At 35.6% G+C, this 72,089-nt stretch overlaps 6 protein-coding genes across 10 annotated transcripts in view; 3 read left to right on the forward strand and 3 right to left on the reverse strand.

Annotated features, from left to right (window-relative positions):
* The first annotated feature begins 8,336 nt into the window (after window positions 1-8,336).
* Window positions 8,337-12,476, forward strand: ACL5 (S-adenosyl-L-methionine-dependent methyltransferases superfamily protein). The gene is made up of 10 exons (XM_086643309.1): window positions 8,337-8,648; window positions 8,936-9,002; window positions 9,148-9,242; window positions 9,345-9,447; window positions 9,782-9,870; window positions 10,845-11,001; window positions 11,139-11,214; window positions 11,376-11,434; window positions 11,647-11,783; window positions 12,220-12,476. The coding sequence occupies exons 1-10, from the start codon at window positions 8,485-8,487 to the stop codon at window positions 12,296-12,298; spliced, it is 1,026 nt and encodes a 341-aa protein (XP_086499435.1). The 5' UTR covers window positions 8,337-8,484; the 3' UTR covers window positions 12,299-12,476.
* A 1,518-nt stretch (window positions 12,477-13,994) lies between these two features.
* On the reverse strand, window positions 13,995-16,960 carry LOC147539250 (F-box/kelch-repeat protein At1g57790-like). Of its 3 annotated transcripts, none has more exons than XR_015225639.1 (4): window positions 16,750-16,960; window positions 16,073-16,145; window positions 14,583-15,890; window positions 13,995-14,064 (listed from the first exon to the last, which is right to left on the reverse strand). XR_015225639.1 is itself a non-coding variant. In XM_086641825.1 (3 exons), the coding sequence occupies exons 2-3, from the start codon at window positions 16,087-16,089 to the stop codon at window positions 14,639-14,641; spliced, it is 1,269 nt and encodes a 422-aa protein (XP_086497951.1). In that variant the 5' UTR covers window positions 16,090-16,145; window positions 16,750-16,925; the 3' UTR covers window positions 14,515-14,638. The 3 variants fall into 3 exon arrangements, 1 of the variants encoding a protein (XP_086497951.1); XR_015225640.1 differs by having other exon boundaries at window positions 16,073-16,163; window positions 16,746-16,914; XM_086641825.1 differs by lacking the exon at window positions 13,995-14,064 and having other exon boundaries at window positions 14,515-15,890; window positions 16,750-16,925.
* Window positions 16,961-36,348: 19,388 nt separating this feature from the next.
* LOC147539251 (uncharacterized) lies at window positions 36,349-38,342 on the forward strand. The gene is made up of 4 exons (XM_086640012.1): window positions 36,349-36,832; window positions 37,038-37,440; window positions 37,667-37,979; window positions 38,160-38,342. Exons 1-4 carry the CDS (start codon window positions 36,349-36,351, stop codon window positions 38,340-38,342), a joined length of 1,383 nt encoding a protein of 460 aa, XP_086496138.1.
* A 1,644-nt stretch (window positions 38,343-39,986) lies between these two features.
* Window positions 39,987-43,608, reverse strand: LOC147539252 (uncharacterized). Its single transcript, XM_086638932.1, has 6 exons — window positions 43,422-43,608; window positions 42,678-42,878; window positions 41,768-42,556; window positions 41,513-41,650; window positions 40,889-41,327; window positions 39,987-40,687 (listed from the first exon to the last, which is right to left on the reverse strand). Exons 2-6 carry the CDS (start codon window positions 42,867-42,869, stop codon window positions 40,116-40,118), a joined length of 2,130 nt encoding a protein of 709 aa, XP_086495058.1. The 5' UTR covers window positions 42,870-42,878; window positions 43,422-43,608; the 3' UTR covers window positions 39,987-40,115.
* Window positions 43,609-44,411: 803 nt separating this feature from the next.
* On the reverse strand, window positions 44,412-47,355 carry LOC147539253 (F-box/kelch-repeat protein At1g57790-like). 2 transcript variants are annotated; one of them, XM_086641824.1, is made up of 3 exons: window positions 47,201-47,355; window positions 45,991-46,063; window positions 44,412-45,882 (listed from the first exon to the last, which is right to left on the reverse strand). In XM_086641824.1, exons 2-3 carry the CDS (start codon window positions 46,005-46,007, stop codon window positions 44,613-44,615), a joined length of 1,287 nt encoding a protein of 428 aa, XP_086497950.1. In that variant the 5' UTR covers window positions 46,008-46,063; window positions 47,201-47,355; the 3' UTR covers window positions 44,412-44,612. The 2 variants fall into 2 exon arrangements, with proteins under 2 accessions (XP_086497950.1, XP_086497948.1); XM_086641822.1 differs by having other exon boundaries at window positions 47,265-47,353.
* Window positions 47,356-67,318: 19,963 nt separating this feature from the next.
* The window catches only part of ELF8 (binding protein), a 14,943-nt gene continuing 10,172 nt past the window's right edge, over window positions 67,319-72,089 (forward strand). The window contains exon 1 of one of the 2 annotated variants that reach the window (XM_086643655.1): window positions 67,319-67,764. In XM_086643655.1, the coding sequence (XP_086499781.1) occupies window positions 67,624-67,764 (141 nt within the window). In that variant the 5' untranslated portion in view covers window positions 67,319-67,623. The remainder of the gene's footprint in view (window positions 67,765-72,089) is intronic. The other variant, XR_015226066.1, reaches the window with a different exon arrangement.

Genomic DNA, 72,089 nt, shown 5'->3' on the forward strand with positions numbered 1-72,089 from the left:
CGACCCCTGCCGTAGAAGATGATGATGTGGCGTGGTCAAATGATGTGGCAGAGAGAGAAAATGAGATGGAGGAGAGAGAGTAACGGAAAGTTAAAGATAAAGGAAAAATAGGGTCATATGGGTATTTTTGCTAATCTAGGGGGCCAGGCGGGAAGTTGGTCACAAAGTTGAGGGTCATTTGGAAAATAACCCTTTTTTTGTTTGCGGAAAATTATTTTATTTACCATCCAGTTTTTTTTTGTCAGGAAACGTCAGCATGTCCCGTCCAAGGGCAAGAGGGAGATAAAAAAAAAAAAAATCAGGAAACAATGAGCTGTCCTGACATTTGGAATGGAAACTCATTTTTTGGCAAGGTTAGATTTATTTTGGTTTTACCCCCAAAAAATTGGACCTTTCACTCAAAAATCCTACTCCGTCCGTCCCAAATTAAGAGTCCTGTATTCCTTTTTGGTCCGTCCAAAATTAAGAGTCCCATTTCTTTTTATATCATATTTAATCCCTACTTTTTCCGAGTATACCCTTGTATTGGATTTTAGAGTTATTATTAGCTAATTAGAATATTTCTTAGTAGAATATCACCAAAATTTAGCTAATTCCCTAATAAAGTATCCCATTTTCCATAATGGCTTAAAATCAACATTATTTTGGTATGAGATTAATTAAGAAAGAAAATATCAAAACATAAAATATTGCCAACATTTGCTACCAATTTTAAATTTTAAGATTATCACATTTATTGTGTTTCTAATTTAGTGCTTCATTTTATTTTCAATAGCTGGTCACTTATGGTAAGTGAAGTGAGAGAAATAATACCCTACTATAATTCCTTGAATTCCAAAAAGGATATACTAAATTAATATGGGTAAAAATGGAAAAGCAAAACTTGTGAAAAAAAGTTGTATTTTCAAAGTGGGACTCTTAATTTCGGACAGAGGGAGTATTTCTTTTAAAACAAAAGTTATATGTTTATATGGTTAATTTTTCTTTTTTAGGATGAATTCTATTTTGGCTTCAAATTTGAAACTATTTTGGTTTTTATGAGTGTCAAACAGTTTGTGTTCACTCTCGAAAATTTTAAAAAATTGTATTTTTTTTTTGTTGAAATTATCCGTGGATAATGGTGGAAAAAGGACACGGAAGACCGTTACTTGATCCGTTCGCCCGAGAGAAAAAGGTCCACGAGCACTCGACAGTCAATACCCGGCCAATCCGAAGGAGTAGGCGGGCCAGTCTCGGTCAAATTTTGTGTCGGCAAACAACCCGCTAACCTACCGTTTCTAATGGACCGTCCGAAAATCTTAAGTGCCAGTTAGGACTTTAGAGTTTTTTAAAGAAAAAAACTTCTCCAATGCAAAACTCAATTAAGATCTTAAGATAATGTGGAAGCATTTAATTTTGAGATCTCTCAATTACAAACTCTATTTTTAAGATCTCTTTTGAGAGTCTTAAGTGTCCTAGTCATCAAATTTTATTTTTGGACCAATAGAAAGGCTTTCTTTTTCAACTACTTTTTCCTATTAAATGTATGTGTGACATGTGTAACTATTAGAGTTTTTTTTTTTAGTGTTGCATTGTAGAAAGACTTAAATTAGAGACACACAATTTGACCACTTAGGAAAGAGAATCTCAGTTGATACTTGACACATAAATCAATTAGAGTTTTTTTTGAGTTTTGCATTGGAGATGCTCTTATAAATATTTTGTTCTTTCTATAATCTCTAATTTATTAGACTATGTCCGTTCTTCATGTGTTTCCATAATCTTCATGAATATTTTATTTTTCATATGCTATAATCTCGAGTTATGTTTTGTTCTTCTCTTATGTATACGATTGATCTCTTCTGAATATGTTATGTTCGTGAACAAACGAGACCCTCAAAGGTCTGGTTCACCAAATCTGGTGAACGGACCAGACCTTTGAAGGTTTGTTCGAAGATCTCCAGCGAAGTCTCCCCTTCGTCGGAGGTCTTGAGAGAGAGAAGAAGAAAAAGCATTTTTATATACTTAACCTCCCATTAATGGCTTTTTCAGATAAAACATCCCGTGACGGTTTATTATTTTTATACTTCCCGCTAATACCCTACTTAATTCTCTTCATCCAGAGCTTCTCTTCATCCAGAGCTTCTCTTCATTTCTTCTGTCTCCAATTTTATCTACTTAACCTCCCATTAATGGCTTTTTCAGATAAAACAAGATGATAAAAGTGACAAAAATTCAAGAGGAGGAACTCAATGGCTTCTCCAATACTCCTTCATTCCTCTTTTCTTCACCATTACCAAGTTTACCCATAATTCTAACTTTCTTCATCCTTCCATGGTCTCAATTCCTGTTCAAAAATGGCTGACCTCAAACAATTTTTTCTAAAATCATTTTTCTTGCTCTTTCAAATGACAATAACGTTATAGGTAGAGTATCAAATTTTGTGCCAGTCCTAAATCTAGTAGTGTCAACTATGCTCTGGAAGTTTTCCATGAAATTCAACATCTGAATGGTTTAATTTATAATACCATTATCTTATAAAAGGTTATTAACAAGGGGAAATTTAGCCAAAACTCCCTATTAAATTTGGACTTTGGTTAAAAAGGATCCGTCAATTTTTTTAGTCTTCAGCTCCCTGAGTATTTTTTAATTTGCAACACCTTACGACAGCTTTGCAACGTTTTGCGATAATATTACAATTGTTTTGCAACAGCTTTGGAGCGCCCTGCACCTAGGGGTGGCAATTTAGTCTGAACCCGTTTATGTAACGGTTCGGATATGGTATAAAGTTAAAAATAATAATCGGGCTCGGGCCGTGTTTGGTATTAGATAGTAAACCCCACCCCGTGTAGTAAGTTATATAATAAATATATGTTACATTTAAAGTTATGTTTTTAAAACTTTAATCTTATGTTATCAAATTATTTTTATAATATATGAGTAGTTATAGTGTTTATGGTTGATAAGTTCGAATTCTTATAAAATTTTGTTAACAAGAATATATTCCTTCAAATTAAAATAACTTTTTGAAACAAATTACAAAAACTTTTGTTTGAACCCGACCCAACCCGACTCATTTCATATTAAACTGGGGGGGCGGTAATGGTTTAGCAATTTTTAATCGGGGCGGGTATAGTTTGAATATCCACCCCGATTAATTATTGGGACGGTTATGGTGAAACCCGTTTCTTAACGGGACGGAATTGGGAAGGAGGTGAATCGTCCCAAACCTGCCCCATTGACATCCCTACCCGTAACACCTTACAACAGCTTTGCAACACCTTACAACACCTTTGTAATAAATATTGGGGTTTTAACCAAACAAAACACAAATATTTAGGTTTTTAACAAAAAAAATACAAAATTTGGATTTTTAACAAAAAAAAAAAAAAAAGTATAACTTGTCTTTTAACTAAAAAAAAGTTTAAAATTGAGGCTTTGGCCCAATTTCCTGATTAACAAGCTCAATTATAGGCTAATTTCTATTGATTATATTAATCCCAAATTTAAAAGAATATATTTATCCTAATAGATTCACTTTCACATCTCTTATTTAGAGCTTGTTGTAATGAAAATTTCTACGAAGAAGTGAAACAACTTCATGGTTATATTTTAAGTTTGGATTCAATTTTTTATTATGATTAATTATCTCAAAATATTTTGATTCATAAGTTGGTTAGTTAGTTTCGATACGTGGAAGAAGCAAGATGAGTGTTTGATAAAATGTTAGCACAACCTTCAAATTACCAAAATTTTTTCCAATCCATCATAATTGATTCATTCGCCAAATTGTCTAAAAAAACAGAGTATGTGTATCTGAAAAAATGATATAAATTGATCCAATGCATTCCCAGATTGTCGAATTTATATGAGAGATAGCGAAAGGAGAATAAAATCTTTTCAAGATATTAAGTTTTCACATTAAAAATATATTTTGTATTTATATTAGACCTTCACTAATGAAGGTCTAGTAGATTGAAATTGGAGAAAGAAGAAAAGGAAAGGGAAAACTTGGGGAGAAAGAAAATTAAGAGTGTCATTTGAAAATATAAATTGGTGTATGGTCATAAGATGGATTCAGATAAAAGAGCCAAAGTTGATACTCTACCCATAACGTTATTGTCATTTGAAAGAGCAAGAAAAATGATTTTAGAAAAAATTGTTTGAGGTCAGCCATTTTTTAACAGGAATTGAGACCATGGAAGGATGAAGAAAGTTAGAATTATGGGTAAACTCGGTAATGGTGAAGAAAAGAGGAATGAAGGAGTATTGGAGAAGCCATTGAGTTCCTCTTGAATTTTTGTCACTTTTATCATCTTGTTTTATCTTGAATTAAGTAGGGTATTAGCGGGAAGTATAAAAATAATAAACTGTCACGGGATGGACATTTAGGAAAGTGACCAAATTATATTTATGACAAATTAAAGGGTAAAACAGAAGTTTAACCACAGTTAAGAGCCTAAAATAAAGTCAACCTAATATATATGTATACCCTGATATTTATGTCTTTATATATTTTCATATTGAAGTGATTCAACATAAACCACATGATTAAGGGTAGTGAGTAGATTGATAAGAGTATAATGACACTAAACATCAATACTTCATAAAATCATGAACATATCCACTGTCTACTGAAACAACATATTATTAAAATTCCATATATACAAATTTTAGCCAAAAAAAAAGGAAAAAGTTGTATACGTACAAATGTGACAAAATCGGTATACATAACATTTTTTTCCTTAAAGGGTTAGATACTTCTCCAATCGTGCGTTTTTAGTATAGTTAGGCTCATGAATACTACTAATGGCAGGGTCGTGTGGCGGGGGGTGCGGGCAGGGCGCCCGCACTGGGCCCCCACCACCAAGGGGTCCAATTGCTAAAAAAGTTCAAGTCAAATTCAGATATTATGTCTAAAGACAGCCCTTTGAACATATAAAGTATACTAGCTTAGGTGGTGAGCTTTGTTAGTTGGTACTCGAGGGATGCAGGTTCGAGTCTTGCGCCCTGCGCATGTGTTTTTTTTTCATTCTTTTTTGTGGTTTTTTCTTAACTATTATATTATCTCATGTGATTTTAAGCTGTAGAAATCTTAAATTTTGTATAAAATTCCAACATTATGTAAATATATATATATATATATATATATATATATATATATATGTTACAATCCAACATTTTATGAAAATTTAGAATTTCATTATATTAAATGTAGCTATAAGTATAATTTAAGATAGAATAAAAATATTTTTCGTTCGCCAATATCTTATAAAAATGATATCAAAAGATAGTTTTCATCTATCTACTAGTAGATTATCTTGCATTTTGTTCGATCTTTGCTTGTACGTTTTTGTTGTTCGAAAGCCTATAATGAAATTTCGCACAGGGCCCCGAAATTCTCAGGCACGGCCCTGACTAATGGCTATATAATAGCAAACTTTCAACAAAAAACGAAAGTAAATAGCAAATCAAAAAATAAAACCAACAGATTCTTATAATGTATTATCGATTATTTACTATTTTTACTCTTCAATACTATCGATATATACTTCACATCAAAATCACACTATTATTGTTCCATTTCTGTTATTTAATTATAAAAAGAAAGATTAGTCTGACTAATAAATTTTGGGAAAAATGATATAATTTTGATTTAAACACAAAGAATTAAGAAAAAAGTATGGTATTTCAGACCTTGAATGCCGTTATGCCCCTCTTAATGTTTTACCTTCTAATCTCTCAAATCAAATAGTTTTATAATTAATTTTAATTCGGATTATGATTAAATTTACATACTTGAGAAATATTTGTCGATATGTTTTTGAGAATACATAAAAAATGCCTTAAATGAAAATCATTTTCTTCAAACACCATAATTGACAAACCAACTTGGCACCTCTCTTTTCCACTCTGGTATTTGTCAAATATGTAATTGATATTTAGGCACCAAAATCTTTTTCCTATTAAGTTGTCTAGGTGCTTATTTGATACCATTTTAAACCTAATATAATATCTATATAAACTCCTAAATTTATGGTTATTTTGAGGTATTAATAATCCTTCAAATACAAAGCTAGGATTCTAGGGCAACAAGGATGGAGATTTTAAAATATGAACATAATTGTTATATAAAACATTTTCCAAATTATTAAAAATAGTCACTTTCTAATTAAAGTGATTAATACAGTATAACTTAAAAATGTAATAAAAGCAAACAACATGTTATAAGTCATAAATACCTTGCAGTTTTAATTAAATGTTTAATTTGCCAAAATAATTACAAATGATTCTAATTTTTCTTACTCAAAGTGGAAATCATTTATGGCTCACTAAATTTCTTGCTTGCACACTTATTTAGAGCATCTACAATGCAACAGTACTCAATCTTAGAAATTCTGAGTGCCACTTAGGATTTTTAGAGTTTTTTTTTTAAAACTCCCCTCCAATGCAACACCCTATTTGGATCTCTAAGATAACGTGTCGATGGTGGAATAGAGATATCTCAAGAGGACACTCTATTTCTAGAGTGTCCTCTTGAGATATCTCTAATTTTCCAACTCATCAATATTTGATTTTCAACCAATAGAAATCGAGTCTTATATATTTTCTAAAATAACTAATTATTTATTGACAAAAATAACTATGCCACATAAGTAAATAAGATAAGTTCAGAGTTTTGCATTGGAGACAAAAAAAAAAATTGAGTATCTCTATTAAGGCCACTTAGAGCATCTCCAATGCAAAACTCAAAAAAATCTCTATTCATCCTATGTGTCAAGTTCCAATTGAGATTCTCACTCCTAGGTGGCGTCAATAGAGATCCTCAAATTTTTTGTGTCTCCAATGCAAAACTCGAAACTTATCTTATCTATTTATGTGTCATAGTTATTTTTGTAAATAAATAATTAGTTATTTTAGAAAATATAGAAGACTCGATTTCTATTGGTTGAAAATCAAATATTGATGAGGTGGACAATTAGAGATATCTCAAGATGACACTCTAGAAATAGAGTGTCCTCTTGAGATATCTCTATTCCACCCTCGACACGTCATCTTAGAGATCCAAATAGAGTGTTGCATTGGAGATGGTTTTTAAGAAAAAACTCTAAAAATCCTAAGTGGCACTCGGAGTTTCTAAGATTAAGAGCATCTCCAATGCAAAACTCAATCTTAGAAATTCGGAGTGCCACATAGGATTTTCTGAGTTTTTCTTAAAAAATCATCTCCAATGCAAAACTCAACTAAGATCTCAAAGATGATGTGTCGAGAGTGGAATAGAGATATCTCAAGAGGACACTCTGAAAATAGAGTGTCCTCTTGAGATATCTCTAATTGTCCAACTCATCAATATTTAAATTTCAACCAATAGAAATCAAGTCTTCGTATATTTCCAAAATAACTAATTACTTTATTACGAAAATAACCATAACACGTAAGTAAAATAAAAGAGTTTAGAGTATTGCATTGGAGACATACAAGAATTGAGGATCTCTATTTTCGACACCTATGAGTGAGAATCTCAATTGGAACTCGACAAATAGGACGAATAGAGATTTTTTTGAGTTTTGCATTGGAGATGCTCTAAGTGTTGCATTGGAGATGCTCTTAGGAGTGAGAATCTCAATTAGAACTTGACACATAGGATGAATAGAGATTTTTGTGAGTTTTGCATTGGGATTTCTCACAATCTTGAATGAGATTATAAGATCTTCTCATTAATTATTCAATCGTTTGAAAAAAGTCTAAATATTTAAATTTACTTTATTAGATTAGTGAGTAATGTAGGTTGCGTGAATATGGAGATCCAATTGATCAAAATCATCGGAAGCACAAATTCCGACAAACTACATTCGATTTCTGCCTAACGGTTACTTGGCTTTTTTGTGTTCCCTAACGTTATGATTGACTAGTCAATATTCCAATCATCTCGACCGAGAACATTGGATTTTTCATTCGCCATCACATTAATCCTTTTTACGTTCTTAACAAAAATGATACAATCTTTTCATTAACTAGTTAATGCTCGCGCAATCTGGTTTGCAAATCATTCGAATTTTCATTAACCTTTTTGACAAAAATTCACAGTAAGTATCTGATCTTTGCCATTTATTAACTCGATAATTAGTCCGTTTCTAACCATCTCGGCTATGAAAAATATAATCCAAGATTATTATGCTTAATATTCACTTGCCTCATTTATATGTACAATACCACCACGAGTCACACTAGTACCCCGCGTGTTAATCAATTGTCCCCACAACCAAACACGCCTTACCATACCCTAAAGTTAGGCACTTTTTTCCCTCTCATCCAAAATCCATTTCAACTTTTACATTTTTATTAATTCCACCCACACCCACCACAAGTCTCATCACCTCACACCTATAAATACACCATTTCTTGTCTCACCCCCTCACTCACTCTCTTTCTCTCTCTAGTTTTCTCCGTCCCCATCTCTCTCTCTTTCTCTCTCTTACTAGCTTTCTTTTGTTTCTTACAACAATGGGTGAAGCTATTGAAATCCTCCCTCCCAATAACAATAATCAAGTAGTCTCTAATGGTGGTGTTAAGGTTGATGATCAAAATAATGAAATTCAAGATGAATCTTGTAATTGGTATGAAGAAGAGATTGATGATTATCTCAAATGGTCTTTTGCTCTCAACAGGTTATTATTTAAGATCCTTTTATCTACCATGCAGATTGTGTTCTTTTTTTTATACAACAAGATTTGAACTCTGTTCTGCCCAGTTCACAGACGCATATTACCATCCAACTAAATGCGTTAATATCAGATATTATTATTTAATCTTAATCTAAACTTAACTATGACATATATAATTCTATTTTTTTAGATCTTTGAAATATGATATTGAAATGGGTCTTCTTTCTTTCTTTACAAAAAGTTGTTTTAATGATTAGGACTAACAATTTTATTGATTTATTTGGCCACAGTACTTTGCACAAAGGAACTAGCAAGTACCAAGATATAGCCCTATTGGATACAAAACATTTTGGAAAGGTTGGTTTTGTATAATCTTGTATTTATTAATCTTGAATCTAAATTTATTTATCGGGTTCACTAGATCAACTTTCTGCATGATCTTTTTTTTTGTGTCTCTTCTTTTATTTTGCGAACTTGATCTGATATATTTATATTGAAACAGATTTTGGTGATTGATGGGAAGATGCAGAGTGCTGAAAATGACGAGTTCATTTATCATGAATGCTTGATTCACCCTCCTCTCCTTCAACACCCCAAGTAAATGAAAAATCTAATATATACTCATCTATAATCTGTTTATTGATTTTTTTTTATTTTTATTCTTTTTTAATAAATTTCCTTTTTATAAATATTTTTCAGTCCAAGAAGTGTGTTCATCATGGGAGGAGGAGAAGGTTCAGCAGCCAGAGAAATTCTGAGGCACAAAAATATAGAGAAAGTTGTCATGTGTGACATCGATCAGGTAAAGAACCTGAAACCCCCAAAACCCTAACTAGGTCCCACTCCCCCCTCTAAAAACAACCCTCACTCATTCATAACCGTCCGATTGAAAAGATTCTTTATCAGTGGAACCTACCCTTTCTTGTTGTTCGCCACGTGTCAAATCTGACCTGTAAGATTCTTTCTTTTCCAAATCATCCTAAATGAGACGAAAAGATGTGGGTCCCAGTCTGATTTCTTCTGTTTTTGTTTAAAAAGTGGTCAAATTCAAAAGACGAAAATACCCTTAGGATTAGGGTTGTATCTTTTGGTTTGTTGTAAGGGTAATTTTGTCATGACAAGTTTTAATTTGGCAGGAGGTGGTTGAGTTTTGCCGTAAGTATCTGACGATGAACTGGGAAGCGTTTTGTGATAAGAAGCTCGATCTTGTTATTAACGATGCTAAGTAAGTAAAATCAACGGCTGAGATTTATTTAATTTTTTCATTAATTTTCCATAAACTAAGATTAACGGTTGAGATTTGTTTAAAGTTAGGAAGAATCTTCACTATTTTCAAATTAAGGCAAGTAAATTAAAGAATATATTCTCATTCAGAAATAGAAAACAACAAAGAAATTTAATCTATATTGTCTCGGCCCAAATTGTGTCGTGTAGTCCGACATTAATAACAATAGGTAACGGTGACCGGTATCTGAGCTCATGATTGATTTACATATTTAATTAATGAATATTATTTACACCGTCTTGTCCGATATAGTTACTAAATTTGTTTTGTTCCTGTTATAGCCGACATTTTCTTATTTCTCCGTGGTAACCTAGCTTTATGTATATCATGTAATGATTAAAATGTCATTAGGCCTTGATAAATTGTGCCTAATTAATATAATTAGTGTCTTTTTGGGCGTGAAATGTGAAATTGGGTGTCTAAATGGCACAAAGCACTCACATTGTAGTTGGGGCTCCACTTCCTAAAGTGATTCAATTTAGTGTACATTTTAAGATAGGATGACCACTTCATATGTTGTATTGAACATATAGAGGATAATTGTGATGTTTGTGAGATTTCAATAATGATAGTTCATAACAACACCTCATCTAGTAGGTATATATATATGTGGAAAGAGCTCCTAATTTTACTAAGACCAAAATCACGATCAATCGCAAGGCTGAAATTTCTTTACCAGGTCGAAAACACGTTAGTGTTAATTTTGAAATGATAGTCAGCTTAACTAACTTCTTGAAAAATAATATTTTGAACTCAAGTTGCCGATATTATTTACTAGTGATCTCCTTAGGTCTTGTCAATTAGTCGAGTTTCAATACCAATACCAAGCTTAATTCAAGTGAAAACTAGTATATGATATGTTTGGTTATTGATTAGAAATTAATCTAATTGGAAATGTACTTGATTGAGTGAAGGGTTGAATTGGAGAACAGGGAAGAGAAGTTTGACTTGATAGTGGGTGACTTAGCTGACCCAGTTGAAGGAGGACCTTGCTACCAGCTCTATACAAAATCCTTCTATGACCAAATTGTCAAGCCCAAGCTTAACCTTAATGGCATCTTTGTCACTCAGGTCTTCTATCTATTCCTTAAATACTTTTATTTCATTCCTCTCTGACTAGTTATTTCTACGACAAGATTCGAATTTTGTTTTCCTCTGTAGATAGATGTACATGTACTGACTATGTTTTTTTACTGATTGATTTTCAGGCCGGTCCAGCAGGAGTTCTAACCCACAAAGAGGTTTTCTCTTCCATATACAACACCTTGAGGCATGTGTTTAAGTGTAAGTTAACCTATCGATCTTCTCGTATGATTTGTGAGCCTTCAATAGGTATTATTGTAAGAAAATTAAAATATTATCAAGGGTTTAGGAAAGAAATGTGAATTTCGAAAACGATTGATAAAACGGGTATTTGATTAGTCTCAATACATATGGTTTTGCAGATGTGGTCGCGTATACTGCTCATGTCCCATCTTTTGCTGATACATGGGGATGGGTTATGGTAAGAACATTTTACTCATATAATAACAGTTTTTGACTAAAAGGGTTGTCGATTACATGGAATTGTTGTTGCAAGATGTATATTTTGGTGAAGTGATTGATATTACTTGTTCTACCTCTTGGAGATAGCTAGTGTTTAATATAATAAATGTATTTTGATTGGTTTATATTAATCAAGGTTTAATATATGTACTCACAATGCACATATTTTAGGCATCCGACGAACCACTTGTGCTTGATGCGGAACTAATAGATGGTAGGATCGAAGAAAGAATTAAAGGGGAATTACTCTATTTGGATGGCGCATCCCTCGTCTCTGCTACCACCATGAATAAGACAGTATCTCTTGCGTAAGTTCTCATCCCTTCATATTTTTCTATAGAAGTGGATAGTGTTTGTTATTTGTAAAAATTTGACTGACTCTAGTAAGATTTCTAAAGCCTTGTTTTTATCTGACTCGTGATGTTGGACCTGTCTGAATTACTGTTATGGGTTCATTTTTGGTATACTGAGGTTGACATACCAACTATAAATAGTTGGGTAGCCGAGAGACAACTCGGTCTTAAGTCATTGCTAGACTGTGGTCGAGAGTTATAAATCCCCATCTCACTCTATTCCCCTTATTATCGACAAACTCGACCGTTTAGACTTTTATGAAACCTAAATAGCTTGAGACGAAAAATTGTAAGGACTTTGTGCACTGTGAGTCAGAAATTCCGTACGTTCTTTTGTTTAACGTGCTTATAAATCACTCATTAAGATGTTTCAATAATTTTTATGTTGCAGGTTGCAAAATGAAACTCATGTTTACACAGAGGAAAATGCAAGATTCATCCATGGCCATGGAAAAGCTTATAAAGCTTGAGGGGATTGGTGATAAAGTACTTGTGGTTGTTCTATGAAAGACTATTTGCAAGGTTTATTACAAATAGAGAATTGGGGGATCAAAATATTTTACTTCTTAGCTTCTTGATTTATGTTTCTTAGTTCATACTCTTGCAGATACAAATAAATTAGACAAAGTTTTTATGTTTCTTTTTCAACTCATTCTTACAAAGCTTTTTATAGTATTTAGGTAGGCAGACTATGTGGCACTATTTTACAAAAAATAATCTATGTGGCATGGCATATATAATTGGATTTTTAGTCACTCCCATTGGGATGCTATTAAACACCAATTGGAGATTCTTTTTCGGAAAAGGATGTTATGCCCGACCGCTCTCCCGGGTAAGGTGGCCAGGCCAGATTTTGATAAAGAAAGTGGAAAAACTTCCTCTCTCTAAATCTGGCCCGACCACCTCACCTGACCGGGATTCACCCAAGAGAGTGGTCGGACATAGTATCGGGGTTGTTCTTTTTCATATATTCACAAATTTTTATGCATGCAAATATTCGAACTCTCGTTTCGAGTAAGTTATTCAAAAACAAGGTTTACGAATAATGGCTAAGTGTAGTCAAGAAAATGAAGAAGTTACCTCAGTCTGTTTTGTCAAAAAGACTGACCTTTAGATCACAACCTCAAATGTATTTAACTCATATATCAGTAAAACAAATTCAAATCATCTTGAAAATATATTCAACAAAAAAAATCATCTTGAACATGGATAGCGCTAAATCATATCTTCCCGCTTAATAGATAAAGACTAATCTCTTTATCAAGTGTTGAGCTCCTTGTCTAGTGATGACTTCCTCGTCCAATATACGGGCATTTTATCGTCACCTTGGGTTCCCGAAGACGAATTGGCCAAGCCCATTTGTTATCTAATTTGTGGGTTTGGTTTATGAGCAAGTGCATTGATGTAGGTTATCGATGTAGATTTTTTATTGGCACTCTCAATACCGTATTTTGGCCTCAATAATTTGTCCCCTACTCTCTAGGTCGACGAAGTGCGGAGACCTAGAAAGTATGCTTCAGAGTCGTAGAGACTGATTTGAAGTTTGATTTCGTTAGTTTTCGACACGATCAGTGTCTCGTGGAGAAATGATTGCGAGTAGTATTACATTTTATTGAGTTGGCGTACAATACATAGAAATGGATAAAGTTCGTCCGAATGATTAGGCACTCTGGGTGGAGAATCACGATTATTTCCGCTCTTCTAAGTCGGTATTTGCAAATCAGTGATCAATGCAAAGATCGATGGTCCATGAGCTGTAAACATAGTCAACAAAAATAGTTTGACAAAATAAAACTTCTTTAACCAAAGTCGGTGCGTTGTACCGAATCAGTCAGTCAGTTCCCCTGACCAGGCTCAATGCACACTGACCTGGTAAAATAAAAGTCCTTTTAGGTTCAAAATTCAAGCTACTATCTTGATTTTGTTGGAAGATAGAAAGGTCTTTGAAGACAATAAACGTTCATAGATGGAGTTGGAATTGATTGGTGAAATCAAATATTACATAGTTTCGTACATTTGTTCCTAAATTGCTACTCAAAGTGGCCAACACGATATAGACTTCGCAAGATATAGTGAAGACTAGGTTGGTTTAGACAACGCAAGCAAACACAAGTACGATTAAAGATCCATGTACAGAGTCTATAACCAAAATTAAGTCTAAGTACGAAAAAGGAATAATAAAATAAGATATAAAGAAAGATCAACCACCAATTTATCAATAAATTTATGCGAATATCTATTATATAAAACAGAAGGGAAAACGATGACCGGGACAAACATCCTTTTTTAATAAAGGATATTGTTTAGAAGCCCTTAATTTAAAATATAGTCCTTCGTAGAAATAAAGTTACCTATTTAAAAACAATCATCGTTTCATTCTTAGAAATTAAAATAACTAATTTAAGAAATAAAGAAACAAAATAAATTTCAAGGGTTAAAAAAAGAAATGATATTGTTTAGAAGCCCTTCATAATTTAAAATATAGTCCTTCGTAGAAATAAAGTTACCTATTTAAAAAACAATAATCGTTTCCTTCATAGAAATTAAAATAACTAATTTAAGAAATAAGAAAAAAAATAAATTTCAAGGGTTAAAAAAAGAAATTGAAATCTCTCTCTCTCCCAATAGAATAGTAACTAATTTAGGAGAAAAGTAATACAAGAAATAATAACTAATTAGAATCTCTCCCTCTCAATAAAATATAACAATAAATTTCGTAACATTTTATTGATACAAGTATCCTAGGGGATATACCCTAGTAAATATAAATCCAAAAAGAAATGAGAAATATAAATAAAAAATTAGCAAGACTAATCAACTACAGCTCTTCTAACTTCAGCATTCAACCAAGTCAGCTCTTGCAATGGGGCCGTAGACCAGTTAGGTTGAACCCAACTACAGGACAATTCTACCTCAGTGTTGCAGAAATCCTGAGCAGAATGTTGACCCCCGACGAAGTGATATTTACCTGTGTCAAGAGAGTAAAACATAATCTTTTCGTCGCTAAATCTAGGAAAGTATATTTTGTTCTCCATGTGAGTACTCGGAGCTATTATTGACACACATGAGGTATTGCTGATCAACACCATGTTCTTCTGTAAACTTTTAATTTCAACCCAGACTTCTTTTTTCAAATCTAATCTGAAAACTCGAACCCATTCTCCATTGTCACCAACAAACACCGATAGGAGTTGTTGTTCACATTCCACCAAGTAACACTGATAAATAGAGTTACATGGATTTTGGAGTTTGCCAAGAACTTTCCATTTATATTCTGTTCGAGAAAAAACTCCTAGAGTCCCGTAACGATCTAGGCAGTAGAACTTTCCATTGTAGAAAACCGGATTACTACACAAAGCGGAGACGTCCATGGCCTTCCTGTTGGAAGGCCAGCTGCTACTAAATAATATTTCTAGGCCCCAAAAATCACCATAAGGTCGTGAAAGGAAGAAGCGGTAAACACTACCCCATTCATTTCCATTTAGGGCAAAAACTTCACAATCAGGAGCAGTAGGCACGGATGAGAATGAGATTCCATGAATAAAAAAACTGTGTATATCATTAGGGAAGTCTGGAAGTTTGATAATCTCCCTTGTGAAAGGATTGAAGAAGAATGTGGAGATCTCTCCTCTCGACATTAATAACCAACTACCTTTTGAGTAAAGTATCGTAGAATCTACTAGAAACTCAGAAAGGTTCATGAGGAATCTATCATTATTATGCATTGGATCTATAAAAGAATAGATGGCGTCTTTTTTTTTAGAGAAAACCAGCCATGGAGCTAAAGTGCCATTGGGAGTCTCTGTAATAGACGTTTTCCAGTTCGCTACAGGGTTGGCCGATCGATTATCTCTACAGGCTGCACGGAAATGTAAATAATCTACTGAATGGAGATGACTACCAATTATGCCAATGACGTTCTCATTAAGAGTAGCCCAAACTCCTGTTTTTTCTAACTCTCCTCCATTGCTTTTCTTGCAGATATCATAATTTCTATTTGTTACTTCATTATCATCCTTGGTGTTACATGATGTCTTTTTTTTTCTTCTCCGCCTTGCAACTCTACAAAATTAAAGAGATTATTAAAAATATACACACAAATATTTTTTTTCTTTTTGTGCAAATAAGAGCTTCAAGAGCAACCTACAACATCACATATTAGTTTAATTCAAACAAAAAGTCGACGCTTGTCTTTTCAAATGGAAGTTACCCACTGCGTAAAGGTATACAAGTAGTTAAGTTACCTGAAATTTGTAGGCATTGAAATCCAATCCGTTGTAAGCGAAGGTGTTGCTAGATTGGAGCACCGTAAAGAAACTGAAATTGTTTTGCATTCTAGGTCAGATTTGAACAACATAAATGGTTTATATTGACTGTAATATATACAACCATGGGCGGAACCGAGGACTTTAGGTCCGGGTGGAAGACCCCTTACTTAAAGTTAGTAAAAGAAATTGTGACAAAAAGTTACTTCAAAATCAAACTTTTACCCAAAACATAAGAATAAGCAAATTCAAAGTAAGATTTTCATTGACATCAACCCACATTAAAGATCAGACTATAAACATCCACAAATCAATTGCAGCAAGTAAACAAGTATTAGAAATTAGAGCTACCCAAACCCTCATTAAGGCTAATAGAAACTCATAAGATATTGATAAAATTCGTAGATCAAACTTGAAGCACAAATTTTTTTTTTTGTTGAAACTGAAGCACAATTTTTTATTCACTGCTTCAATGGTGAGTAACTATGCTTTGATTTGGACCAATGAAAACTAGATTTTATGAAATTGGATTTCTTGGTAAAAAGTAAGAAGATCTTCATCAAACTAATACAGCCAAAACCTTAAAACAAAGAACAACTTAAAACTATGATTTGAATCAATGAAAATAAGATTTTAAGTAAAAGAAAGTTACAAACCTTAAGTTTGGTTATAGAAGTGTAAGAGATGAAGAAATCAATTTGTGTTGTTTCCCAGAATTTCAAGCTTGCTCCGGTTCTTTCCTCCTCTCTCGATTTCTCTTTCTTAACTCCTGTGGAAACCCTCTCTCTCCTATAAAAAAGAATATTAGGTATTTCCTTTTCGGGCTTAATGTGCCACAAGCTTCCTTTTGTTACTTTGTTTTGTGGTGACCAATACGCGGACAACCGTTTTTCTTATATGACAACTATCTTATGTGGACAACGTAGAAAAATTAAATTTTTATATGGACATCAGTTTTTAAGGGGACAACTCTCTATTATTTTCACTCAAGTCCTCTTAGAATCAGATGTATTATTTGATGACCTCCCTCTTTCTCCATAAACCGTAGGTTAGTTTAGTCTTCATCTCTTCTATTACTTGTTCTTCATCATCACCCAAATTTGTAGAGAGAGAAATTCCTTGGAGAAGCATTGGTGGTTATGGCATCAAACAAAGGCAAGGGAGTTGTTGTAGAATCTTCCCAAAGAGAAAGATTAGAACCCTAAAACTCTAAAACCAACCATGAAGAAGAAGATGGTACTGATGGCAGAGAAAATCAGAGAAAATGTGGAAAACGATGGTGAAGAGGAAGATGAATCTGGTAATTCGAGTTGTGCAAAAATATGGCATAACAGAACATCACTTGCGACGAAAATCTGGCATAATCAGAAAACTTGTCAGATTTTCGTCGCAACTTAGCTTCTGTTATACAATATTTTCGTCGGTTTTCTGCGAAAATAAGGCATAACAGAAGCTAAGTTGCTACGAAAATCTGGAAAATTGTCCGATTTTGCCAGATTTTCGTCGCAAGTTATGTTCTGTGTTACCTCATCAATGTCATTAATGCCTATTATAGAAACGTCCGGAAAAACTTCTTCAGGTGCAGATTGAGGGATTTTGTCTTCTTCATCAATCTAGGGTTTGATAAAAAAAATGGTAGAAACTACAGTTTACTTTTAGTAGAAGTGAAGAAAGAAGAATAAGACTAAGAAGAGATTTTGTCTTCTTCATCCATCTAGGGTTTGATAAAAAAAAGGGTAGAAACTACAGTTTACTTTTAGTAGAAGTGAAGAAAGAAGAATAAGACTAAGAAGAAGGAAGAAGATGAAGAAGAAGACAGTTTAGGTTTTCAATCTTTAACTATTATTTTTGTTAGTAGTCCACATGTTACTAATTATTAGTATTTAAGACTTTATGGAGTTGTCCCCTTATTAAATCAAAGTCAACTAAGTCAAGCATAGTTGACTCGCATCGGGCCTGAAAATAGTTGTCCATATAAGAAAAACAGTTGTCCGCGTATTGGCCACCTGTTTCTTCTTTAACAAAAGTTATATTCACATCCCCTAGTCTATGTGACGACGACATATCACTAGACTATATATTTTCACAATTCTCTCACCAATTGCTGTAGGGTTTTATACCCTTCTACTAGTGTTTATAGCGGAAATATGACATCTAATGTCTACACTAGTATTCCCAGGATCACATGCAAAACCAGTAATTAATCTAATGGAGATAGTGGATTACCTTAATCGCTTTTCCCTCAAACTAGTTGAATTGATTGAAGAAGACCAAGAGCTTCAAGTGTAGCTCCTCTACTTGGGACACGAGCAATCAATTTGATCTCCCACCTTGTTGTATAGCTAGCACACCAATGGTGGTTGGATAATAAGAAGACCTTCTTCTTGCTTGACTAGAAGATAGCTTGGGAATTAGCTCACTTTCTCCTCTCTACTTGATGTGGTAGAGTAAGAAAGCTTAGAGAGAAATTCCACACCTTATTCTCTGCCCTAAGAGTGTTTATATAGAACCCTAATAAGAATCCACCTCCTTTTAGGTTTCCCAAAACACCCTTTAGAATAAGATTTAGGGAAATAGTCGAAAATAGCAACTATTGGTATTTTCTCAATTCCCTAAGGAGATGACGTCCAAACCCAGCCAAAATTGGCAGATTTAATGTTCATAACATAAGGAAACGTCCCTCCAAAAATCAGCCCAATCCGAGCCCTAAAAGTGCCCGAATCGGCCTAGGCCCAAAAACCCTGCTTTTGGCCTTTTTGTACTATCTTTGCCTAATTCCTTTTTAGGCCTATGAGATATGTTTATGGGACACTCCCATGATTATATCTCACTCCCACTAGTCATATCCTAGATCAATTTGTCACTCTTATGTGTAACCCGTTGTAGGATCCGATCGAAGTTAGCCGCGAATTACTTCGTAATTCGACGATCGTAGTTGGTCTCTAGCTACAACTCTACGATCCCTAAATCAATCGGACTTGATGATCTTCCACATCAATTGTCCTATCCGACAAATTGTTCGCATTGTCACCTTGGTCGAAGGACATCTCCTTCAACTCCTTCAGACTCCCACTTGGACTTAGAACAAGTGCAATGCCTCGATTCCCGTGTCAATTTAGTATCCCATCTGATACGTCACGTCATTCAGACTTTCTTGATATCCGAGTACAACTGTAAAAGACAAACGATTAACTTTTAATCCGTTTGAGCGCGGCCACGCATTTTCAGTTGCTACTCATCAAGTGGCCTTGAGACACTTTGTACCTAATGTGATTAGGGTGACACAATCCATTCTTGCGCTCCCACTTAACTTCATGTCTATCCTGTCCTTCCCAGTGTCCGCCTTTATAACCTCCTTTTACGGCGCGGCGTTTAACGGAACCAAAGTCGGGCATTCCTTACATAAGATGAGTGGAGCACTCATGTTTTGAGGAATCTCTCCAATTGTCTTTATGAGAAGTATTGACGTTCATCACGAGTGATGTACTTCTCATTTGAGGGTTATCCAGTGTATAAACCTTTTACACACCCACGTAGTCGAATAGAATATACTATTCCTATAGCCCATGAAACTGCGCTATCCCATCGACTCCCGTGCTAGTCTTCGTGAGTCATCGTTGTCCATGCAATGACCTGGACCAGGGATTTGATAATAAATATTCCAAGTTCACTTAATAGGGTTTCATTCATCAGATCACGTATCTGACAAACCTATTCGGAATGTTTTATCATCAATGGACTGTCGTTTAAATACTAAACCAAATTTAGACGACTTGTGAAATAACTCTATTATTTCTGATAACGAGAGTTGTAAATCTGAGCCTCTTCCGTAAAACTCTTTTTACCCACTCAATTTTACTTGTCGAGGTTTAAAATTATACCTCATGCCTTAGACTGTGTATGAATCTCATACTATGTCTTAGGTGACAGTTCAGTTTGACTACCGTGGTAGTCGGTTTTAAACTTTGCTTATTATCAATTAATTTGAAGATTGCTAACTTCAACCTTGATAATATCTAGTAACTTTTACTAGAGTTAAGGCTTTTAATTCTTTATGTAGTATTTGCAACAGTTCCCGGCTTAAACACTTTTAGCCTACTTTCCTTCCATGTCTGAAAGTTTGCTACGATGACATGTTCAATTTTGTACTACTTCATCCTTTAGCCTTCTAGGATGTACTAAGTAGTGTTTCGGTTTTCCAATCCGAATTCGGATGTTTAAATGCTAATCATGTCCAACATGATTGACTTTATGTTTTCGAACATAAATGTCTCTCTCATGCGTGCTAGCTCATCGGTGTCTTTTCAGACTCCGATTTTTGCAACGCCCTCTGTCATGAGTTTTTGGGTCGAAATTCTTTTAGACTTTCCGAGTCTTAGATTTTCTGTTTCGGATCTCAAGCATCTCAGCGTACTGAGTCTCTCTAATCCTATCATCCTTTTGATCTATGCTTATAGATCTTTAGATGCCCAAAATGGCATTTTATCCTTTTGTGTGTGGTCCTTTATTGAGTCAGTTCGTTACTGTTATACAACACCTTATGTCGTACTCAATCTTTTGTATGTACTCTGCATACGGACCCGGAAGGTTTGTTTACTCCCACTTACCTTCTTGAAATTTCGTGATTCAAGATTTTCTTCATTCCTCAGGAATCAAACTTCTTTGATTGCCTTTTGAATCGAAGATTCTAACTCTTGCGTGCTTTTAATCCGTCGATAGATTTCTTAAGCATGCTTGTGGACATAACTTGATTGGAAGAATCTTTATTCTTCTTGTCTCGTTTCGGGAAACATGAATGTTTCCATCCTTCTCAGTTTTCTATTTTGGAAAACCAATTTAGGTCTTCTGTTGACTTAAATTATCAAGCTTCATGTCTTGACGAGATATGGATTCCACGATGATTTTGGCTTCTAGCCAAAATCTAGAGTCAGTTTCCGTTTCTGCGCAGGTCTTTTATCTCTTCAGAAAAAACCTTTATTTTCTGTGTCTTTGAGATTTGACCTTTTAGGGCTTTTGAACAACAATTTGGAATTTTCTCAACTACTTTGAGATATTCCTTTAGAGACACTTTCACTTGTTTTGAGAGTTCTCCGGCGAATGACATTCGCTTTTGTGCGGTGGGTTTGTAAGATTATATCTTTAACCTTTCCTTTTCCAAGGAGTCGCAGTTTGTTGCTCTTGGTCGAATTTAATCGACTTGTACAAGTTTCATGATTGTTCTTCATGACCCTCCATGATTTTTCTCATGATCGAATTAAATCGACTTGTACTTTTCTCCCACTTATTCTTGTAATAATTAGTGTTTTCTCCCAGACTACTAGGTGTGCTAATTATTAGAAGAATACTATCATGAGCAACAAACACTTTGTTCTCTTGATTGGTTATGGAAGAAGCCCAAATTTCTTTTAAAAAAGAAATTGCGTCAGATATTAGCTAGTTTTGTAATGCTTTTACAAATTTAGCTTTAGACGGAATTTTGGTAAGTGTGAAAACAATCGTTTATAGAATATGTCCCAAAATATTCGGAAGACTGGCTTAAACCCATCTTTGATCGAATTATGCATAGCAATGTTCGATTGCTCCCACTGAATCCACCATCCGTCGGATGTGTTCCATGGAGCAGAGTTGGGAAACTGTTTCTCAACTCCTTTGATGGTTATCAAGTGTTTGACTCAAGTTTTCACTATCTTGTCAAAGTGATTCTTTACTTCGGTTTGTACTTTGTTTGAACCTTTCAAACATTCTGACTTATACTTTATGATTTGTACGTTTCCATACTTCATGAAGTTGTCAGAGTACGTATTTGAAGTTTCTCTCGTTAGCTTCTGCAAGTAAACTTATAGGTCTGCATAACACCGTATGAGTCCTAATAGATTACTAGTCTTTATGCCTTTTGAAAAGGGTGACTTTGTCAATTAGTCCTTAAGACCCAATTTACAATGCTGAAGTTTAATGAGTTTGAATCTCTTGATTTTAGCCATTATCAATGTTAACCTTCAGTTAATTTTATCACTGGTTTAAAACATCAGACGTTTCTAGAAGAACAAAATAATCACTATTAAGTTCTAAGCTAGATCAGTGTCTAAAAGAAGACTTCGATCCCTTTCAGCATCCCTAGCATCACTGCTTCTGCTCCCTCTTGGATCTTTACTTCTTTTAGTCAAGTATGTAATTCCCTTAAGCTCCCACTGAGCCGCTCATCTGGTCTTAAATACCTGATGAAGGAATTTTACGATACTTGTTTTTAACTTTGTTAGCAAGGATACGGAACCGGAATTCATAATTCCATTCCTTTTGTCCTCCAAGTGCTAAAGGTAGTTTCCTTTTAAATGGTCTAGCCATTGTTCAGAAACATTCACAGTAATGAGAAATACTCTTGACCATGTACTCGGTAGCTGCTTTTCTTTGATCAAATGTTTGTCTCACTTGACTGATCCTTTTGCCCTTTTGAATCTGTTTCTTAGATTCTTTGTACCAAATCTCAAGAACCTTTCTTAGACTGGATATTCCCGTATGTTCTGCTCAGTTTGTTTGTAACAACCTGAGTGACTCATCTAAGGTCTTATCTATCTTTGTTCAATCAATATTGAATTGGGTGATAGATGTATTCTGTTGTCTTCCGTTAGGATGACTTTCAGATTGCCTTGGAGGTCTCGTACCTCTCCATTTATGACTTCTGTGGGAAATTCTTCCTCAGTTTGTCTTAATGGTTATGCTAGCATTCATTATTCTTCCAAAGAGAATGTTATACGATTGCTTGCAAATGGCTTTTGACCTTCTCTTGTATGAGTCAACATTGGGATTGGGTATTCTAGTGACCTTCCTTTTGAATCTGAGAATTATTCTCGGATTCATTCTTCCATTCTAGGAAGTGGATCAACACCTCCCTTAGGTGTGATTCAATGTTGAAATCGTTTGTGTCATCTTAAAACTACATAAAGAAATGGCAAAGTTTTAAACTCGTTATCATTTTGAAAAACTTAGTTTTCCCACATTATTCAATAAAAATCGTCCCCGATTGAATAAGTGATTCCAAGACCCCAGTTCTTCGGAGTAAAGCGGACGAAGGCCCTACCCTTTGACTCCGTCGTTCCGGGTGAGTGAACTACTTCACTGATCATACCTTATGACTCTTGGTTGATAGATTTCATTAATGAATGACTAATCTATCCTTTTGCCTCGAGTATCCAAGACTCTCTTGCTGATCTCGTTGAGTAGAACCATTTAGACGTGTAGGCCTCTTCTATAGACCTACCCGCATTGTCCCAAGGTAGAGGAGGTACTCTGCGAAGGCCGACCCACCTTCCTCGAACAAGGGCGCAACGAGTGTCTTAATCTGGATAGGCGATTACTCAAGATTACTTTTGGGGACTTTTACGCTAGTCTGGCGTTTGTTATAGTGAACTATTTAGCCTAACTAACATCCACGACATAAAGCGTAAATAAGTAAGTAAATGCGCGCGAGAAAGTAAATCAAGCAGACATGGATCCTAGTATGGCCCCTAACCTAGAAGATCTAATCTCCTTTGGTTTTCTTCTTGTTTCGCCTTTTGGTTCGTCTAGATCTCCATCCTTGAACCTCCATTGATTTCTCCCACTCGCCTTTGGATTCCATCCTTGAGTTTTCTTCAATGGACTCATTGACCCTAAACTCTAATTACAAGACTCTAACGATTCGCAGATCGTATAAACTTGAAATTAAAATTAATTACAAAGCATGCACCCATCCGTGCTTAAAACAAGAATAAAGATATAAATCTATGGCCATACTAGTTTCCCGCATTCACATCACATGCAATCATATAATATATCAAGGCTAAGAATTATATATGCATGATTATCTTGGGAGATACTTTTGTTGACATCACATGTCACATTACGGACCTTAAGTCTAAATTCGAAGAATTCAACTAGTGGTGCGTTCCGGTTTTATCTTTTATGATTTCTAAAATCATCTTTAAGAAAAACTCCGTTTCGGGTTTTGAAAGCCCGGGTCAATTTCGGAAAAACATTGGTTCGATTCTTAATGATTTCATAAATCAATTTAAAGAGAAATCCGTTTTGGCCTTCTGGATGGCCCGGATTGATTTTGGAATTATTTGGTTGGAATCGGAAGAAATTTTGGCAAAAACTCCCACTCGAATGATGGTTCCTTTTTGTGGTCCGAAAAGCCTCGAAAAAGCCCGGGACAAGTCCTAGACAAGTCCCGGCCCAAGCCCAGAAAAGGGCTCGGACAAGGTCCGGACATAGCACGGCCCATAGGCCGGCATGTCCTGGCCGAAGCCTATCAAGGCCTGGTCTCGTCCTGGCCGGAGCCAGGACGCTAGTCCATGTACCAGACGCGTCCTAGACGTGTCTGATGCTGGACCGGACCAGCACTAGGTGTCTCGGACTAGTCCGAGACACCCAGAACCTCCCAGACGCGTCTCCAAGACGCGTCTGGTCGAGTGCTCTGGACGCGTCCTAGACGCGTCCAGGAAGCTCCCTCCGCAGCTGCTGGTCGCGTCTCCAAGACGCGTCCCAACAGCTGCTCTGGACGCGTCTTCAAGACGCGTCCAGAAGCTTCTGTCGCAGCTGCTGGTCGCGTCCTAGACGCGTCTCAGCAGCTGCTCTGGATGCGTCCAGAGGACGCATCCAGGAGCTCCCGGTCCGGCCAGGAAGCTTCCTGGCCGGACACTAGGGTTTTTCAAAACCCTAGTTTCCAAAAATTTTTTTTTTTTTTTCTTTTGCAACTCTAAGTTGCTATTTTCCAAATTTAAAACTTTTCTTAAAATTTTGAAATCTTTTAGAACACTTCTAAAATTTTTACAAAACTTGTAGAAACTTTTAAAATTTCCAAATTTTGTTTTGAGAGTTTCCCAAAACTCAAAACACTTCTTTTTAGAACACTTCTAAAATTCCAAAAATCTTTGTTTTTCAAAAGTTTCCAAAACTTGAAAACAACTCTTAATCAAACCAATTTTGGATCAAAGTCTAGGTTTTTGAAAACTTTTTCAAAGAACAATTTTGAAATCTATTTGAAAAATTCTTGAATCCCATTCAAAATCAATCAATTTCTTATGTTTAAAACTCTTTTAAACATAACTATCAACTTAATCAAGCATGGATTAGTCCGAAATTCAATCTAATTGAGTTTTAAAACACTTTTAATCATCAATTTGATTCTTAATTTGAAATTCATTGAATCCCATTCAATATTATCAAATTGTGAGTTTAAATAGTTTTAAAACACTTTTAAAATATTTTTATAAACTCAATTTATCAAACTATCAATTATATCTAATATGAACTAGTTCGATTCTTAGCAAAAACTAGTTAATAGCAAGAGGCTCTGACGCCACTGTAGGGTTTTATACCCTTCTACTAGTGTTTATAGCGGAAATATGACATCTAATGTCTACACTAGTATTCCCAGGATCACATGCAAAACCAGTAATTAATCTAATGGAGATAGTGGATTACCTTAATCGCTTTTCCCTCAAACTAGTTGAATTGATTGAAGAAGACCAAGAGCTTCAAGTGTAGCTCCTCTACTTGGGACACGAGCAATCAATTTGATCTCCCACCTTGTTGTATAGCTAGCACACCAATGGTGGTTGGATAATAAGAAGACCTTCTTCTTGCTTGACTAGAAGATAGCTTGGGAATTAGCTCACTTTCTCCTCTCTACTTGATGTGGTAGAGTAAGAAAGCTTAGAGAGAAATTCCACACCTTATTCTCTGCCCTAAGAGTGTTTATATAGAACCCTAATAAGAATCCACCTCCTTTTAGGTTTCCCAAAACACCCTTTAGAATAAGATTTAGGGAAATAGTCGAAAATAGCAACTATTGGTATTTTCTCAATTCCCTAAGGAGATGACGTCCAAACCCAGCCAAAATTGGCAGATTTAATGTTCATAACATAAGGAAACGTCCCTCCAAAAATCAGCCCAATCCGAGCCCTAAAAGTGCCCGAATCGGCCTAGGCCCAAAAACCCTGCTTTTGGCCTTTTTGTACTATCTTTGCCTAATTCCTTTTTAGGCCTATGAGATATGTTTATGGGACACTCCCATGATTATATCTCACTCCCACTAGTCATATCCTAGATCAATTTGTCACTCTTATGTGTAACCCGTTGTAGGATCCGATCGAAGTTAGCCGCGAATTACTTCGTAATTCGACGATCGTAGTTGGTCTCTAGCTACAACTCTACGATCCCTAAATCAATCGGACTTGATGATCTTCCACATCAATTGTCCTATCCGACAAATTGTTCGCATTGTCACCTTGGTCGAAGGACATCTCCTTCAACTCCTTCAATTGCTCCACACTCAAGTTTATACGTGATCGTCTTCATAAAAAAAAAAAGTTTATACGTGATCACATCGGCGGAGAGATCAAAATAGAGGGATGAATAGAACTTCTCCTTTTTTAACTCCATCCTAAAGTCAACAATCAATGCACTTCCCCCACCACCATACCTCAACCACCACCACCACACTTTAACCACCACCTTCGTATCACCACCACCATCCCTAACACCACTACCATACACCTCCACCACCTTCGTACCTCCACCACCACGTACCTTCACCACCACCACCCACATATCGTATCCACCATCACCACCACTACACCACCATACCTCTACCATCACCACCATATCTCTACCATCACCACCCTATCTCGACCACCACCATCGTACTTCCATACTTCCACCACCACGACCACCATACTCAGAGGTGGCCCTGAGCCAAAGCGAACAAAGCGTCGCTTCGGGCCACCGACTTTTAGGGGCCACCGAGACATTAATTTTTGTAAGAAATATATAAGAAGTCTAACTCTCTAAGAAAATTACAAGGGCCGCATTTAAAAAATATTAAGTAAAAAGGGCCACCAAATTTGATGATCTTTAAATGAACGATGGGCCCAACAGTTTGTTTGATTTATGGGAAAGTAGAGTAGATAGTGTTGATTCAAAAACTAGTGGAGACAAGTGATGATCACGAGAAGCTTAATCCATTTAAAAAATGTGAAGTAAAAAGGGGCACCAAGTCATTAGGTTTCAAGCTCCACAATTACGAGAAGCTTTGGAAGAATTGGTGGAGACAAGTGATGATTCAAAAACAGTTTATGATGCCAAAAATATATTAAAACAACACTTTGAAATTTTTGAATTCATTTTGAGCATGGTTATTTGGCATAATATATTGTTTGAGGTAAACTCTGTTAGCAAAACACTTCAAACTGAATATGTAGATATTGATGTTGCATTAGAGAAATTGAATGGACTCATTCGTTATCTTGAAGATTATTGAGAAGTGAGATTTAAAGAAGGCATGGTTGAAGCTAAAGAGATTGCCATTAAAATGGGAGTTGAAACAACATTTTGGAAAAAATATATTATTCGAAGAAAGAAACAGTTTGACGAGAATGCGTCTAAAGATCCACCAATGTCACCTGAAGAAGCATTTAAAGTTAAGTATTACATATGCATATTAGATCATACTCTTTCTTCATTTACGAGCAAATTCGAGCAAACTAGAAATACAAATAAATATTTCGTTTTTTGTTTGAGTTAAAAAAGTCAAACTCACAAGATGATGGTGATTTGAGATATTCATGTGTTTGCCTTGAAACCTTTTTCAAGCATAATGAGTCATATGACATAGACGGACTAGACTTATTTTCTGAACTAAAAGTGTTGAAGCATCTTTTACCAAATGAGATTAAAAGACCAACTGAAGTGCTAGATTTTTTGAAAGATATGAAAGGTTGTTAACCGAACACATGGATTTCTTATAGAATTATGGTAACGATACCAGTTATTGTTGCCTCTGCAGAAGGAAGTTTTTCTAAGTTGAAGTTGATTAAGTCTTATATTCGACCTACTATGTTAGAAGAAAGGTTAAACGAGTTAGCTATATTATTTATTGAGAAGGATATGGTTGACGTCTTGATTATTCGACGATTATTAGTGACTTTGCATCGAAAAATTTAAGAAGAACAAAATTTCAGTGATTGTAATTATCAAAAAAAATTATTTTGTTATATAAATATGATGAAAATATTTTGCGGTACTTATTGTTTCCATGTAAATACATATATACGTTTTACAATTTGATAGAAAAGACCACATTTTCAGACCTCACTTCGGGCCACCGAAAAGTCAGGGGCGCCCCTGACCATACTTCCACTGCCACCGTACTTCCACCACCATCACTATCATCATTCCTCTACCACCACCATCCCCATACCTCCACCACGACCACCGCCACCATTGCCCCTACCACCACCACCATCATACTTCAACAACCACCAAACCCCATAACCATACCTTCAAAGAACCGCCACTACCACCACTACCACCAATATCACCACCACTTTGTATATGAGAGTAATCGTGGAAATCATAAATAAATCAATTAAAATCAAGTATCTCTAGGAGTGTAAGAAAAATAAAATGATCGAAGTAAATTGAATTACCAAACTAACTTTTTGATTTTTTTACTTATAAGCAACGTTTTTACCAAATATGCTTCCAAAATTTTTTTTTCTAAAGCAAAAGAACTTTTACTATAAGCAAAAGTTGTTATACTTTTGATTGTCAAAGTACAACTAAGTAGCTAAAAATTACAAATTTTAGACGGACCAGTTGTCTGGTCTGGTCTCTAAATAGGTTTGCCCCATAATCTTGATTCAATTGTGGCAGTCCTGACTCAATTATAGCCAGAGCCGTGGCTAGGAATTTGAGGGCCCTGGGCGAAGTTTGATTATGGCCTTTGGTATGATAAAAAATTACAAGCAAAAAATTGAACCACGTGTCGATTAAAGACTCATAATGAGCACGATAAACTTAAACTGATAAAACAAAATCTTTGTACAACGTATCGTTTAGAGTCTAAGCGATCTTTTTAATATGATATATTTTGTATCATGATTTTCTCATAAGTATTTATGTATTGTTAGAATAAAAAAAAACTTAGATCTCTTTTTCTTAAAAAACACGTCTAAAGATGAAAGATATGCACCCAAACAACAAAACAGTTTAAAGAAAAAGTGTGACGGAGCATAAATAAGAATTGATTTAGCAAGAATCTTCTCAACTTTACAATTATAAGGAAAAGGAAAAAAGCGAGTGATGGGTTTCGAACCCGTGTCTCGGGTGTGGAACTCCACCAACTTGACCACTAGAGCTGATGGAGTTTCATGTTGAAGTGTTTAGGGTTACTTATATATAACTGAGTGCGACCTTCATAAAAGGTGGGCCTCTTTGGGGGTGGGGGCCCAGGGCGGACGCCCTTCCCGCCCACCCCCAAACACGGCTCTGATTATAGCCGTTCTGAATAAAAATTCAAAGGATTCAAAGGTAGGGTATTTCCCATTGAGATAAGAACTTTTGTACCATAAACAATGGTATCTTCAGTTACAACCTCTCTGGGATGTAAAATATATTTCTTCATGTGAGATGCAACACATTGTAGTTCAACAAAAAAAAAAGATGCAACACATTGTTAATTTGGTAAGGATATAAACATTGAACCTTCAAGATTGAAGAAGAAGATTAAATTTATTACTTACACAATACCTTCTGTTACATCATTCTCACCAAACCAAAAAAAAAATCACCCCAGTTGTATATTCAAGTTGAGAAGGATGAAAATCATTAAATAAAATTATCATGGTAATAAATATCAAACTATAATACTTCGGGTTTAGGTGTCGTTTGACAGACAAAAGTAGAAGAACTTTTGCTTCTAGTAGAAGTACTTTCACTTTAATAAAGTTAAAAAATATAAAATGTATGTTCGGCAAAATAGTTACAAGTAAAAAAGTTAAACAGTTAGTTTGAAAATATTATTAAATTTTCTATTTTTTTATTTTTCTTTCCCCATAGAGATAATACATTTTAAGTTTACTAATACAGTTTCATGATAACTATTATGGCAAAAGTGGTGGTGGCGGTAACAATGGTGGTGGTTGAGGTGTGGGGGAGGTGAAAATATGGCGGTGATTATGTTAATATGGTGCTAGTGGCCATGAGGATATAGTGGTGGAAATATGGCAATGGTGGTAGTGATGAGGGTATGATGGTGGTGGTAATGGTGGAAGTATGGTGGTGGTGGTGGAGGAGGTATGGTTTTGGTTGTTGAAGTGTGACGGTGGAGATGAAAGTAAGGTGGTGGGTTTGAGGTGTTGTAGTTTTGCGGTGGTTATGGTGTGGTGGTGGAGTACAGTGATGGTGTTTGAGATATTGTGGTGGTGGTGGATGTGTGGTGGTGGTGGAGTTGTGGTAGTGGAGACGTGGTGGTGGTGGTAGTGGTGGAGGCTTGGTGATGGTAGTGGTGCAGACATGGTGATGATGGTAGTGGTGGTGAAGGCTTAGAGATGTTGGTGGTGGAGACATGGTGATGGTTGTAGTGGTGGTGGAAGCTTGGTGATGATGGTGGTGGTCGTGGAGGTACACTAGTGGTATTTGAAGTGTTGTGGTGGTGGCGGTGAAGATGTGGTGGTGGCGGTGTGGTGGTGGTGGTGTGGTGGTGGCGGTGTGGTAGAGGTGGTGGAGGTGTGTGGTGGTGGTGGTGTGGTAGAGGTGGTGGAGGTGTGTGGTGGTGGTGGTGGTGGAGGTGCGCCAATGGTGGTGGTGGTGGAGGTGCGCCAATGGTGGTGGTGGTGTAAATTGTATTGTGGTGGAGCGAAGGTAGACAAAAAAATAGTCAAATAGTATCTGTGTATGTGTTGGACATAAGTAACTTGGCGTTGAAGTCAAAAGTAAAACTTTTAAACTACAAAAGGAAGTCACATTTCAACTTAAGTAAAGTCAAAAAATTTCACGTTATCAAACTAATTTTTTTACTTTTCTACTTAAATAAACAGAAAAGTAACTTATTTTAGTGTTGCCAAACGACACCTTAGTTCCATATTTGAACAAAGAAGTTCTTAAAATATTAAGGTTACACAAAGTTGAATGTTGATTTCAATTTCTAAACTGATAACTTGGATTTGGGGTTGTTAAAATGGCTCATAATATCCAAGTGGTTTGAGATGTTAAGATTTTGTTTTGATATGGACCAACGCTACTGTTCCGTAGTCCATATCAAAACAAAATGTAAGAACTGTGATGTAAAGTCGATCAAATGAAGGATCCCAAAGGCAAATACTCCAACCACATAGAAGGTATGGCATGTCGGATGAGGTCCGGAGTGTTCCCCTTCTCTAGCATTTTTGTTTCGAAATTCAAGAAGGTTCGAATTCTAAAAAATTGTCTTTTGAAATATGTAACTCTAGCATAGATTTTTACCATGTTAATAACTTTTTTTTTAAAGCGGTATCATTGTATTATTTATCAAACGTGAAATGATACAACACTGAAACAGTGGGATACAGATATGAAGAAACAAAATTACATTTATAATTTAACTCATTTTCTTCATCCTGTGCCTTCGACAGTTGACATCCTTCTCCACAGTAGTAAGTGAAAAAGATAAGCACTCCAAAGATGATCATAAAGAACCATAACCAAACATACTGAACCATCTCCCAAAAAAATAGCCAGATTGAGACCCGATCGGAAGAACGTAACTCCCATGTATGCAAGAAACCACTATCTAACAGTCCAACCCATGACCACCACTTCAAAATCAGATATAGTTCAAGCTTCACCGAAAGAACCAAATGGAAAAAGAAATTCATAGCTTCAAGAAAACCACGTAATTTCTTAAAGGTGGAATCAAAAGATTCCAGAGTTGCCCCCCAGTATTTTCTCGATAGAGAAATCATGTCCCACCCCAATCCGAAAAGATCGCGGTCAAACACCTGGTAAATAGGGCCGCTTACTAAGTATGAATCGAAAGACTCAACGAAGCAAGCAAAATCATACAGACAAACTGCAAAGGGTGATAAGTGAAGTAGAGTGCCATAACTGATAAGAACTATGGTCGAAAGAGAGGTCATCAGTGTAGTGCTAACCAAGATAAGAGGAGTCCTGATCCATAACAAAAACGAAGATATGCATATATAGATTGAGGCGTCAGAGAAAAATGGAAGTCCAAATTGAGTTCTCGAACTAAACCTTGACCATTTACCCGGGTCAAAAGGCTTACCAAGCAGTTCAAGAACCCACCCCTTTTGTATAATTCCTGGATCAAAAGACTGGCCCAAATAATGATATATATAAGTCCAACTATATAAGATGATCTTGGGCCACCTAATAATCACAAGGCCCACTAAACAGTGCAACCCATCTGCTAAACTAGAAATGACACCTGTGTCACACGTGTATTTCCCAAGGTGATCAATAGTATGGGGAGTGACACGTACACCATCTTCATCCACCAAGTTGTTGTTGATTCCGGCACCGGAGGAAAGCTCGGACATCATCAGGTCATGGTAGTGAAATTCAAACAGATAAAAATAGTATGGTTGTTCCATAGGTGTGAACTAAGCTTCCAACAAAAGAAAACAAAATAAAATAAACCTAAAGGACTACTCCCAGATCTCCCTTAAGGATACAAAATACCATAACAAGCAAACTAATCTAAATGAAATAAAGAGTTTGGAGCAAAGACGGACTATTAAACAACAAAGAAACCAGTCAAACTCAAACCTACATGAAAACTAAATTAAACCAAACCTAATTCATATGGTAATAGATTACTCCCTGCAAATTGGGTTCAGGGTACCCTTATCTCCGACTGTTTCCGGCCGAGATCCATTACTGAAGCTTGCAAGGATTTAGATGATGAAGGTTTGAAGTTAAGAGAAGTAGTGAGAGAAGTTAAGGAACCTGGTATTGTCTCAACAAAACAACATGGAAATCCTTCACTGTTTACTCAACTAGCTGTTAAATGGCAAAGCTTTGTTGAAGATGATGGTTACTCAACTAGATCTAGATGAGAGTGGAGAGAATGAAAAAACGCCCAAATTTTGGTGACGTCATCTCACAGCTTCTCTCTCTACACTATTTTCTTTGTCATGTTTTTTCCCCATGTTAATAACTAGACCTTTTTTTTTGTTGAATTTTCAAAAAAAAAACCACTTGGCATATGTGTACCATATAAGTGACCATCTAGTACTATTAAGAAAACCAGACGAATCATTTATGGATTCTTGACCCACGGAAAATTTGCGACACTTTCAATGTCCTTCAAGTGATTATTCAACCTTACATTTTTTTAGAAAAGCTCGTTTGATCTACTGGGTTTAAATTTTTCAATCACTAAGAATGTCATTAAAAATGCGACAAATCTCATTCTTGTAGTCTAAGATACTTATTTAGCGGTACCACAGTAGAGGAAAACAAATTATATCACCTTTACCACAAGAAGTCAAAGAGGAAGACAATAAACAAGTAAATGAGGAGATTAACTACCCATGGAAATTTTATACATGAAAAATGTTGATGTAGGAACAAACATTGTAGGTTCACTCAAAAGTCAACCATTCACAAGAAAATAAACAAAAAAAAGAAATAATTGTCGAAAGTAAGTTCAAACCACATTAGGATTTTATTATGGCTATATATATGACTCAAAACAAGTTATGCTCAGGTCATTTTCAATCGTATTTGTTCCTTTTTAGATGGTTACGGTTTATGCAAAACTGTTTTTACAAAATGTACTAGGTATTAGTTCTTTATTTATGAAAGATTACTTTTTTAATTATACAATATCGATTTTGCGATAGGTACATGTGAATTAGGGATCTGTTTCTAATATGTTTTACATCTCATATTAAAGAAAAAAATACCACTGAAACTAATAATCAAAGATGAAGTTCAATAGGCTTCAAAACGCTTCGTCTGATCCGTAGATCATCGGACGAACATTCAACTTTTGTTTCGTAGACGAATCATAGTTAACAACTAAAGATAATGAATGTATTAGACCCATTGAAGTGACGACGAGTATTCGTCAAGACACGTACCGAAAACGAGTATCAATATGTGTTACGTAAGAAAAACCAAGGGGTAGTCCTTCAGAGTTGGTTTAAACAATGCAAACCAACACAAGTACGAATAAAGATCCATGTACAGAGTCTATAACCAAAATTAAGTCTAAGTATGAAAAAGGACTAAAATCTAAATCTATTTTATGTTAACGTTAATGATTCCATGGAAACATACATATAACTTCATACATTTTTAGTGCAAGAGTTACATATATTGTGCATAGGTGGAAAGTTTAAAATTCGTAAGACTTTAGTTGTCATTGAATTTTTATGCCACTTGAGATGGAGCTTAAATCGTAAGTAGGTTATAAAGTCGTATGAAACATATTTTTGTTGAACTAGATAGTTATATTTACTTTCATAAAAAAAACATGATAGTTATACTTACATAAATATTTTTGAAGTCTTTTCACTTGCTTTGTTTTGGGAGTTTTTTTTTTATAACAATAAATTAGCTATATCTCAATCTACCTGATTTGTAATGGTTTCACGGGTAATATTAATTGTTATCATTATTTTAATCTCTCTTACTTTAATCTATCCTTCTCCCGGTATGTCCTGAAGTTCTTCATTTTGGAAGAATACATTTACCTTCGAGAAAGAAGTATTTGTTTACTTCTAAGTTAAGATCTATTTCTCAGGGTGTAAAATCACGAGAACAAAATTATGAAATTGTGTTTTAATGATATTGAGAGCAAAATAATCTAGATAACATGTTTATTGAATTCCGTCGTGCCGGAGGCACGGTCATACCTAGTATAAATATAAATCACCAATTTAAATATAAAGAAAGACCAACATATAGACCACCAATTTATTAATAAATTTAGGGTTATTTTCCAAAGAATTTTTTGGTGTATGGCCCAAAAAAGTGGCCCTAATAGGACTTTTAGTCCTCCCTAATCCCATAAAGGGTATAAAAACCAAAATAATCTTAGAAATAGATATCTAATCCTTTTGGTTCAATCTAGAGAGCAATCACAAATCCCTAGAATAATTATAATTTATTAATACCCATAGTAACCTTTCTTAAATATCTAAACAGTTATAAGATCACAATTCGTTAAGATATTTTCCATTTTTATCTCACTTTCTCTCTCTCCAATCACGTTTTATATTAAGCAATCGTGATCTTATCATAATAAGCAAGTTTTGTAACTGAAATCAAAAAAGTTCCTAATCATCGTTTCACTCTCTCTCCTTTCATCTGTTTCGAACGTAAATCCTCCATTAAACTCCATTAAAAACAAAATCATTTTGAGTTGCAGCAATCATAATCACCATTCTTTATCAGGTAAAACATTCATATGATTATAACTTTCTTTGAATTTGTTTTAGTTTATCAAGATGTTGATTAACAATCTACATCTTCCATTAATGCAAAGGAACTGTTAAAATTTCATTACAGCTAATCAAAGTCAGGTAAACAATCTTCTATTTATTGTTTAGGATTCATATGGTTACGAATCTCTGATTTTTCTTTCTCTCTCTAACGATCTATTGAATGATAGTTGTTTTGATGAATTAACTATTCATTACTGAATCTTACTTGACTTTTTAATACAGAATGATTCAATCCTCTAAAGATATGTAGATTAAGCTCAATGAAATTTACTTTTTGTTCAGATCCGGTTTTCAATCCTTCTGGAGATTTGAATCTTTAGATTTCCGTACGGTTCATCGTAACAGAATTATAAGTTCCTGTACTTTATCATAAAGTATCGTATTTTAATCTAAATTAGGCAAACATCTGCAGCTCCATGATTTTGACTTTGTGAATTCCATATCTTAACTTATTAATAAATTATATATACTTTATTAGGATGCTAATGAATGTTTTATTATGGTTATAAATTATATGTTTGCAGATCAACATTATGTATAATTTGTTATAAATCAGATTTAGTCCTCTTAACATAAATTATTCACAAAATTGTTATGCATTATGATTGATTTATGATAAATTATATATACTTTATTACAATGTACAATTAATTTATCGTTCTTCATTATAATTTATCATAAATTTAATTGTATTGAAATTATTTTCACATGTTATCACAGATGAATTCCCAGACAGAATCAACAAATCAAATTAAGCAAATCAAATTGAAATCAGATGGTTGGGACAAGATATTTACAGAAGTAGGACAACTCTTTCCCGGTGGTGCCAAAGCATTTCGTTATGCTCTTAGGCAATATAGTATTAACACAGGACATGATTTCAAATTCTTGAAAAATGATACAAAGCGTGTTACTGCTGTGTGTCCTGTGGAAGATTGCAAATGGAGAGTGCATGGTTCAGCACCATTAAAATGCGAATCGATGTTCATTTTGAAAGATCTGGAAATGAAACACGACTGTGCTGATTTCATTAAGAAGATCAAAAAACCCAAAATCAACAGTTCTTTTGTTGGTAAACTTATTCTTGATGATGTAACGAGAAGTCCAGATCGTTCCACTAAAAGTTTGAAGAATGATTTCTTGAAAAACTACGGCGTTCAACTTCCATATTACTACACTTATGAGGGGAAGAAATTTGCAATGAACGAAGCATTTGGCCAGGAAGGAGATTCATATGCAAAACTTAAATGGTATGTTGATGCCTTTTCCCGGACTAATCCAAACAGCATAGTCCAATTAGAAATCGACGAAGTTAGTCGTCGATTTCAAAGAATTTTTATAGCACCACATGCTTGTATGGCTGGCTTCAAATATTGTAGACCTGTTATATACGTTGATGGAACCTTTTGCAAGACTCGTTTCAACGGTTGCATTTTAGCTGCTGTTGCCAAGGATGGAAACAATGGTTAGTCCTCAAACTTTGTTCAATTTATAATAATATATGTCTGCAGTTTGTATACTTTAATGTCATTATTCATAATTTTAATATTCCCTCCATAATTCAGAACAAAATTTATAAAACCAATATACATTACTTATACTGTAGGTATATTCTTTGTAATTTTGATTACAGTATTTAGGATTTATCTAACATATTTTGTTCATTGCAGGTCTGTTTCCCTTTGCTTATGCTGTTGTTGATGCAGAGAACGATATTAATTGGGAATGGTTTTTAGGTCATTTACGCAATGCTGTGGATATGGAGAAGACTTATACTTTTATTTCAGACCGTCACAACGGTATTAGCAACGGTGTTAAGAAAATTTTCCCTACAGCCAACCATTCTTTTTGTGTTTGGCATCTCAGGAACAACCTCAATTTAAGACTCGCTAATGGAGCTCGAAAATCTAAGTTTTTTCAATCTTTGATATTCAAGGCAGCCAGAGCTATTCTCGAGACTGAGTATAATAACACCATTAACCAGATGATACAGATGGGTGGTTCCAAAGTTGCTGCATTTTTTCAATCCTTAGACCCTGCATCATGGGCAGATTCGTTCTTTCCCGGTCCAAGGTTTGATCAATATAACTTTTCAAAAAGAATGGTTTGCTGCAAATCACAAATTTTTCTTATTAAAGTTGTCATACTTGAGGGTTTTGAAATCATACCGTATCTGACATTATGCATAATGTCAATTACAGCATCTGATTTTTACATTACATTGCTGTGTAATGTAAACACTTTATTCCATTCTTTACATCATGATATAACTATATTGTGTTGTTTTTTGTTCAAACAGGTACACAGCAATAACTTCTCAACTATCGGAGTCCTTTAATAATCAAATCAGATATGCTCGAGTACTACCAATTACAGCAATGTTGGATGCAATACGTACCCATATAATGAACAAGATGAACGTAGCACGTGATTTGTCCAAGAAGTGGACAACGTTCTTGTGTCCAACCATCACTGATCTTTTGAAATCTAAACATGATAGTGCAGCTACTTGGAATTATGCACAGGCTGCACCACTCATATTTGAGGTTTATTCTGATCCATCACATTGTGTTGATCTTCTAAATCTTACTTGTACATGTAGAAGGTGGCAGGTAGATTGGGTTCCTTGTGAGCACGCTATGTTGTGCATAAAAACTTTGGCTGACGATCAACAAGATTGTTTCTATGATCCTATATGGACAACCGAGTCTTATGTTAAGACTTACCAAGAACATATAATGCCAATCCCAAATTATGATGAGCCTCATTCATTTTTTTTTTTTTTTGTTAAGGATGAGCCTCATTCATTTGATGAAGAAACAAAAACACTTCCTCCGTTGATTCGTCGTAGACCGGGTAGGCCGAGAACAGTACGGATCGAGAGCTCAGGGAACAATCCCAGGAAATTGAGGATATGTGGTAGGTGTAAGCAACCTTCCTACCACAATCGCTCCACATGTAGGGTTAATATTTGATGTTATTTTTGAATCAAAACAGTACAAACAATGTATCCCGGTTCTTATTAATGACAGACAAATTAGAAAACTTTCATTTTTTATGATAAATGTGTAATTTTGATTCCAACTGTCTGCAAAATTTACTTTACAGTATTCATAATTTATTAAAGAGTGGTCCTGATTTACCCTACACACAAATTGGTTTGTTATTAAATTATAATGATTTATGATACATGATGAATTCTTCCGATGTAATCATACTGGATTTTTATCAGTACACTATATAAATTGATTTATCGTTATTATCTCTAACATAAATTACTATAATTTAAATAACAAACCAAACATTTATAAAATATAACCATAGAGAGAATCTGACATTAATTTGTTTTTGTGTTCAAATACTGTTTGATATTACCTTGGATCAAAAATTCTAGACCTTCCAAAACAATTAAAAACTACTTAGTTATAAATTCTTTCTCCACTGATCTTTCGTTTCATTCAGAAGCTCGTACGTAACTTGCGCCCTCTTCCGTTGTGCTAAATCTGTCCAATCATCACTAAGAAATTCTTGTTGTACTCCCCATTTGAAATGTTTCATGAATAACATCTCCATATGTAGCATTATAAAGGGACCACAATCCGCACTGTACATAATTGGAAAATTAATGAAAAATTGCCCACCATGAAGTATGTATCATTGTTATTCTAGCTGTGTAATAGTAATATGAACAAAAAATATAACAAGGTTGTTACTTACTTCTCTCCTTGTTGATGATCATACGGCGTCTTCAATTCCTTACATTTCTTTTTAAATTCAGGACTAACATATTGTATTTCATGAAGCACATCAAGTATCTCCTGCGCATACTTCTTAGCATTTTCTTCGCATACTTTACGTAGTTTGGTGTCGAAGAACAACGAGTCGTAGTGTGTCCATGTTTGATCATAATAATCAAAAACAAGCAACGTCCAATGGATACCCCTACTAACATCTGTAATCATAGCATGACACATGGGTGCAACTAAATACGACAGCAGCCCTCTATCAACCTCATTTAAAATCCGATCTTTGAATAATGCGTTTATGTTTGCTTTGGTTGTCTTGCATTTTATCATTGTCTGCACAAAGTCCATTAAAGATTTTAGGATAAAGTTTGCATTATATCATATAAAGTATAAAGTTACCATTAAACATTATGATATATTTTATGTAAATCTTACATAATGTACAGTCTATAATCTAATATTTATGGTCTGAACATAAACGTATACATAAATCTGCACTTATATGTTTACTGTTTCAGTGTAGCAATGATGTTGTTGGTTAAATCATGAATACTTTATGACACATTATACCTCTCAGAATAGATACTCACCTATAATTTATTATAAATTATGCATCCTTTATATAGTTAAATGCAATAATATATTATAAATTATCTGAACACTTACCCATAACTCTGCTCCAAGAATGAACACTTGTCCTGCTCCAACCATTACTTCAGAAAATAAATGTTTTGCCCACCAATTTATAATCTGAGCATCTGTCTCGCAATTCATCATTAGTAGGTCCAACTGTCTCCCTCTGATCTCACTCATGATTTGATTTGTCCAAACAAGTGTTCTGCATTAGTGTTATTGTTAGTCAATATAGAAATATTTCCTGAAACTCATAAATATGATATTTGATAAAGCTCACAAAATGTCAGTTACAAACACAAAACTAATACTTCAACAACATAAACATTGTTCACAAAATATAACATATCATAATATCTATTAAGCCAATTACGTGTTTTTTCCTTCTTTGCTAAACTCTTCCAGCAGCCCCTTTTCATCATCTTTAACTTGTTTCCATACTTTGCTCTTCTTCCAGTTGCACAGTTTCTCGTCCTCATCTAATGCTGGTTTCTTCCCCTTAGTATCTTCCACAGTTTCGACATTCACAACCTCCTTTTTCGACATTGCAGCATGCTTCTTAGTAACCTTACCTTCCATTAATTTTGGATCTGCCTTTTCAGTATGCTTTCTTGTCCTAGGGGCTTCCTTCACCCTCTTGATAAGAGAATTTTGCTTAGGTGTTTTAACAGCCTCATCTTGTTTCGATCCTACTCCTTTTGATGCTTTAGACTTTGTCCTTGGCCTCTTTACTGACTTTGGTGAAGGCTCTACAAAATCATCATCTTCATCATTTTGTACATCTTTTCCTTTGTAAGATTTTGCAATTTCTGCTATACCAGCAAAGTCACTTGGCTCATTATCATCAATACCAAGGTCAAATGTTGGTGTGCTACTATAAACTCTGTCTTCCACCGCTTGATACTTGACTATTGCCGTGCATGGTACATTTTCATCAACTTCTGTACAAAATAAAAACATAATTTCAGATAAATTATGCATATTTATCTGACTGAAAAGAAACAAATTAAATAAATAATTCATACTGTTGGTTAAAGTACCCATAATTTACAATATAGTGGGAATGACAGTTGTAAATTATGCATACTTTATGTAATGTAACACCAAAATTGCTAGTAAATTCAAAAGTGAAATTGTCTCACCAAAGTTGTTGCCACCATCATTGTTATTCTCACTATCCTGTTGATTATCACCATCATCAACAACATCTTGCTCAACATCTCTATCTTCTTCTTTTTCACTATTATCATATCCACCTTCCATTCCATCTTTACCTACCTCTTTATCTTCCACATTACTTTCAAGACCAAAATTACTTTCATCATTTTCCGCATTACCTTGATCTTCAGATTCATCCACATTAACTTTTTCCTTCAACTTCAGTTGATCCTTCAACTGAGCTATTTCTTTTCTCAACATCTCTATTTCAACATCTTTAGACTTCATTCCACTCTTTAGAGATTCAATCATCTCTAACATATCAATTTTCTGATCATAGGTTAATTCAATATCAACCTTTTCAGTAAATTTGAGCAAACCATGCTCTTCTTCATTATCTTCTTCTTCAACACTAACAATTACCTGCATTTTAACATTAATCATCATCCCAAAATTTCATGGCAATATCAGTAAAGTACTTAAAATTTTCTGTAAAGAAAGTATATTTCATGATTAATTCCGAATCAGATAGTATTCATTTGGCAGTGTTGAGTATAAATTATTTATACTTTATGCCAAATTACAGATTATTGTTATAGAAATTATACCTGATCTTCTTCAAGACCGGCAATATCGCTCTCCATTCCATTACTAAAAGCATCAACTGACCACCTCAAGAACCTTGGATATTTTTTTGCATTCAAAGGATTCTTAAGATAAAGTGATGTGTGCATGCATATCCAGAACTATAAAACAAAATGTAAAATTTCCACGTTACAAAACTATCATAAACATACTTTTATGTAAAGTATAATTTCTCTAAATAAATTAAAACAGAGAACATGTAAAGTATGCATACTTACAGGTAAAAGTAACAGACAACCAGATGCTTTGGTTGGTTCTTCAGCATGTTTGTCGATGGTTTCCATCATGTAAGAGTGTATGGCTCTTGGCCATGACACCCTATTGATAGCCCTTCTCGACATTATGTTCTTATAAATGCTTGGAAGAACAGTGAAACCAGCCAAAGTTGCAAACAGGAAGTTGGCTGCTAACAACATGATTAAAAGACTCACAAATTCGATTGCTGGTTCTTGGTTTCTAATGCATCTCTGTAGTGCCATTGCAACATAAGCACTTGAAATCCCCTTGTTTTTGTTACTTGACTTTTTTATAGGTTCTTCAAAATATTTCATTAGAAAGGAACACTTCAAGGGATCTTGTTCATGAAACTTTGGGAAAGCATCGTATTCTGCACCCTCCATTGGCATACCAAGCAATAGGGATACATCTTCTGGTTTAAACTCTAACTCAACCCCACCAATAACGAATTTCTTGGTCGATTTTTTGTATCGACATAGAATATCTAGAATTGCACTTATTGGACGAGTATTATAGTTTTCCCTAAGGATGAAACCCTCTGCCATGGAATCAAAAAGCTTGGAGAAAGGTGTATTGCCAATCTCTTCCTTCATCTCTTCCGTCATGTACTGACGGTGGCTTGTAATCAATTCGATTGGTTTACTCAAGCTGTATCTGAAAGGATTGACAGTCTTCCCCTCTGGTATTATCTTCTTTTCACCCACTATGTCAACAGTACGGCAATTGTTCTCTTTTTCCTTCCCTTTCTTTGTATTTGAGCTTGCTCCAACCTTTTACAGAAATTTGTAACATTTACATGTAAAATTAACAATCTTTCATGTAAATTACATATACTTTACAATAAATTAGCATACTGGATTGAAATTATTAAAACTTTCTCATAAATCATACCTCTTTGACAGTAAGTGTTTTATTTTTCGTCTTTTTAACAGCTTCACCTTCTAAATTGGACGAGATTTCTTTGTTTTTGGATTTCTTTGTAGGAACTACTTCTTCCTCTGCTGCTTTCCTTTTTAATGGACTTCTTCTGAGAGGTGTAGAATCCTTGGTAGCTTTAGGTGTCACTTTTGTCTTCGGTGCCATTGAATTATCCTGCAACCCAAATTAAAAATGTTTCATGATTATGGAACCCTAGAATATCAATTTACAGTAAATTTATGTGATTATGGAACCCTAGAATATCAATTTACAGTAAATTTCATGAAATTTAAACATGATAAAATGAAGATTAGTAACATCATGAAAGCAAACAACTTGAAATCAAACCAAAAACCCTTAAAAACTCACTAAAATTGGGCAAAACACATAACTAACCTTAGCCCCCAAAAATCAAATAATCAAAAATTTAATGGCAGATTTGAAAACGATTCTTCATTATGACATAACAGTATGTGCAATTTATAACACTCATCACAAATTTTAAGTTGTATTACTAAGCTTACAACTTCAAAAATAGGATCAGAACGTAAAAAAACCCTAACAATCGAACCAAATATCTTACCATAACGATGCAACTAACTTCTTTATGATGAAAATCTAACATGCAAAACCGGATTTATAATGGTTTTCACCTGACAGTAACGATGGTTCAAAAAACAAACGACGGATCTAAACGACGAGGGATTTCATCAATACCTTTTCACCTGAAACGGAAATCTCAACCGAAATGTTTAAAGATTAAGAAGGAAGATGAAACAGCAAGCTTCTTGGCTTTCGATGATGGCGATTCAGTGGTTGATTTAGGGTTTTTCACCGTTTCGTTTTAGGTAAAAACCCTGATTTACCAAAAACGTTAAAAGAAGAGAGAGAAAGTTGGGTAGGTAAAAAACGAAATTTCCTATTTAAGACCATAAATTACGGATTCTTTCCGTTACAAAATCTCCACGCGAAGGCAACATTCTGATATCCGTCTTTATTGCTTAGGGGACACAAAAGTAAATCCTCTAGGATTTATAAGGTTTTTTGTCCATAGAGTAAAAGGACTAAATATCCATGTTTCACCAAGATTGGACCCTAAACCTTTTTTGATTTTTTTTTTGGTCTATATCCCCACGGACCCTTTTCCAAATAACCCCCAACTTTATGACCGGTTTCCTGACTAGTTCCATACTTTATCAAAAATATCCAAATGACTTCCTTTTTCAATTACCGTTATAACTCCGTTAACTAGTCATCACTTCTCTCTCCTCCATCTCATCACCTCTCTCTGCCACCTCATGTTCTCGCCACCTCATCGTCTTCAGCGGCGAAGGTTGTCGCCCGACCAATTTTCCGACCGTCGACCTTCAAACATAAAAAAAAAAATATTCCCTCTCTCATCTCTCTCTAAAAAAAATTTCCTCTCTCTAAACAAACCTTTCTTTCTCTCTCTAACCTCTCTCTCTCTTCAACCCCTCTCTCTATCCCTCTACACAACTCCGACGAAGGGAAGGAGCCCCTTCGCCGGAGAAACCAGACCGAGATCTGGTTGGTTGAAACCAGACGGAATCTAGTTTCAACCAACCAGATCTCGGTTTGGTTGGTTTTAAAACCAGATTGGAATCTAGTTGTTTTAACAATGCAAAGTGGACAAAACTTTAATCATCGCGATATAGACTTCACAAGATATAGGGAAGACTAAGCTGGTTTAGACAACGAAAGCAAAGACAAGTATGATTAAAGAACCATGTACATATCGTGTTGACTATCCAAGTACGAAAAAGGAATAAAATAAGATCCACAGAAAGATCAACCACCAATTTATGAAATAATTATGCGAATATAAGAACATATCGACCACCTAAAAGAAATGAGAAATATATAAATATAAATTCAAAATTAGTAAGACTAATCTAATATTGCTCTTCTAAAAGATGAGTATCTCTTCCAGCCTTCAGCATTCAACCAATTGAGCTCTTCAACTGCGGTCTTGGACCAGTTAGGTTGAACCAAACTGCAATACAATTCTACCTCAGTGTTGCAGAAATCTTGAGCAGAATGTTGATCCCCAACAAAGTGATATTTACCTGTGTCAAGAGAGTAAAACATAATCTTTTCGTCGCTAAATCTAGGAAAGTATATTTTGTTCTCCATGTGAGTACTCGGAGCTATTATTGACACACATGAGGTATTGCTGATCAACACCATGTTCTTCTGTAAACTTTTAATTTCAACCCAGACTTCTTTTTTCAAATCTAATCTGAAAACTCGAACCCGTTGTCCATTGTGACCAACAAACACCGATAGGAGTTGTTGTTCACATTCCACCAAGTAAAACTGATTAACAGAGTTACATGGATTTTGGAGCTTGCCAAGAACTTTCCATTTAAATCCTGTTCCAGAAAAAACTCCTAGAGTCCCATAACGATCTAGGCAGTAGAACTTCCCATTGTAGAAAACTGGATTCTTACACAAAGCGGAGAAGTCCATGACCTTCCCATTGCAAGGCAGCCAGCTACTAAATAATATTTGTAGGTTCCAATTATTATTACGTCGTGAAATGTGGAAGAGGTAAACACTACCCCTTTCATTTCCATTTAGGGCAAAAACTTCACAATCAGGAGCAGTAGGCACAGATGAGAATGAGATTCCATGAATAAAATAACTGTGTATATCATTACCGAAGTCTGGAAGTTTGATAATCTCCCTTGTGAAAGGATTGAAGAAGAATGTGGAGGTCTCTCCTCTCGACATTAATAACCAACTACCCTTCGAGTAACGTATCGTAGAATCTACTAGAAACTCTGAAAGATTCATGAGGAATCTATCATTATTATTCATTGGATCTATAAAAGAATAGATGGCGTCGTTTTTTCGAGAGAAAACCAGCCATGGAGGTAAAGTGCCATTGGGAGTCTCTGTAATAGACGTTTTCCAGTTCGCTACAGGGTTTGCCGATCGATTTTCTCTACAAGCTGCACGGAAATGTAAATAATCTACTGGATGGAGATAACTACCAATTATGCCTATGACATACTCATTAAGTGTAGCCCAAGCTCCTGTTTGTTCTAACTCTCCTCCATTGCTTTTCTTGCAGACATCATAATTTATATTTGTTCCTTCGTTACCATCCTTGGTGTCACATGATATCTTTGTTGTTCTTCTCCGCTTGGCAACTCTACAAAATTAAAGAGATTATTAAAAATATAGACACAAATCTTTTTTTCTTTTTTGCAAATAAGAGCTTCAAGAGCAGCCTACACACAACAAGTTGTAGTTAAGTTACCTGCAATTTGTAGGCATTGAAATCCAATCCGTTGTATGCGAAGGTGTTGTTAGATTGGAGCACCGTAAAGAAACTGAAATTGTTTTGCATTCTAGGTCAGATTTGAACAAAATAAATGGTTTATATTGAGAAAGTTACTACAAAATCAATCTTTTACAAAGGAGAATACTGACTAAATTACAAACATCAAATAAGAATAAGCAAAATCGAAGTAAGATTTGCATTGACACTTTGTTATTGTGTATCTGAATTTACTCAAACATACAAAATATATCCACGTTACAGAACAGATTATAAACATCCACAAATAATTCCAGGAAGTAAAGAAGTAGGAGAAGTTAGAGCCACCCAAACCCTCATTAAGGCTAATAAAAATTCATAAGATATTGATAAAATTCGTACATCAAACTTGAAGCACAATTTTTGATTCATTGCTTCAATGGTTAGTAACTATCAAGGGCGGATGCACTAGCAGTAGTTTCATTAATTTTTCAAAAGGTAAGGTCAGTTTTATAAGAGAAGCCAGGGGTACTTTTTTTCTTTTCTTTTTTTACATATCTCGGCTGAATAAGGAAGAACTAGAGAGAGAATGAGCCGTGGGTGATTTCAATCCGAGAGAATGAGACAGAGATCAGACCGCAAATCTGATCGAGATGTCTTCATAAGTTCATCAGTTTCTCCTTCTCTGCTTCCCTAACATTATTATCTCTCTCTAATGTGTTCCCAACCAAATCTCTAAATAAAATGGACGGTGAGACTTATTCTCTGGATAACCGACTGAGCTGTTTTAATATAATAGATTATTATGCCTATAATTTTCACTTTGCCCTAATAAATTTGTAGTAGTTGTTCTTATACTTGTCTATTTACGTGTTTTTGTCTCATGAAACAAGATAAAATAAAAACATAGTTGATTTCTTGAATAGTAGGGAAGGAATTGGCAAAGAAAACTCCCCTCGCACTAGAGAATTATTCCCCACTTCTTAAATTTGGGCAGTTGTCATTTAGAATTATTAGAGGTTTTTGTAAAAATAATTAAGTTAGGTCTTCCAAATCTACAACAAAAGCCATGAACAAAATTGGATTTCTTGGTAACAAGTAAGAAGATCTTCATAAAACTAATACAACCAAAACCCTAAAACAAAGAACAACTTAAAACTATGATTTGAATCAATGAAAACTAGATTTTAAGTAAAAGAAAGTTACAAACCTTAAGTTTGATTATAGAAGTGTAGTTAAGAGATGAAGAAATCAAGTGTGTTGTTATTACTTACTAGCTAAGATTTCCACGAATCTCTTCCTGAACAGGCAAAACGCTTGAACTTTTCAAACTAAATCTTCCCGTAGAAACCCTCAATCCCCTGTAAAAAAAAGATTTGGGTAGTTCCTTTTTAGGCCTATTTTGTCACCGACTTCATATTGTACCCCATTATGTTTTGTATATTCGAAATTAGCCCCTTTCTCTTAACCCCGTCCAATTTTCGTTAAAGTCAATATTTCTCTTTTAAAATTGTTCCTAACAAGGTAAAAATTTGGTTACACTGGGCAGCTACCCGTCTGGCCTCTTTCTTGTGTTTTACCTCAATTGTAGCAGTTTTAACCTAATTACAACAGTTCATACTCAATTGTACCAGTCTTGAACCAATTGTAACAGTTCTGACCTAATTGTAGCAGTTCTGGCCCAATTGTAGCAGTCTTGACTCAATTGTAACAGTTTTGACTCAATTATAGCAGTTCAGACTGAAAAACATAAAAGATAGGTTGAGCGGGTAAAGCAAGCCCTTATGCTTGAAAAGAGTGAACCGGGGGCGTAGCGCAGAGGCTGCCAAGAGAGCTTTAAACCTCTATCTTACACCGGCAGGAGACGTAAATACTTCCTTTCGGGTTATTGGCCTCTGAAGTGAGATGGCAAACATTGTTAATTTGGTGGGGTTATAAACATTGAACCTTTAATATTGAAGAAGAAGAGTACCTTATTACTTACCCAATTCTTTTGTTACATCTTTTTCACCAAAACAGAAAAAAGTCACCCTAGTTGTATAGTCAAATTAAGAAGGATGAAAATCATGAAACAAAACTATCATGGTCATATATATGTAAGTTATCAAACAATCTCCGGGTTTAGTTTAATATTTAGATAATAAGTTCTTAAAACTCTAAGCTATACAAAGTTGAATGCTAGTTTCAGTTTCTAAACTGATAACTTGAATTTTGGGTTGTTGTTAAGATTGCTCATAAGACCCAAGGGGGTTGAGGTGTTAAGATTTTGTTTAGATATGAATTGTCATTCACGTTTGATATGAATTGTCACTCACGTTCGCTAGTCCGCCCTCTTTAGCATTTTTGTTTCGAAATTCAAAAAGGTTCGAATTTACAAAAAATGTCTTTAGAAATATGTAAGTCTAGTTGAGGCATTTTAGTTTGTTAATAGACAAATTTTAGTTTATTATACTATTTTTGTTAAAAAAAAGGTCGCGGCTTTGGGGAATAAAGAAAATTCTCCGGGGAATAAAGACTAAAGGAGCATATTTACATTTTAGACCGAAAATTTACAAAGTTGTATCTTGCCCCCCTAATTTTCATCTTCCATTAAGTTTATCTTCTTCTTCTTTCTAAAAACCCTAATCCAAGAAACCTAATAGTAGTACTACAAATCAGAATCCCGAATAAATCAAGAGAAGAAGATTGAGGAATTTAAAGACCAACGGGGTTCTTCTTCCATCAAATTCGTGTTGGAATGGATACTAAATCATTGTCAACCAACTCACTCAATTTTGATATAACATCACTTTGTAGGTTTCAAACTAATTGGATTTTTGAAGGTGTATGAATATTACTTCTAAATCTCAATTTGTAACCCTAATCCAAGAAACCTAATAGTAGTACTATAAATCAGAATCAAGAGAAGAAGATTGAGGAATTTAGAGACCAACGGGGTTCTTCTTCCATCAAATTCGTGTTGGAATGGATACTAAATCATTGTCAATCAACTCACCCAATTTTGATATAACATCACTTTGTAGGTTTCAAACTAATTGGATTTTTGAAGGTGTATGAATATTACTTCTAAAACTCAATTTGTAACCCTAATTCCTCAATCTTCTTCTCTTGATTTATTAGGAATTTTGATTTGTAGTACTATTATTGAGTTTCTTGGATTAGGATTTTTAGAGAGAAGAAGATAAACTTAATGGAAGATGAAGATGAAGATTAGGGGGCGAGATACAACTTTGTAAATTTTTGGGTTAAAAGTAAATATGCTCCCTTAGTCTTTATTCCCCAGAGAATTTTCTTTATTCCCCAAAACCGTGGCAAAAAAAAAACACCAATTTTCAAAGTTTAATGGTATTTGTTCTTTTGCCGTATGTGTATTATATAAGTGACGAGTTAGCACTAGTAAGAGAACTAAATGAATCATTAGTGGAGACTTATCTAGTGAGAATATATGACCCTTTCAATGTCCTTTAGATGACTACGTCAACCTCGCATTTTTTTTTTTAATAAAAACTCATTTGATCTCCCGAGTTTAAATTCTCCAACCATTAAAGATGTCGTCAGGAATGCGAATAAACCTCATTCTCATAGTCTGGGGTACTTAGTTAGCAGTACCATAGTAGAGGAAAACAAATAATAATTTTTGAGTTTATAGACCAAAAATAGGGTCCTAATAGGAGATATAGTCCTCTATAATCCTAAAAAGGATTTCAAAACCTAAATAATAATTTAAATGGAGATGTAGTCCTTTTGGTCTCATCTAGAGAGAAAACACAAATCCATATAATACATAATAAAGATTTAATACCTATATTAACCTTCTTTAATATCAAAACGTGATTTACATTCTAAACTGTTAAAGATATTTTTTCCATTTTTATCTCAACTTTTCTCTCCAATCACGTTTGAATTGTAACTAACTACTATGTTGATAATATTCCGTAACTGAAATCCTGTAACTTTCCATCTCTCTCTCTAAAAACGAAATCTTCATTAAACATAAATTAAACTCACCACCAGCTGTTAAAAATTCCATTGTTTAATATTCAATCAAGAGCTTTCATCAAAACCTCCATTGTTATTTAGGTTTTATACTGTTTATCTCTTTATTCTAGCCATTGTTATTCAGGTTTAAAATCTTATCTTATTGCTTTATAGGTTAAAGATTCATATAGAATCGTTGAAAACATCAAATCTTGATTTAGGTCTTTCTTTTCTTGTTTTCCATTTCAATAACTTTGAATCTGTTTTGCTGTAATCTTAACTACCTTCGAATGGAAGATTTATATTTTCTCTCTCTAAAACTTTCATAACTCTTTAAGATCTTTGATGTTTATTTCTTATTTAATGATTTGTTCAATGTTAGTATGTTATTTCTCCTTCCAATGTTCATTGTATATTTCTTCAGATCTACGTTAAATCCTCTTCTTTTTTTGTTTTTTTTTTGCAGATCAGAATCATCTGTCCGTACAGTTCTTGATCTTTGTGATTATCCACACTTATTCCTATAACAGAATATAAAGTACAGGTACTTTACGATAACTTTCCATGTTTTCTGATAAAATTTGCTAATAATATCTTGATGTTTATCCTTTCTGATTCTTGTAACAGAATAAAAATTACAGTTACGTTACGATAAATTACCATACTTTCTGATACAATCTGCATACATTTCACGTAAGATGATAGTATTAATGATCAAAGGTTCGTAAAGTATGAAAAATTTATCCAACATTACACGTCCTTTTTTTACCAGAACAGTGGCCATGACAAGCATATAAAACTTCTCTTAACCTAATAAACAATTGTACTTTTCCATACATTATACATAATATTTTGACCTGTTATTTATGATCCATCTCATTTGTTTTTTATTAAATGTTTCATTATTAATGTATGCAAATTTGATTATAATTTTTTTTAACTAATACATATTTTTTTTTCTTGTAGTAAACCAGCACTGATGGAAATTCTTACAGAATCATCACATAAACTATAGAAGTATAAATTACGATGAAGAAGATTGTTTCTATGATCCTGTTTGGACAACGGAGTCTTACGTGAAGACTTACAAGGAACATATAAACCCTGCCCCTAACTTCGATGAACCATGTACATTTAATGAAGAGTCAAAAACACTACCATGTTTGATTCGCCGTAAACCTGGAAGACCAAAGACAGTAAGGATCGAGAGCTCGGGCAACATTCTGACGGAGTTTGTTTTTAAGTTACCTAGTCTACTATGTTCTTTTCATTTACAATAAAACACAGATTACTGTCCAATAAAATTTCCTTTCAGTCGTACAAAGGTTGTGTTATTTACTATACAGTATACATAATTTATGATAAATCACATACTTTATAACAAAAAACATGATTTCAGATTTACATTTCCTAACAAGTTACTATAATTTATGGTACATAATGGATAATCTAAGTATTCGATGGTACATAATGGATTCAATGGTACATAATGGATTCAATGGTACATTTCCTAACATGACATAAAACACAAGTAATTTATGTCAGAAAATAATCTAAGTATTCAATGGTACATAATGGATGACACACACGCATATGATAAATTACGTTGTATACATGACAAATGATGGTTTCCTCGTCATAAATAACACATAATTTACGAACTTGTTTCATAATTTGTATTCGATGTGTGTTTATGTATGAGTAAAAAATGAAAGTTAAGTGAGAGAAAGTTGATATATATGTTTTGAATATTAACCCCCAAATCACGCTAATTGATCTCAGAAAATATACTCTTTCCAAATCTGAAAATTAAGTGAGAGAAAGTGATATATAGATTTGGTTTCCAAATCTGAATGGATGAGAGAGAAAATCTGTTTTGGAAAATATCCGTTTTCCAAATCTGTTTTGAAAAATCTGTTTTGGAAAATATCCTTGATCCGTTACTTCCTATTAAATCTTTTCAGTTTGTAACCTAAATATCTCCCCCAAATCACGCCCCCTGGTTTGGGAAACTTTCCGGATTCATTCCGAAATTTAACAACCCCGGATTTTTTAGACGAGGGACATGGAGGGTATTTATCAATAAAGTATGAGTTATTTATGCCCTTATTGTAAAAGGACTAAATGTCCATATTTTGGGAATGTCCATATTTTGGGAAGATTGGTCTATATACTTATTATGAAAATGATTTTGGTCTATATACCCATGGACTCAACAAATAATATCACCTTTACCACAAGAATTCAAAGAGGAAGACAACAAACAAGTAAAAGACGAGATGAAATACCAATGTGGATTTTACGCATGAACATTGTTGATGCAAAAACAAGCATTGTGGATTCGATGAAGAAGTCACCAATTCAATAGAAAAGGATTTACCAAAATGAGGAAATAAAGTTCAAACCACATGGAGATTTTATTATGGCTATATATACACGAGCCAAAACAAGTTATTGTTAATAAGGTCACTTTCAATCATATTTGTTCCTTCTTTAGATAGTGATAGTTTATACAAAACCGTTTTTACAAAATATTTTAGATATTAGTTCTCCATTTACCTAAGGACTACTTTCTTTAGTATACAATATGGATCTTGTTGTGGGTACATGTGAATGTGGGCTTTTTGTTTTTATTTCATGGGGGACAATTTACATTGAAACAATATTTTAGCTGTAACTTGTCGTCTACTATAATATGAAAATGTTCTCCTTAGTATCATTGGACTCATTTTGGTGTTGGCAAGAAATCTTTTGGTTTGGAGAACTGGCGAGAATTATTCCCAAGTACTTCAGGAATTCTGGTATGTGATATCGTGTCTCGATCAAATGTTACACACATTCTTCACTTCCTTTTCTCTATAGAAAATGTGTTATGCCTTATACGACGTCGAAGTTTGGTAAATATAATTGAATTTTAATTGCGTAAGATTTATTGGGAAGTTAAAGTTCTTTGGCACCAACTTAGAAAATTGAGAAGCCCCCGTAACCCGGAAATAGTAATTTCCCTTTCTCTTTGTCTTCGTGGTCTGGTTGAACCGTTGAAGACTCAAATCTGTAGCAGTCCAAGACAGATCCTTTTTAAACAGGATACTGTTTTTTTTTTAGATAAATCAAAGTTTCATTCATGCAAGGATTACACTGAAGGATATGGTGCCTGAAGTCTGAAGGAATGGTATCCTTCCGAAGGAGTGTCCTTCGACCAAGGATGCAATGCGTGCAATTTGGCTATTAGGATCTTAATGACCTTATTCGGAAGATCATTAGTCCGGTCCAATTAGGGGTCGTAATGCTTAGCTAGAAGCCAACTACGATCGTCGAATCAAGAGTTGATTCGCGGCTAACATAGACCGGATCCTACAAGGGTTACACAACAGAATAATGATTTGAACGGAGAGAATTGACTAGATGGATAATGGCAAATAAGTGGATTGGATCCGTTATTGGTAAGTCCAGAAAGATTCGGAGAAGTCCGAAAGGGATAAACATGTCCGGGCCCAAAAGGGAGGCCCGGAGTGGCTTTAGGGAAGCCGGCCATGTGATGGCCGGCCAAGGCAATAGGGCCGGCCATGTGATGGCCGGCTAGGCCCTAAGTGGGCCGGCCAAGGAAGCCCATAAAGGGCTATGTTGGCCGGCCACACTAAAGTGACCCAATGGAGGGTATTTTGGGTGTTGCCTGTTAATTAGGTTTATGGAATCCTAGTTTGAGTCTAATACCTCTTCTAGGGAATTCTATATATACCTAATTATACAACCTAAAGAGAGAGGCAATTCAGAGATTGAATTCTCAACAACTGAGAGGGTTAACTGAAAGAGTTTCAGAATATACATCTCAGAGAGAGAGAGAGAAAAGGAGTTTTCTCAAGTATCTAGTCAAGAAGAAGAAGTTCTTCATCTCAACCTTCAAGAAGGTCCTAGCTGACTGAAAGGAGGGAGTTCAAGTCATTATTCGGTGTCTCAAGTAGAGGAGCTACACTTGGAGCTCTTATCTTCCGAATACTGATCGGAATTTAGTTCGTGGGAAAGCGATTAAGAGGTAATCTTCTTTCCAATCTAGTTCATTGGTATGTTCATGTATAGATCCTGGATTAGTGTTAAACATATGATGTTTGAGATTCCGCTGCCAACACTAATAGACAATTAGGTGTATGAGATACACTAGGTTATTCCCCTACAGTGGCATCACGAGCCGTTTGCATGAACTATCTTTGACTAGATGAATTAGATTCACACTTGAACAACTAGATATTAGTGTTTTAATGTTTGAATAGAGATTTAAACATAAGTTTGATGAGATCAAATTAGGGTTTTGGATGAGATTCATGACCTAGAAACACTAGAAACAAGGTTTTATGAAAAGAGTTTTCATAAACAAGTGTTAGGGTTTTAGAATTTTGATAAAAATCATCAAAACCATGAAGATTGGTTGATGATTTGATCAAAAACAGTACCTAACAGCAGCTGGAACAGAAAGAAAGAAAAGAAAAGGAAGTTGGAACGGCAGGATTTTCCAAAAAACATGGAAACCCTACTGGCCGGACCGGCCAGGACGCGTCCAGGACGCGTCCGGGCCGGACCAGCACGTCTCGGACAGACAGTCCGAGACAGACAGGGACACGGACTGGAAATCCCAGTCCGTGAAGGACCGGGAATCCTAGTCCGAGCTGGACTAGGAGTCCGAGACTCTCGGGTCTCGGACATCCCAGAGCGTCTAGGACGCGTCTGGGAATCCCAGTCCAACACGGACTAGGAGTCCGAGACTCTCGGGTCTCGGACGTCCCTGCGCGTGGGACGCGTATGGGACATCCCAGTCCGAGACGGAATAGGATTCCGAGACAGGAGCGTCTCGGAGATCCTTGACGCGTCTGGGACGCGCTCGAGGAACCTATTTAGAGTCTCGGTCTAGGACCGAGACACTGGACGGGCGTCCGGATGCATCGAGGATGCGTCTGGAGCAACCAGAAGCATCTCGGATGCGACTGGAAGCTTCCAGACGCAACTCGGATGCGACCGGAGCATCCAGAAGCGTCTAGGACGCGTCTGGACGCGTCCAGAAGGCATCCCAGATGGGATGGCCTAGCCGTCTGTACACAGAAGCGTCTGGGACGCGACTGTGGGGCACGGGTGCATCTCGGACCAAAAATCCGAGATGGCACGTGTGCTGTCCCGAGACCAGACACGTCGGGGACGCGTCTGGGAGTTCCAACAGCTCTCGGATTAAGCATCCGAGAGGCATATGCAGCAACCGGATGGTCTGGACGCGTCTAGGACGCGACCAGGACGCATCCTAGACATCTCACCCGAGATGTCTATGGTCTGTCCTAGGACAGATGCGTCTAGCTGGGCTAGGACGCGTCTGCCCGAGAGACATAGCACGGCAGGAAGGTGCTGTCTCTAGGACCGGACCTTGACCAGGCTGAGTCAAGAGTTGACCAGAAACCAGTCAAGGGGCTTTGACCAGGGTTGACTCAGATCTTTTGAGTGAGACTCAAAGGCCCTTTTGGCCATGATCTGAAAGGGAGTTTTTCAGACTTTTCTCCCGGTTCCGAGCATAATTTATTTTTTTCCGACTTAGACCCGGGTTAGAGGAGTACCCGAACGGAGTTTTTCCTTATTTTGATTTTGGAAACAATTAAGGAAGAAACGTAATGTTTTAGTTTGAGTATTGAGAATACGAAACTTTAGAAACATTAGACATAGAGATGTCACAAATTCCCACGAATAGCTATGTGATAGCAAAACCTAGAAACGAATCTAGGATACATACTTTATTTATTATGATTGTCATATTTTTGTATGTATGGATGTATGTGATTGCGTAGAATAGTATACCTTTAGATAGGATTATCGTTTCTTGTTCTAAGCGCAAGGAGTTGTGCCCAAATAATACTTAGAGTATAGGGTCTTAGAATCTATTGACGAACTGAATGATGAGATCATGGTTCAAGTGGGAGTAGTCAATAGAGGTTCTTGGATAAGAATCCAATCGAACCATAGGCGAACAAGAAATAAACTTAAAAGATGGGATCTTTTAAGGGGTAATACTAAGATTTAACAAATCATTACGCAAACCCACATAAACTTTTACGTAATAAATCATGAATGGTTATGCAAGAGTTCACAGTAACGCAACTTGATAAATTACGTAATAAGTCCCAAAAAGAATTTTGAGTAAAGCCTACCCAGATTAAGACACCTGTTGAGCCCTTGTTCATCGATGGTGGGTCATGCCAAAGCAGGGTGCCATCTTTTACCTCGGGACAATACGGGTAGATCTATGAAGAGGTCTACATGTCTAAATGGTTATTCTCAAACGAGTCAGCAAAAGAGTTTTGGATTTCGAGGCTAAAGGACGATTTAATCGTTAACCAAGAGTCATATGAGATATGATCAGTAAGGAGTTACTCACCCAGGAGGGTGAAGTTAAGGGCAGTGCCAAAGTACGCTTAGCTTCACAGGAATGGGATCTTGGAATTATATTATTCTAAGGGGACAACAAAAGTAGAATAATATAGGCAAATTAGGAAAATTGCCAGGATAACAAGTTTAATCACTTTCGCATTTCTTACATGTAGTTTAATTATGACAACAACCATCTTCAACCTCTACACTATACTTGAGAAATTGAACGACACCAACTTCGTTCAATGGGAGAGGAACCTAAGAAAGGTTCTAGGAAAGAGCGCAGAAATATTAGACATTCCGATCCCCGTGCTTTCAGAAACTTCTTCTGATGAAGAACGTAAGCAAGTAGACGATATTCGAAGGAAGTCAGCGCCAGTAACCGGTTTAATGCTAATGGCCATGGAAAGAAAATATATAGATATGTTCATTGAAATGGAGGCATACACCATTATTCGACGGCTAAGAGAAGTGTTTAGAACACAATGTCGAATAGAAAGATTTAGAATCACAATGGTGTTACTGGGGATGCGACTGGAGAAAGGGAAACCCGTTCGTTATCATGTTTTGGAGATGATCGATCACCTCAAAGACATGGAATGGATGGGGTCTCCCATGCCAGTCGAACTGGCGGTTGACATGATCCTGAATTCATTGGATGAAAGGTTTAAGGATGTAGTAACAAACTTTGAAGATAAGTTTGGACGGGTATCCTTCGAAAGTCTACTGGCGATTCTGGAAGTTGCTGAAAGTGGTTTCAGCACCCCTGAAACTCTAGAAGAGATTCTAGGAATTCAGGAGACAGTAAATACGGGAACGGAAGACGTTAGGAGAAGGAAGCTGTCTGGCAGAAGAATGGGCAAGAAAGCACCAAGACCCAGAACCATCCTTCCTAACAAGAGATGTCTTGTGTGCGGTAGTACATCTCATATTCGGCTAAGAGATTGCCCGCGATTCTTGGAAGAACAAAACGACGGAGCTGGGAGTTCCGGTCAAGGTAAAAATTGTTAAAAGTTATTCAATGAATTCACGTTCCTCAAGGTATGGGATACCTAAAAGACTCTTATCATTATGAATGACAGGAGCGAGAGGGAGCTGAGTATTTATTGAAGAGGAGATGAACCTGTCGAAAGCTGAAGTAGGCAAGAGTTGCTGGAAAAGCTTAAGAAGGATCATAGACTCGATAGGCAATACTTTAAAGCAGTTTTAGTATTTCTTTTTCTTTTTAGAACATTGACTCTGTAATGAGATTATGGGAGTGAATAAAATATGAGATATTTTATGATGTTCTTAAAAGAGCCTATCTAACTTTTAAGTAAATTTTAAGGAACGATCCAACTTAATCATTCTAAATCTTGTAAGAGTACAAGAGTTCAGTTAATCGTAGAAAACAATGTTGGACATGAAAGTCTGCGATTAGTGTGATTAGAATGAACATAAGACTTGATTGTGGAGGAGTTTTAGAAACAAATCCAAAATCAAGAAGTGGATCGGGATGACTAAAAGGACATGATGAGATCATGAGTTCGATAGTCATCAGTCTTCCAAAACACAAAGTCTAATACGTATCTGCCAAACCACTAAAAACCTAAAAGCTATAGTGAATAATTGAGTCCATTCGGATATGGATATCGTTTTAGAAGGAGTTCTAAAATTATCAATTATTCCAATGTCTAAAGCGTGTTAGACATGAGTTCTTCAAGAAGAAGAACGGGGTTTTCTCGCCAAACATCGGAACACAATGAGATTGTTGCTCACGATGGTGTCTTCATTAAAAGGAGGGTCCTTCTAAAGAAGACAAGTGGGAGGAAAAATCGAATGGGATTCGATATAGAGCAACAAGAGGAAGTAAGGAGTTACTTGCCTTAAAACAAAAGAGAGTAAGAGTTACTCGTCTTAAAACGAAAGAGAGTAAGAGTTACTCGTCTTACGTAACAAGGGATGTCGACTTGAATGGTTCAAGGGACGATCGCCTAGAAACTTCTTAAGGAGTTAAGAAGGTTGCTCAAAAACCCCAATGAGTCTTGGGAAGATTCATAAGAACTATAGCAGAAACCACTCTGAAATTGGATCGGAAATCCAAAGAGATAAGAGTAAGAATGGTTGAATCTTGTGAGACAAGAAGGTAAGTGGGAGTGAAACAAGAGTTGTTTCAGGGGTCCTGTATGTGGGAGACATGCGAGAAAGGACAAGAAGACGAGGGTGAATTAACCATGGGCATCAAAAGTCTATGGAGATGGACTCTAGATGATAAAGACTCGTTCAAAAGGAGTTTTGGAGAGGTCTTAATAAGAAGTTCTCTGGGAGAGAAATTCTACCCAACTCCCGTGGAATACACAGGAGAGACACTTATGTTAGGAAAACATAAGAACGATCATGAGATGATTGTTGTTCACCCGTACATCTAAGAAGGTACTTGGAGTACGTGAAGATGTCGTCGCCCATCCAAGTCAGAAGATTGAAGATAGTCATAAAAGTAATCTTCCGAAAATAAAGATAGGAATCTTTTAGGAAGGGCTAACAGATGGGAAAGAGTTTTCCATGCTGGGAGTCGTTGCTTAACTCTACTAGATAAGAAAGTAAAATTAGAACTTGGGAAGTACTAATTTCAGTGGGAGAAAACTGATAATATCGTAACAGCTTACGAAGAGTTCGAAAGCAAGATAATTACAAAGCGAAGTGAAAAAGGAAAACTAAACTGTCACCTTAGAACGATCATGAGATGCTCGGGTCTAAGGAATTAGGATCCAGGAAGAGAATCCTAAAAAGACTTGTAAAATTGAGAACGTGAAGGAGTTCACGCGGGTGCTCAAATTTTACAAACTCTTGTTATCCGAAATAAACTGGGTTTATTTCGTCATCTAAATTGTGGTTTAGAATTTAGACGACAGTCCAAAAGGATGGAGTGTTCCAGGTAGGTTTATTAGATACGTGATCTAATGAAAGAAACCCTACTAAGTGAACATGGAAGCACATCATCCTAATATCCCTAGTCCAGGTCATTAGTTGGACAATAATGACTTATGAAGACTAGCATGAGTGATTGACAAGATAGCGCTGTTTCTTGGGCTATGGGAATAGGAGTATTCAAAGGTCAACTTCATGGGTGTATATCAAGAGTTGATGATACACTGGAAACCCGCCGAATGAGAGTACTTCAAGAGTTGAAGTTATAAGGTGTCATAACTCTCATTCAAGCAAATTGGAGAGATTCCTCAAAACATGAGTACTCACTCAGTTTATGGAAGGAATGTCGAACTTTGGTACCGTCAAACGCCATCCGTAAAAAGTGGTTATAAAAGCGGCATACTGGGGGAGACAGGATAGACATGAAATTGAGTGGGAGTACAAGAATGGATTATGTTTTCCTGAGTAAAATCAGGATAAAGTATCTCCGGGCCACTTGATGAGAAACAACTGAAAAATGCATGGCCGTGCTCAAACGGATTAAGAGTTAATCGTTTGGATTGGAAGTTGTTCTCGGGATCAAGAGAGTCTGATAAATATGACATATCAGATGAGATACGAAAAAAACATGGGAATCGAGCATTGCACTTGTTCTAAGTACAAGTGGGAGACTGAAGGATATGGTGCCTGAAGTCTGAAGGAATGGTATCCTTCCGAAGGAGTGTCCTTCGACCAAGGATGCAATGCGTGCAATTTGGCTATTAGGATCTTAATGACCTTATTCGGAAGATCATTAGTCCGGTCCAATTAGGGGTCGTAATGCTTAGCTAGAAGCCAACTACGATCGTCGAATCAAGAGTTGATTCGCGGCTAACATAGACCGGATCCTACAAGGGTTACACAACAGAATAATGATTTGAACGGAGAGAATTGACTAGATGGATAATGGCAAATAAGTGGATTGGATCCGTTATTGGTAAGTCCAGAAAGATTCGGAGAAGTCCGAAAGGGATAAACATGTCCGGGCCCAAAAGGGAGGCCCGGAGTGGCTTTAGGGAAGCCGGCCATGTGATGGCCGGCCAAGGCAATAGGGCCGGCCATGTGATGGCCGGCTAGGCCCTAAGTGGGCCGGCCAAGGAAGCCCATAAAGGGCTATGTTGGCCGGCCACACTAAAGTGACCCAATGGAGGGTATTTTGGGTGTTGCCTGTTAATTAGGTTTATGGAATCCTAGTTTGAGTCTAATACCTCTTCTAGGGAATTCTATATATACCTAATTATACAACCTAAAGAGAGAGGCAATTCAGAGATTGAATTCTCAACAACTGAGAGGGTTAACTGAAAGAGTTTCAGAATATACATCTCAGAGAGAGAGAGAGAAAAGGAGTTTTCTCAAGTATCTAGTCAAGAAGAAGGAGTTCTTCATCTCAACCTTCAAGAAGGTCCTAGCTGACTGAAAGGAGGGAGTTCAAGTCATTATTCGGTGTCTCAAGTAGAGGAGCTACACTTGGAGCTCTTATCTTCCGAATACTGATCGGAATTTAGTTCGTGGGAAAGCGATTAAGAGGTAATCTTCTTTCCAATCTAGTTCATTGGTATGTTCATGTATAGATCCTGGATTAGTGTTAAACATATGATGTTTGAGATTCCGCTGCCAACACTAATAGACAATTAGGTGTATGAGATACACTAGGTTATTCCCCTACATACACTCCAACAAATTATATAGTTTTGATAGTTTTGACTCCTTTGAGTACAACATGGATTTACTAAAGTAAATAACAACATGAAACTCACAAAAGTAAAGACAACATGTAAGAAAAGGAGTACAAAATTGCAAAAATAAACTAAAAAGACCCTAAAAGTCACAAATTAAGGATCCTAAAGATCACGAAGGAGACACTAAAGGTCGTGAATTTGATTATACATAAATATATTTAATCAGGATTTGTGCCCTCATTCTCGAGTAAGTTGAAGTCCTTTTTGTTGTAGCTGTATATGTTACCACCAGCATCTCCATCGGCAAAACCTTTTCTCCTTCTTCTGTTTGGTGATTTGTGTTGATTTAATAAAGGTTTATCATCTCCTTCTTCTTCAACTTCTGATTCTGAATCGAATCCATCATATAGAACAAAAAAAAATCTTAAACCAACAATTCTAGAAACACTGTTTACCCAACAACAGAAAAATTGAAAGTACAGAGTGTTGTTCCTCTGGTTATCAATCGATAAGTCGAGTTCTCTCTGTCTTGGCTTGACTTAGACAGAGTTTCCTTTCTCTAACTTATAGAGAGATAAACTATTAAGGAATAATAATTTATCAATATTCCTTCTTTTGGACTAACCGAGATAGGTGTTAATGTAGTCGAGGCAAGAATAAATTCTCTTTCCTTAAGACATTTTACACCCCCGTAACAGTACCAAACGTTAGGGTGTATGCCTTCGGGATACAACGACTTTCCTTTCAGAGTTTTAAGATGGTACTTCTTTATTCTGAAAGCGGACGAACCTTTGTAAGTATTATGAGCTCTTGGACTAATGTGGATGATCTTCTATATGCTTCGGAAATTCAAATATCACTTGAAACTTCTTCCTTCCTTTTTCTAGATATTCTAGTCTAACCAGAACTTCTAGAAATACTTCCTAATTAGATATTCTAGGCAAACCAGAACTTCTAATTGTTAGAAGGGAAGAGAAGAAGAGAGTGAATTGAATTGATGTTCTAGACGACCTATGATTATCACTTCACTCAAAACTTCTTTCTTCCTTTTCTAGATATTCTAGTCTAACCAGAACTTCTAGAAATACTCCCTTAATTAGATATTCTAGGCAAACCAGAACTTCTAATTGTTAGGAGAGAAGAGAAGAAGAGAAGAGAATGAATTGATAAAAAATGAAGTGGGTTTGGTTGGTTTATATAGGAGTTGAATGGGTGCATAGTGTCTGTTGGGTTAAAAGATGTATCCATTCGAAAGGAGGGACTAAACTGGGATAATAACTGAAATTGGTGTCGGTTCAATCTTGGGACGTCGGATCTGGGTGAAAAACGCGGAACAAACGCCTGCCATTAGATGGTGCCCGAAATGTACCCACTAGATGAAGAAAGCGACGGTTGGATTAAAAGATGGGATTTGTCCCACTCAGTGCCCGACGCGGAGGAGACGCGTACCGTTGGATCTTGCGGATCCAACGATTCGGCATGCGTCCCAACGCTGTCCCGAAGCCATATCCACGCGACCGTTAGATTGCTTTATTTCCCGCGGAGTGAACGCCAGCCATCCGATCTGGATGTGCGTGCTTCGCTCAAATGACCCTCAGTCTAACTTGTCCGGTTTGACGCTTTAGTCCCTAATTTGACCGATCTTCGTGCAAACTTCAAACTTGAATTTCTCATTCATCCGGAATCGGATTCGAGTGATTCTTGGCTCTAACTTGAAGAGCTCGACGAGACGAACGCGATGGCGCATTCGGTTTCTGAGTTTGACGAGTCGGGTCGAGCCAAAATTGACTCCGATTCCAACACAGAGAAGTCGAAAAAAGTAATAGGTTTTCTTATTAACTATGAAAAACTAAACCAAATAAAAGAGAGTGAAGTTAAGGGAAGAAAAAGAAAGAAAAACAAACCCTAAATTAGACGCCTAATTTTGCCTTAAGAATCTGAACTTCTCATACAAAGAGAATGAGTGAGAGAGAGAGAGAGATTGATTCTCTCATCCAACAATTACAATTGCAACAAAATAGATGAGAACAAGCCTAGACCCGAAAGCAATACACTAGTAATAGGAAGGGAAAAAGAAATTTTGGAAGGGTTGTCCCTTCGCCGGAGGAAATTCAAGATCTAAAACGGTTTTCTCTCTGTGAGAGTAGTTTTTGAGAGAAGTATATGGAGTAAAGTTTTCTCTCAGCGAATGGTATGTTTTGTTAAGAAGGGTATAAGGATACTGTTGAGAGGGCCATCTTTCAATTTTCTTCTTCACCTGAAGTGCTTTACATTAATATATGGATACCCAAATATCTTATATAAGTAACAATTTTTGGGTTTGGTACAAGTCAGCTATGCCTCACTTAATTGACTTTTATTTAATAGGGAGACAACTTTATAAAGCCTTAAATATTAAAACAGTAATTAATTCGAAGACCATAAACATATATAATAGAAAATAGAAAATAGAAAACCTAACTGACATTGCTCTTCTTCTTATTCTTATTCTTTCACGGCTACCGTAAAAACTACACCTTTACCACTTCACTATTTCATTTCTCAAACCCTAGATGGATGAGGAAGATAAAACCCTTCCATCGCCATTTAAATAAGTCTTTTAGACGTTTCTATAGTATGAATTAACGATATTAATGAGATAAACCCCAAACTTTTTTTTATTTTGTTTTGTATTTTCATTTTTGTAGTTTGAAAGAACCAAATAAGATTTAGTGAGCAAAATTCGTGGTGAAAGAGACATGTACCAGAATTTCGTGGAAAACCCACGAAACTTTACTATTTTTTTGGGGTATTCTCACGAAATTATAGGCAAATTTCTTATAGTTTGCCACGAAAATTGAAGTAAATTTGCGATATTCTAATAGAACACCCAATTTAACTTGTATATTCTTTGTGATATTCTAATAGAGCGCCCAATTTAACTCACGAACACCATCATTTTGAGAAGGGACCATACCTTTAAGAACTTAAATTTCCCGATCTAATCTCGAATTATGTTCTTATGAGAAGATGAAAGGTCTAAATTATGACCTATAGCGTACAACAAGTTCGAAAGACAATTCAAAGCTTCAACGAAATGATGTCAAACGAGAAGGTCGACAACGACTTCGTCATAGTTCCTGAATAATATTTTTCCTCGTTAGTTATTTTTAAAATAAAATTGTATCTTTACATTGATTATTTTATTTGTCTTTTGAATTTTAAGATAACTAGGTTTTCGTCACGTCTTACGGACGCGACAAACCTCTCTTGGCTAACGTCGTTGTAGTAGGTAAATAGTTAATACCATTAGAGATTATCTTATTTAACTCTGAAGGACTCTGACTTCCCACAACCAAAACTTTTATTATCTGCAACATGAACAAAATCTTAATGAAGAATTCAAACTGAATACAAAGTTTAGCAATGAAAATCTTAATCATCTCACATCTAGAAAAAGTGAAGATTTCTTATCCTTCGTTCGTTCATTCAATCTAAAAGAAAATGAAAAGAAAATTAGAACATATACAATGTTGGAACGCATAAATGGGGCAATTGGAGAAAAAAAGGAAGAGAAAAAGAGAAATGAGTGAAATGGGTGGAATTTTGTAACTACTCTGTAGTTTTCGGACATGTAGTTTTCTAATATAGTGTGTATGGGAAGTCTAAAAGATATCTGTATATTGATTGAGATTTAACACGATTAAACTTTTTGAACCCACAATCCCGATTTATACACAGGTTAAACTAGTGTTGAATTTGAAAGAAGAAACGAATCATGAGAGAAATATGGAACCCTTATTGTTGTTGGGTATTCCAAAGTTCTGATCACTGTAGAGCTTTCATTTTAGAGGGAGAGAGAGAGAAATAAGGGATCTTATTTTACATAAAGAAAGGGAAGAGCTTAACAACTTTGTTGTTGGGAATTCCAAAGTTAGTTGATTACTTTTAGAAAGAGATTAGAGAAAAAGAATTTCAAATTTCATTAATTCTAGAGAGAAAGAATGTGATGGGGATTTTTTCTTCTTCTGGGAAATGATATATGATCTACGTTAGTCATTACATGGCATTGAGACATCATCAAGATGAGATAAGTACGATAATCGCCTAATTTAAACCACTAATCAAAGGGGCCTAAAGTCCGACAACATACTAACCGCCCAAAGCCTAACAACTTTTTTTTTTTGAATTATTCTGCGTGCCTCGAACCCTTGACCTCTAAGATGGAAGACTATACCTCTCACCACTTGAACCAAGGGTTGTTGGCCCCAACAAACTTATTACTACGTTTTAATAACCCAAATTCAACGAGTTGGATTCTACCTCCTCTAGGACCTTTAGAGCTTTGGAGTTTATGTAAACCCTATCAACCACACTAGGTAACCAAGTATTGGCTAATTGAATGGGGATTAGAAATGTTGTTTTTTTTTTTTTTTTTTTTTTTTTTTGAGGGTAAACATTACATAACATAGAATACATTGTTCCAATACAAGAAAAGTAAAGGGTAGGAATGTAAACTGAATTAGCTACAATAGATCTACTAAATCAAGGTAGTTGATGGAATGCTTGGGAGGCCAAATCGTGGGCCACTTTATTAGCTTCACGTGGGCAGTATGAGTATTGAATATTGAGAAATGATGCTTGTCTCTTAATGTCCTCAAGATGAGAAATGAGTCTCCAGGGAACCGTAGGATCTTGGTCCAAGAAATAATGGACTAAAACCCTAGAATCTGTCTCAAGTATAAATTCATTCACCCCAAGTTCCTCTGCCGCTCTTAAACCTAATCTGAAACCATGCAATTCACTTTGTAATGGTGAGGAAGAGATACATATTTCTGAAACAGAAAATAAAACATCACCCTTGTTGTCCCTGATAACTGCAGCTGCCGAGCCCCTTTCGTCCTTAAAAGCTCCACCGTGTTGATCTTTAGAAGACCAGGGGGTGGAGGAACCCATTCAACTTCCTGCGATCGATTAGAAACAGAGATATCGAGGTTAGTATTAAGAAAAGGGATGAAATTAAGTTTTACCTTCGTGTTTGACCAACATCTCTGGAGATCAGGCATCTGATTGTTGAAGATAAAATTATTTCTGATTTTCCACCATTCCCAGATCAGATAAGTAAACCTATACCATGTTTCGTTTGTGTTGTTGCCTCCAATGAGTAGATTCTTTAGATTTTGTATGGGATCCATCAGTAATTGATGTAACTCTTGATTTTCAGAAACATTGATTAGAGATCTGAATTTCGGACAGGTTCCGAATAGATGACAAATAGATTCCACTTCTTCTGTATTACACATCACACAGATCTGAGGTACTGTCTGAACTCTCTTACCAATATTTTCTTTAGTAGCGATACCATCATTTACCAGCTTCCAGATGAAGTTTTGAATGGTCGGATCCATGTTTGGTTTTTCCCTGAAAAGGTTCCAAGGGAAATCTTGAGCCACAGTGGTATTTAAATTAGTGGAATTCCTAATTTGTTTGTAGTAAGATTTAGTATTAAACTTCCCATCTTCTTTTGGTAACCATATAAGTCGATCCGAAGTATCAAGGTCTGTTAAGTAAATTTTCTTGATAGCTTGAATTGTTTCTTGATCAAAATATGCTTCTATTAGGTTCATATTCCATCTTCTAGGATGTAAGAGCATTAGGTTGGATACCCAGAATATGTATGAGGGTAGTTCTCGAATAAGTTTTGGTCGATGATTTTCGACATCTGGAATCCAAGGGTCTTGAGTAATCTTAGTTGTTGTTCCGTCGCCTATTTGCCAAAGGACATTCCTTTCCATTGTACCTTTAGTTTTGAGAATTGACTTCCATAGGGGTGAGGATTTTGGTTGTGGATTACAAGACCAGAAATCATCAAATAGAATGTATTTACCTTTTAGGATACGAACCCAGACAGCATTTGGTTGAATAAGGAATCTCCAGACCAATTTTCCAATGAGAGATTCATTTACTTCTTCCAGAGATCGTATACCCAGACCACCATTGTTTTTGGGACTACACAAGATGTCCCAATTAATAAAATGTAACTTACCGTCTGTTGTCGAATGTCCCCACCAAAAGTTTCGTTGTATCCTATCCAAATGATGAATAACACCTTTGGGAATAATTTGGAAGCTAAACGGATAGGTGCAATAGGAATTTAAAACTGATTTTATCATGACCGTACGACCAGCTTGAGATATGAATTTCTGTTTCCAACCAGTTAAAGCTTTTTCATATTTTTCTATTAACCAAGTATAGCTGCGTATCCTGTTTCCTGGCTTCAACAGTAATGAGCCCAAGTACTATGTTAACATTAAAGTATTATGGATGGAAAAGAAGACAATGAGTCAAATATGTACATTTTCTACAAAAGTAGAGGACCAGGCAGGAATTTAGTCATAAACTAGGGGGCCATTTGGAAATAACCCGAGATAAACGCTTTCAAGTCACGAGTCGAACCCGAATCGTTGCGCGCCCTCTCGGGCCTCTTCTTTCTTTCTTTTTAGTCTCTCTCTCTATACTCTCTCTTCTTCTTCTCCATCTTCTACTCCTTCCTTACTTCGTATTTATCATAATTAAAAAACACAAACTCGGATCATAATCTGATTCAATTCGTTTCTGTGTATCTCTTCAAACCCTAGAATTTGAAGAATCAATGGCGTGTGTTTACATTCCTGTACAGAACTCTGAGGAGGAAGTTAGGGTTACTCTTGATCAGTTACCTAGAGATGCTTCTGATATTCTCGATATCCTTAAAGCTGAACAAGCTCCTCTTGATCTCTGGCTAATCATCGCGGTATTTTTTCACTTTTATCTATCTATCTTACTCTTTCTCTTCTATGAAATTATTGATTTGATTTTTAAGTTTTTTATCCTAATTATTTAAAATTGGACATGGAATGCTGGTTTTAATCTTCAAATAAATATACAGATGCATGCAAATACTGTTATATGATTTCAATTCAATTGGTATTTAGGGTTAAATTGAGAAGAAACATTCTTAGATATTTTGCATATGAAAATACCTCTATGAATTATGATAGTTGTGTGTAGATGCCTTTGCCCTTTTGATTTTCTAATTTCAAGATGACATTTTTAAATTGATTCATGCAAATAATTTCAAGTACTACCTGAGAAGTTTTATTTTTGGGTTGATTGATTCGGTGTCAGTAGAAAATAATGGGTACAAGGGGAGTAAGAAGAGACAATTAAAAGACAGGAAACCCTAGGGAAAACAAAAGAATTTAGTTGAATCTATAATGGTGTCCCAACTCCCAACTAAAAGCTGAACTGCGACCCCGAAGTTTTGAATTCAATTAGTTTCTCCACTTCAATGTATTTAAGAAATCTTTCAGTGATAGAATTATGATTGGAACATTAACCTACTTGCATTCTATAGAGTCCACAAGAATAGCCTGTACAGAATGAGTTCATGTGGCCTGTGTTGGATTTGAGATTAAATTTACAAATTACAATCACCATGAATGAAATTGAAACCTTTTCTTTTTGAAATGTTTGATTAAATTAAGAAACTGTAGAAAGGCAAAATTACAAAAAATAAACAAAAGTGTCCCGATTTCTCCACCATATCCCCTTCTGTGTACAGTTTACCTTCTTTTGAATATAGATTCATTCAAAATTTCACCACCATATCCGTGAAAGTTTTGTGCCTTGCCCATTGGTATTTTCTGCTCCAATGATAAATATGACACTTCGAAGTGAAAAGACCAGAATAATTTGTTAAGCTTTTCCCCTAGAGTATGTTCTCATTTCTTGCCTTCCACGAGGCCCAATTAAGACTTTTGGAATCAGATTTAGTAGCTGCTTCTTATCCTTATTCCCTTTGATACCAGACCAAGCCATTAGAAGATCAGAGAGAGAGAGAGAGAAAGGAGTGGACCAAACCACGTTGAGGCTTCTAAGGAATGATTTCCATACCATGAAGATGACAATGACATCATAGTGAATAGAAATGTCTGAGACTGATTCCTCCTCTTCTTTACAGAGTAGGCATTGGTTGGGGGAGGTCGATCCTCTTCTTGTCAACATGTTGGTAGTAGGAATCTTCTCGAAACTCGATGCCCATAAGAAAAAACTGATTCTGTTTGGAATATTGTTCCTGCAGATGTCTTTGTAGACGATGAGGTCCTGTTCAGGCACTTGAGATAGAATAAGGTATAGTGATCGAACCGATAGGTCCTTATATTGAGAAGAACATCAAATTCTTGAATCCTCATAAACAGAAAGATTACATGAGGAGATATGGCTCAGCAGAGTGCTAACCTCTTGGAGCTCTTAGTGTTTAAGGTTTCTTCTCAAGTCCAGATTCCACGATGATGTCTGACGATCATAATATGCACCCACTGATCCTTATTTTTAGCCAGAGAGAAGATAGTTAGGAAGCAAATCTTAAGTGGTCTATTTGTTATCTATATGTCGGACGAAAAACTAGTTCTCTTACCGTTGCCTATCTTCTTTCTGGTGAGAGACTTGAATTCGAACCACCTTTTATAGATGCCTCTCCAGACTGAAGTCCCATTGGATCCATTAAGTTGTTTGCATTTATGGTATTCGGTTCATATTAGTCATTATAACCGTATAGCGAGACATACGTAGTTTCAAAATAAGTATGTAATGTTTCTTCTTTGTATCTCGACTACAAATCGCTCAAATCATGTCTAATTCTGTCATCATAGTCTCATTGGATAGAATGCTCAATATTTATGCAAAATTTGAGAAGCATCTCTGTTAAGTGATGGCAAATACCGTCGACATTGAGCTTTTGCCAGCTTCATCTTAAACAAATCTACATAATAAGCAGTCAAACATAGTCTTCAAAAAAAAAAAAATAAGCAGTCAAACATTACTTTTTTTCCTACCTAATCCGTGGGGTTCTCAGTTCACGTTGTGCACCGTCATCAACCATATATCAATTTCATGTCAATGAAATTGATATCAACAGTTCATTGCAAACATACTAGACTCTTAAAATTTTGAAAGATTATTTTCTCTTGCTGCACAGGTTTATATATATCAGAATGTATTTTACCCATAAATATATAGAAGGAACTCCCGCCATTGGAACAAGAAAGAAAATTAAAGTATATAATGAAAATATCTCCCCCTCATTATATTTATAAAAACTTTCACGAGTGTCTCCATCACATTTTCTCATCATTTGGACTGAAAGAGCTCCCCCCAAAAGCCAGTGATATGTATTTGAGTTTTGACTATTGTGTACTGAAAACTCCAAAAGTAATGTTTTTCACATATACTATGTAAGAGAAGCAAAGGACTAGCGTTACTATTTGATTAGTTCTTTTAAATATTTTAAAGTTACTGGTTTTGATTTAAAGTTACTAATTGTGATCTTATAGGTCGCCTATTTTGCTTGAGCTGACTTATCATCATATTGTGCTAGTCATGTTTAATTGCTAATTAGGGCTCATTCTCTTTCAATCCTGTGAGGATTAAGGAAGACACCAATACATTTTCTATGAGTGTGAATTTCCAGGTGAAGATGCCACAATAGAAAACAAAATTCTTGTGTATTTTGTGGAGAACACCACTTAACAAACTGGCAGGGTTTCATTTTAACTAGGATATCCCGTGTTAATGGGAAATTAGTCATATGAATATCCAGAGTTTTCCTCACATATGGTGATTGACCCTTAGTAGTGTACAGTAAATGTATTTATATGTACACCAATATAAAGTAATTCTTGATAATTGATCAATTCTCTCTTGTTATGATTCATTATTTATTACTTGCTAACATTAATCACAATGATTATGAATGGAGAGAGAAAAGAAAGATCAACAGGAACCTTGTGGTTTATTCTGATGGGAGATGCTAGAGTTACAAAGGATTTTGACAAAAGAAAGTTCCCAGCTGATGTGGCGGTTGTGATATTCATCTCTCAACGGCCTAGATTTGGTCAAAGTTTCAAACCACAACCGCCACATCAGCTGGGAACTATCTTTTGTCAAAATCTTTTGTAACTTTAGCATTTCCCTAAGGAGATGGCTTTTAGAAAGATATAATTTAACAAAAGCAGTTATAAGGAGAAGGAGAATATATTAATGACAAACCAACACTATTTCTAGTGAGCGATGAGAATGTTCGTAGAAGTGCCACATCACCGATGGAGGGTCAATTATGTTAGAAGATAATAAGTTTTCTCTTTAGGATTATGTGGAGATTTAACATTGTTGGCAGCTTCTCTTATTTCGTGCTTGATAAATGCCGCATTGTCAATCTTGTTCTTTCATATAATCAATGTTTTAAAATACGCTTTTACACCTTAAGGCGGTTTGCTCTCACAAGGCAAGGTGGTGCCTCGAGGCGCGCACCTTGTTGAGTAAAATGCGTGAACTATTTGGCTTTTTGAAGGAAAATGATATCAATTATGTAAAAACGTAGCATACGTTTATACTTTATTACCGCAAGATAAAGTCCTAAGTTTTTAATAAACAAAATACCATATTCTTGTGTTGCCCACCAACTCAAAAATAACAGGTGACTTCAGATGCAAACGTTTTAGTCTCAAGTTCAAATACGTACGCTTCGAGGCATCATGTGGCCGCCTCGCCTCGATGCATACACTTTGAAAGTTTTTATGACGTTGCTCATAGTTTTCTTCTATTTTATGAGTAGCTCTGAGATATTACTGAGTGAACTTGATGGCGAAGAATATAAGCATAAAATGTGCATAAGATTTCTATCTTTGAAGTTCAAACTGTGATATGCTGCTAGCCCACGTCGCCGCTCCTAAAGATACGTGTTTGTACCTATGTAACATGGATATGTGTAATTGGTATCGGATACTACAACCTAAAAAAACACCAAATGAGATACAAATTTAGAAATGTATATTTTTTTTTTAGAGATAATAAGTTTCTTACTTTTGCTTATAGTTTTTGTAACCTTTTGGATCAACCATTGTAAATTTGCACACAAATTACATTTATAAGGTGGAACCTGATGGGCCTAACATGATTTTGTACAACTATACCCATTACGGATGTAGAAAATTTCACATTAGACCCATTGAAGTGACGACGGGTGTCAGTCAAGCCACGTAACAAAAACGAGTACCCATATGTGGTATGTTAGAAAAG

The sequence above is a fragment of the Eschscholzia californica genome, unplaced genomic scaffold (genome assembly GCF_041429995.1).
Source record: "Eschscholzia californica isolate CP2 unplaced genomic scaffold, dmEscCali1.0.p SCAF_5, whole genome shotgun sequence".
NCBI lineage: Eukaryota > Viridiplantae > Streptophyta > Magnoliopsida > Ranunculales > Papaveraceae > Eschscholzia > Eschscholzia californica.

Coding starts and splice junctions, on each gene's coding strand:
- ACL5 (XM_086643309.1), top strand. CDS start 8,485: ATGGGTGAAGCTATTGAAATCCTCCCTCCCAATAACAATAATCAAGTA. Junction 9,871..10,844: donor CTTGTTATTAACGATGCTAA/GTAAGTAAAATC, acceptor GATTGAGTGAAG/GGTTGAATTGGAGAACAGGG. Junction 11,215..11,375: donor CTTGAGGCATGTGTTTAAGT/GTAAGTTAACCT, acceptor ATGGTTTTGCAG/ATGTGGTCGCGTATACTGCT.
- LOC147539251 (XM_086640012.1), top strand. CDS start 36,349: ATGTTCATTTTGAAAGATCTGGAAATGAAACACGACTGTGCTGATTTC. Junction 36,833..37,037: donor TGCCAAGGATGGAAACAATG/GTTAGTCCTCAA, acceptor TGTTCATTGCAG/GTCTGTTTCCCTTTGCTTAT. Junction 37,441..37,666: donor TCGTTCTTTCCCGGTCCAAG/GTTTGATCAATA, acceptor TTGTTCAAACAG/GTACACAGCAATAACTTCTC.
- LOC147539252 (XM_086638932.1), bottom strand. CDS start 42,869: ATGGCACCGAAGACAAAAGTGACACCTAAAGCTACCAAGGATTCTACA. Junction 41,651..41,767: donor GTTGTCTGTTACTTTTACCT/GTAAGTATGCAT, acceptor TTTGTTTTATAG/TTCTGGATATGCATGCACAC. Junction 41,328..41,512: donor CCGGTCTTGAAGAAGATCAG/GTATAATTTCTA, acceptor GTTAAAATGCAG/GTAATTGTTAGTGTTGAAGA.